The 71,191-nt window shown below is 37.8% G+C and overlaps 5 protein-coding genes across 9 annotated transcripts in view; 4 read left to right on the top strand and 1 right to left on the bottom strand.

Moving 5' to 3' along the window:
* Positions 1-15,743: 15,743 nt before the first annotated feature.
* LOC107765327 (ATP-dependent DNA helicase Q-like 4A) lies at positions 15,744-27,356 on the top strand. 3 transcript variants are annotated; one of them, XM_016583954.2, is made up of 26 exons: positions 15,756-15,874; positions 16,254-16,340; positions 16,456-16,629; positions 17,173-17,221; positions 17,528-17,953; positions 18,346-18,516; positions 18,606-18,736; positions 18,867-19,242; positions 19,321-19,452; positions 21,000-21,086; positions 21,171-21,298; positions 21,383-21,503; positions 21,588-21,739; positions 21,827-21,962; positions 22,621-22,744; positions 22,819-22,889; positions 23,003-23,071; positions 23,186-23,314; positions 23,392-23,550; positions 23,665-23,745; positions 23,821-23,982; positions 24,119-24,174; positions 25,554-25,686; positions 25,783-25,877; positions 26,669-26,746; positions 26,823-27,356. In XM_016583954.2, exons 2-26 carry the CDS (start codon positions 16,336-16,338, stop codon positions 27,136-27,138), a joined length of 3,561 nt encoding a protein of 1,186 aa, XP_016439440.1. In that variant the 5' UTR covers positions 15,756-15,874; positions 16,254-16,335; the 3' UTR covers positions 27,139-27,356. The 3 variants fall into 3 exon arrangements, with proteins under 3 accessions (XP_016439444.1, XP_016439440.1, XP_075073608.1); XM_016583958.2 differs by lacking the exon at positions 16,254-16,340 and having other exon boundaries at positions 15,744-15,874; XM_075217507.1 differs by lacking the exon at positions 15,756-15,874 and having other exon boundaries at positions 16,292-16,368; positions 16,461-16,629.
* Positions 27,357-28,644: 1,288 nt separating this feature from the next.
* LOC107765326 (uncharacterized) lies at positions 28,645-32,025 on the top strand. 2 transcript variants are annotated; one of them, XM_016583951.2, is made up of 5 exons: positions 28,645-29,032; positions 29,777-29,973; positions 30,635-30,742; positions 31,267-31,318; positions 31,651-32,025. In XM_016583951.2, exons 1-5 carry the CDS (start codon positions 28,867-28,869, stop codon positions 31,788-31,790), a joined length of 663 nt encoding a protein of 220 aa, XP_016439437.1. In that variant the 5' UTR covers positions 28,645-28,866; the 3' UTR covers positions 31,791-32,025. The 2 variants fall into 2 exon arrangements, with proteins under 2 accessions (XP_016439437.1, XP_016439436.1); XM_016583950.2 differs by having other exon boundaries at positions 28,649-29,032; positions 30,632-30,742.
* Positions 32,026-42,585: 10,560 nt separating this feature from the next.
* On the top strand, positions 42,586-46,299 carry LOC107800752 (uncharacterized). Of its 2 annotated transcripts, none has more exons than XM_016623979.2 (5): positions 42,586-43,214; positions 44,343-44,539; positions 45,031-45,129; positions 45,398-45,449; positions 45,820-46,299. In XM_016623979.2, the coding sequence occupies exons 1-5, from the start codon at positions 42,689-42,691 to the stop codon at positions 45,957-45,959; spliced, it is 1,014 nt and encodes a 337-aa protein (XP_016479465.1). In that variant the 5' UTR covers positions 42,586-42,688; the 3' UTR covers positions 45,960-46,299. The 2 variants fall into 2 exon arrangements, with proteins under 2 accessions (XP_016479465.1, XP_016479466.1); XM_016623980.2 differs by having other exon boundaries at positions 42,654-43,214; positions 45,384-45,449.
* A 12,434-nt stretch (positions 46,300-58,733) lies between these two features.
* LOC107800751 (uncharacterized) lies at positions 58,734-66,050 on the bottom strand. Its single transcript, XM_016623978.2, has 11 exons — positions 65,482-66,050; positions 64,544-64,668; positions 63,115-63,559; positions 62,907-63,022; positions 61,995-62,778; positions 61,380-61,832; positions 61,073-61,261; positions 60,758-60,979; positions 59,893-60,214; positions 59,584-59,773; positions 58,734-59,441 (listed from the first exon to the last, which is right to left on the bottom strand). Exons 1-11 carry the CDS (start codon positions 65,680-65,682, stop codon positions 58,958-58,960), a joined length of 3,531 nt encoding a protein of 1,176 aa, XP_016479464.1. The 5' UTR covers positions 65,683-66,050; the 3' UTR covers positions 58,734-58,957.
* A 3,629-nt stretch (positions 66,051-69,679) lies between these two features.
* Positions 69,680-71,191, top strand: part of LOC142162235 (uncharacterized) — a 4,152-nt gene continuing 2,640 nt past the window's right edge. The window contains exons 1-2 of the mRNA XM_075218562.1: positions 69,680-70,262; positions 70,350-71,154. Coding sequence (XP_075074663.1) covers positions 69,680-70,262; positions 70,350-71,154 — 1,388 coding nt within the window. The remainder of the gene's footprint in view (positions 70,263-70,349; positions 71,155-71,191) is intronic.

Below are 71,191 nucleotides of genomic sequence, written 5' to 3'. Positions count from 1 at the left end.
CAGAATGGGTGAAGAGTCATTGCGAACAACTAGATCTTATAGACGGAAAGAGAATGAATGCAGTTTGCCATAGTCAGCTTTATCAGAACAGAATGTCCAGAGCCTTTAACAAAAGATTCAAGTCAAGACAATTCACACCAGGCCAGCTGGTATTAAAGAAGATTTTCCCGCATCAAGATAAAGCCAAGGGGAAGTTCTCTCCCAACTGGCAGGGCCCATACATGGTCCACCGGGTTCTAACAGGAGGAGCCCTCATACTTGCAGAAATGGACGGAGAAGTTTGGTCAAAGCCGATCAATTCAGACGCAGTCAAGCGATACTATGTGTAATATTTATGCTTTCCTTTATGATGTAATTTGAACTACGCCTGACCTGATTCCCATTTAAGAGGGGATACGTAGGCAGCCCTATGGGTTCGATCCCAATTCAATAAAAATTTTACCCCCCCCCCCCTCACAATTGGAAACTGGGGCAGAATTTTGTGGAGGACCCTCAAAATTCCAAAGTGATTTCAGCCATTCGCCGCAAGCAGCCGTCAAAAGCAGCAGCCCAATAAACCGGGGTAGAATTTTTAGGAGGACCCTCAAAATTCCGGAACAAGAAAAGTTGGAATGTCTTGAACCACATCGCAGTCATCGGTTCATCTAAAGAAAACTATTCTTTATTATGTATTTGTGTTACATTTTCTTTACTAAAATCATGCATGTTTGTTTCTGAAATCGCTCTGTTTAGCAATGCTACCCCAATGATACAGGCAGTATCACCAGATCAAAATCGAGCAGGTCAAGCAAAGCCAGCAGGGGACACGAACTAACCTTTCCCCTTTACAAAACTCACGATTTTTCTTTGGATGCAGGTACTTGAGTCGCAAAATCATGAAATATACTATACACTCGCGAGACTTACATTGCTCGGAAATACTACTCTCAAGACTGTTGCACTTACTCACAGCTACTATCCGCAAGCAGTGTCCCCAGCAGACACAGTATCCCCGACAGTTACGATATCACAATCTGCTATCAGCTAAGAAAACTCTATTATCATTTGCCTTTTTACTTCCTGCATAAGGCTACCATTTTGCCTTCCGAGACTAAGCTCTGTCTCCATCTGCATTCTCTGCATTGCATAAGGCTACCATTCTGCCTTCCGAGACTAAGCTCTGTCTCCATCTGCATTCCCTGCATTGCATAAGGCTACCATTCTTCCTTCCAAGGTTAAGCTCTACCTCCATCTGCATAGCTGAAAGATCGCCACTTCATTTACATCTTGCATCGGCTGAAAGATCGCCACTTTATTTACATTCTGCATGGATAAAAGATCGACACTTTATTTACTTCTTGCATCAACTGAAAGATCGCCACTTCATCTACATCTTGCATGGCTGAAATATTGCCACTTCATTTACATCTTGCATCGGCAGAAAGATGCCACTTTATCTATATCTGTATGGCTGAAAGATCGCCACATACTGCATCTGCATAGGCTGAAAGATCGCCTCATACTGCATCTACATGGGCTGAAAGATCGCTTTATACTACATTCTCATGGGCTGAAAGATCGCCAAATTGTCCAAAGGCGTCATCGTTCGGAGGCACCATCTTCATAGCCCGAGAACACCATGTCATGGCCTGAGGATTCCTTTTAATCTTTTACATATCATTATTCAAAGGCATCATGGTTCGGAGGCATCATTCTCATGGCTCGAGAGCATCATTTCATGGCCTGCAAATCCTTTATATACGCTTCATGGCCTAGGACGTCATGGTCTAAGGACATCATCCTCACCGTCCAAAGACAACATTCATGGTTCGACGGGAATTTGCATCATGTTTAAATTTCCGCACAATACATTGTTTATTTGCAGGCAAACCGGCAAGCAACAGCCGTCTCAGTAGAAGCAATCCCGCTCCAATTCCCGCAAGCCCTATTAGACCTTAACCGCTCATCCCATTGCGTCCGTTCTTGAAAAACCTCCATCGGCATACCTCGCCGACGGATCCTGAACTACATATGCCCAGATTCTTGTAAGATCAGGGATATGTAGGCAACTCAGGAACCAGAGCACGATCAACCTATTCAAACCATTTCGTTCGGTCAAAATTGGTCATCATATCTTTTCCCGACAACTCTTTCATCAATCATTTATTGGATTCTCTTGTTTATACCAAAATATAGCTAAGGTAATTTTCTCACATTTCTTACAAATTTATTTAGTATTTTAACGCTAAATTGCATATAATTGCAATATTAGCCTATTTTAGATTTAATTGCATTTATAATTACAAAATTGATTCTAGTATTTTTAATTTAATATTTGCATATTATTAATTGATTTAGTACTTTTAATTTGTTTTCAGAAATTATTTTACCATTTTTAAAAATAAATAAGGGAAAAAGTGGCTATTTAAATACTAGCCCCAACTATTTCGATTATAGCCTTAAATCAGCCCCAATTTAACCCAATTCCCAATCTCAATTCCCCAACCCAATTTTAATTTAAACCCGCCCCTGACCCAATTAAATCCTACCCGACCCAGACCCCTCTCATCCTGACCGTTGATCTCTAAGATCAACGACCCCTATTCACTCTTACCTTTTTTTAACCCAAATGACCACCCTAACCTTCTCATTTCTCACCTACAAGCCGCCTTTGAACCCTCCACTCTCTCAAACACTCTCGACCCTTCTCAAACCCTAGCCGCCTCATACCATCTCTGACCTAAAAGTCACCGGAATCTATGGCTTCCAAGGCTATGGGAGTCCTACACCGACCTCATGTTGCTCTTACACACCTGATCTAAAAATTCAAGGCCTGACCTTGAAGGTTTGTACCCATACCTCTGTCGATTCGAGGTTCCACGGCCATCTCCGACCTTATTCAAGTGTACCATGGTTGTTCAGGCCTGATTTTGACCTCTCCGACTTAGATCGGTGACTCTTCAAAGCCTTTCTCACTACTGGGGTTCCTCTGAAACCCTAACCCTTTGAGGTTTTCTCCGATTCTTTTAGATCTGTTGTGTATCTATGCTTTCCCTAAGTTTTCAAACGATTTCTCTCGCTTTTCTTTCAAAATTACTTTCAGAACCATTTCTTTTCCGATCTAGGGTTTTCTGGAAAAATGTTTAAGTGTTTCTCTAAATTTCTTTCTTTTTTCTTTTGTATGCATCTGCCTCTACTATGTTCTTATATTTTTTATTCTACCACGTTCTTGTATGCTTCTTCTACTGTGTTTTCTGTTCTTGTATGCTTCTTCTACTGTGTTTTCTATACTCTATTCTTGTATGCTTTTTCTACTATATTTTCTATATCTTGTTCTTGTATGCATCTCCTACTGTGTTTTCCTATACTATGTTCTCGTATGCTTTTTTGCTGTGTTCTGGTACTTTCTTCTACCATGTTCTGATATGTTTCTCCTACTATATTTTTCTGCTATGTTCTTAAGTGTTTTACTATTTTCCTTCTACTAAGTTCTGTTTAAGTTTCTTCTAAAAACTTCTCAGCATGTTTCTGCTACTGATCTTATCAGTCTTTCCATTACGTTTCGTGTTAGCTTCTTCTACTCTATTTTCTTAGAATTCTTCCGCTATACTCTGCATGTTACTTTTCTATCATGTTTCTCACGAGTTTCAGTTGCTGAGAGGAACATGGTAGAGGTTTCAATTCTTTCTGAGACCTCTGAACCTATTTTGAATCTCTGAAATGAGTTTCAAAATATTTGTTCTTTATATGATTCCAGCTCTTGCTAAATTCTTCTGCACTGGATCTTCTACTGATTTTACAATGACACCACAGTCTTTTTCATGCTTAACATGTTCGTATGCTCCTTATATATGACGAATTTCCATCTAAAATGGTTTTCAAATTCGTAATTAGTTCAAACTTCCTTCTGAATATGGCTTGATTGATTTCTTTCTATTTTTTTTGCTAATTTTCTCTATGACTCGGCCTAAGTTAAAACCTTTCTTCATCTTTTCTGACTCGGTTCATTCATGCAAAATCTTAGACCCTTTTGATTTACTGCTTGTTAATTGATTTGCTTACCTTATTTGCACAAACCGTGTATTTCAAAACCTTGTCCTTAAATAACCTTTTATGTACTTGCCCCTAATTGCATGCTTTGCACAAAATGTTTATTCAATTTCTTTCCTTAAATGGTTTTTACCCGTTTTGAATCTGAATTATTAAAGGAAGCCTTGTGTAATTGATTGATAATCAGTTCTTTGACTATTTTCTTACCTTATTGCTTCATGATTTTCACACTATAAAAGGCACGACCCTTTTTCACAAACACATCAGAATCCTTCTGAACTCATACTCTCTCACAATAACTTTCTCTTCTTGTCTGCATTGTGGCATGTTTACAAGACCTACTACTTTTCTTTGTTTGTTTTCTTTAAAACTGGTATGTCCTGATTTAAGCTTCAATACCACAACAATGTGTTTATTTATAGTCTTTGTATCCATGTCTACTTTACTGCTTTCTATAGAATTCAACATTTAAATTAGTATGCTTATGTCCTACTACCTGTTTCTGCTATGAATCATCGCTCCCTATTTCCCTTTATGTGTTTTGAGTTATAGTTTAAAACATGGCAATATGCAAGTTATTGTCTATGGATTGAACTTGAGCCCTTAGAGGATCCTAACCTCTAAACAATGTGTTCTAATAGGCTTATGGGTGTGCCAGCATTTCCCATTACTGGGTATGCCCACTAGCCTGTCATTGCCTCCTTACCACCTCCCCATTCCCTATACCCCTATGTGTATTAATGTAAACTATTCCCCTTTTCTCTTTCCCTTTTTAGAATTCTACTTTTGCACTTGCACTCCCTCTTAGTTCCTAAGTTCTGCCCCCCTCTTGTGAGCCTTGCCTTGGGACCTTGAGTTCCCTCTGAACTTGGACACCTGAGGGCTGGCCCTTCTATGCTGCACTGTGGCTTAATCTGGGGATAAATTTGGGTGTAAGCACTCCCCATAGTTCTTATGAGGCTCTTAGGGAACTCTGACACATCCAGATGGGAGAAAGGCTTTGAAATAAGATCTCTTGGAGTTGGTTTACTTCATACTTCAGACAGGAAGTCTGAATCAGGCTCTCCTTGGTTGTACTTTTTTTGATTGTATTTTTTCTTTACTTTACTCTTTCTGGGCTATAATAACCTTGTAATAAAACTCTCAGGGATGGCTAATGAAAAGGGAGGGGTAACTATGTATGCAAAAAGGGGTAGATAACCTGCCTATAGGAGTTTATGAATTCTTGCATTCTCATATAGATACCATGTCTCTAAGAATTTCTGCATTCTCATGTATAGATACCATGTCTATAGGAATCTTGCATTCTCATATAGATTATTTCTGAATTTCTGCATATCATATAGATATTCTGCCTATAGGAATTTTTGAATCTCTGCATATCATATAGATATCCTGCCTATAGGTTCTTTCTGAATCTTGCATATGCATTCCTCATTAGGCAAACATGTTTATAGGTCTTAAATAATCAACCGCAATTAGATATCATGTTCATAGGCTTTAAACGAAATTCAGCATCTAGATGTCATGCCTATAGGATTTTATAAAAGTGTCCAATGTTTATAAAAGTGTCCAAAATTGATAACACGTAGAAAGCATGCCTATAGGAGCTTTAATCAAATCTGAACCGCTTCACTCACTTATAAGTCTAAAACCAGTAACAATGACGCATGCTCTTTTGCTAAAACTCGCCTTTCTTTAATAACAGATGATTTTTTCTTAAATCAGTATGTATTCATGTTTACTTCATTGTTTCTGGAATTAGTAGATATCATGCCTATAGGGTCTTCGTCTAACACTTAGGCAAGCCATAGGGTGAAAGTTTATAAACTGAATCAGATTTTATATGCTACAACCAGCAGGCAGGCCTGATTCGGGCTTCTTATCTGAACTATGTAATAAATCAGTCTGCCCCGATCCTTTAAGTTTAATCAGACCCTAAACAGAATGTGTAAGTCATGTTAACTACTTACTTTTCTATGCCTAAAGGAGGTCTGTTTGAGCCTTTTCATTTGTTTATATGCTTCCCCATACTCGCCATATATGTTTTGTTTGTCGCCTTAGTATTTTTACCTTTTGAAACCACAAGTAAGCCCAATATCCCTCCCCTTTAGGATTAGTAGTCCCAAATTCCTCCGGTACTGATAGGATTGGGGCGAGTAATAGCATGCAATAAGTAAACGAGACCATTCCGCGCTTTAATACCTCAACGGGGTGGAAAAGGGTAGATATGGATATGATGACCATACAATAACATCTCGTGTAGCCCCTCATTGAGGAGTGATTACCGGATGTTGTGTGGGGTGATCCATATTATTTACAAACCTAGGACCCCTTTTCCTTTATTTATTTCGTTGTTTATTCTCAAATTTCAAACTATTTTCTTAAAAAAAATCAAACAGCTTTTCTTTTAGTTCTTTTAACTTCACCTATTTTGTAACCATTACATGAAAATCCCCTCTTGTTTGAAGTTCTTATTTGCCTACGTGTTATTTGTACCTAAAGTCACAACAATAGTCTGGCCGGGAACCACACTAGTGGATCCCGATGGGTGCCTAACACCTTCCCCTTGGGATAACTTCAAGCCCTTACCCAATCTCTGGTTGCTCAAATCAAACCCTGCTTAGTGTCCTAATGCACTTAAATCATTAGGTGGAGACTCTTCAATCTAAAACCCAAATTCCTGAAAAGGAACGAATTGTCCTCCCAAATGTCATAAACCCGATTTCGTGAGAAAAAAGGGGCGCGACAATAGGTCGATAATCGGGGCCTCGAGGTCGATTTCGGGGCTCGACTGGGAGATACCGTAGGCAGTCGAAGTATGGCAAACAGTTATAATAAAATCAACGAAGGATCTTTATGGCCAATGATAAGCAATAAAAGATGAACGATAATGAAGATAATAAATGAAAGCAATAATTTCGACATAATGTGTTAGAGAGCAAAGAGAATGTTCTTGTATATTTCGTGTGGAGCAACTGAAGCAACATGATTTTAGAAAATGACAAGGATCCCCTTTATATATGAGGGGAATCCCAACATAGTTCAAAAAATATTAATGACAAAGAAGCGGAGATGGGACATCTAAATGACACCCTAATTAAGGGTTAGGGTAGTCCACTAGGCTCTGTCAGTCCTAGCCATGTGCCTTGGGAACCCCACATTTCTACCGTGGTCGCGGTTAACGTTGTCCCAATATCGGGCGTCGACGAACCTCGAAGGAGGAAACTCAACCATAGCCCTGCAGTCTCGAGACTTCGAGGTGGTCTTCTGAGGTGCCTCGATGACAAGAAATTGGACCCCCTGATTTTACCGTATACAAATTTATACGCGGTTTTAAGGATACGTGATATAACTTGATACAAATTGAGAACATAGATTAATATTGAAATTAATGATAAGAAAATAAACGCAAACCACACAAATTAGACAGCCTTTGCCTTGGAGTTTGATCACCCTCGAGCCAAGAAATGCCTCAACCGATGTTAGAATAGAATAAAAAGATGATAAGAACTAGAAATTATAGTATATTGTTTTTGGTGCAAATTACAATGTCCTTTTACAAATGATCAAACCTCCCTTTGTATAGTAGGGGAGTCATATTCTTTATACAATTCTATAAAAGGTAAAATATCTCATGATTTTCTAATTAATCAGCCTCTCCTTGATACATGACGAGATTTCCGTCGTGATCTCCAACCGATCGCGGATATTTTGGCATTCTGTTATTTGGCTCGACAAAGTTCCCTCGATCTTGTTCGGTCCCGGAGTCACGAGCTCAACGATTTAACTTCGCACCTTGGTTTGATATAACCTGGGCTCGAGCTTTGACATGTCACATTTTAGTCTCGACTAGTCATACAATAGATGAACCCGATTTCGACCGTATACAAATAGTCCCCTCGTTTTCGGAGAGAAGAAGACAAGAAACGATATGAATTTCCGAGCCTTGCTTCGATAAATCATGACATAAGCAACAAAAGGTAACTGAAATGTCCCGTTGGTCCAGTCTCCAAGGCATTAAACGTGTTTAGTTGTTGGTCGGCCACTACGGGTTTTGAATCGTCGTTAGCAAACTGTAAATACTTCATCCTTCCATCCACTAGAACTTTTACACTCAAAACTTTTGTTCTTGTGTTTTTAAGAAAAAACATTTATCACCTTGTTTTCTGGTTCAAGTTTTAAAACTTCTTCCTTTATAGTTTTCTAAAAAATTTCATAAACTATCCGCCAATTGCGCCCTTTCTTTCATAAATACCATCTCTTCACCTTTACTCATAAGCAATGGCAAAGACTTCTAAATTTGTTCCTTAAAAGGAAACTCCCTCTTCCCCGAGATCGTTTGAAGAAGAAAAGGCTCTGTCTACTCTTGTCGAGGAAAAAACACTAGAACCCCCCTCAACTATGTTCGTTCCTACGGGGTGCTTAATTGGGGCCGACTTCTAGATCGAGAAAAACCCCTCCACACTGGATCGATGTGAGCCGGTCTCGGGGTATATATGCTCCATCACTAACGGTCTCCTTCCCAAAGTCAAGGAAGATTGTAATTGGGCCAGTAAACACATGGTGGTGCCTACGCTAGAGGAATCAATCACTACCCACTTGGAGGTTTTTAAAGTGTTTACACTTATCCATTTACGTTGGGCCCTCTAGACCCAGTTATCATAGACTTTTGCAAAAGGTATGAAGTGACTCTCGGGCAAATTCATCCTTCATTTTGGAGGATTGTTATTCTTTTTCGTTTCTTTGTGAGCAAGTTCGACAAGTGCCCCTTCTCCATCGACCATCTTATGCGTTTGTATAGTCCCCAACTCTACCGAGGGGGATTGATAAAGCTTTCCTATCGGGTTATTAAGGCCTCATTCTCGAGCATAGATAAAGACCGAGAGCGAGACTAGTTTGGCTGGTTTGTTCGAGTAAAGACTTAGGATCTAATCCCGGCCAAGGAAATGTCATTTCCTGAGAAGTGGAACATGAAACGTAAGTATAACTTCACTTTTAAGACTTTGCTTATTGCTTTTCCCTTTCCTCTTACCTAATCGATGTTTCGTGGTGCACCTGTCACTTGGATGCCGTATGCAGTTACTCAACTCAAGTAATGGGTCGAGGGCATTGTATCACGGAGTCCCTACTCCGAGCGTGCATGGCGCGAACTTTCAAAGGGGCGGTGGGAGGCCCGTTCTAACAGTAAGATTCTTTCCTAGAACTGACATCACTTGGGTTTCTTTCCGAGCTTACTCATCTATTTTCCTTTGTAGGACTTGGGAAAGATATTGAAATGAGGCCCCCATTCGGTGATGAAGATGTCCTCACCCAACCACTGCTCCGAAGCAGGATAAAGAGAATGAAAGGAAAGGGGCTCTTAGTTCCCCAAACTCAGAGAAGCAGAAATCGAAAAAGAGGAAGGCGCGCAAACCTAAGGAAAGTATCAGCGCCCTCCCATTGGACTTAATTCGCCGGTTGAGGGATGTGTTCGAAGAAGAAGAAGAACATTCCGAGCTAGTAGCTCGGGTGCGACTCCATACTGTATTGCCTCAAGACGGGGAGGCTGGCGAAAAGACATTGGCCGGGATCTCTAAACCAAAAATGGATGAGGCTGCTTTGCCCAAAGCTAGGGGGTCAAGAGGGAAACCGGGGCTGATACTTCTCGAGTAGAGAAAAGTTCCTTGAAAGATGTGCTTGGGGTGATTGACCTCAACGGGTACCCTATGTTCCGATTTCATGATCAATGATGTAGATATGCTAGAAGGTCGTTCTCACGAGTGGCCTCATGGGGCAGCAGACCTTAACAACTTCTTAGATGAGTTAGAATCTACCGCTTCGGAGGATGTCACTAGTTTTGGTGACTTACCGATACCAAAGAAGGTACCATCATTGGGAGCCAACAGGTCTTCTTTGAGCCCAAGGTTGGTGGATCGGTTCCCGGCCCCGAGTGTTGATCCTGACCGAAAGCAGTCAATAGTTTTCTCTATCGTAGAGGATGCCCAGGTTTTCTAAGCCCTCGTGAGGGTTGCTAGTTATCTTTGATGCTTGGTGATCGAAGAGGACCAAGCCAAGATGGACGAGGTAGAAGCGCCCTGCCTATTCAATGAAGCTCAACATTCATTGAATCAGGTAACTTCGAGTATCTCTTTATTATGTATTTGAATTTGAAGTTGCAAATAATCGTAATACCTTTATTTATGCTTGTAGGTCTAGGTACTTCACCATAAACTTTCCTCCGATATCGGGAGAGTTTACTTAACACGAGGTTGAGGTTTGAGAGCTTACTGAGAAGAGGGACACATATAAGCTTCTCAGTGAGAAACTTCAGGCCGAGTTAGAAGCGGTCGGAAGGAGCATGCCGAGTGGGTCGAGCAGGTAAATTGAGTACTTGAAGATAGTGACGACAATTTGGACACAGTGGCTAACGACCCGAACTTGCATGTCCAAAAGAGGCTTGAATAGATCGGGTAGCTCCAGGCGCATGTAGACACGATAAAAGCTGAGGCCGAGGAGTAAAAGAAAAATATGGACCTTTTAGCCTCGGAAAAGGAGGCTGTCCAAGCACAACTAGCATCGGTCGAGGCCCAGCTCCGAGCTACAGAGGAAAAGACCTCGACCCAGTCCAAAACAGTCGAAGAGATCCGATCTCAGCTGAGCTCGGTGATTTCTAGCCAAGAAAATTTGGCCAAGGAACTTGAGGCGGCAAGGTCAGAGATTATTGTGGTCAAGGCCGAAGCTGATGAGAAGGCGGCCCAGTATAAGGCCGATGTTGAGGCGGCTTAGGTCCAAGCGAGAAACTTGGTGGAACATATGAGGTCCCAATCCCGAAGGGAGGCCTTTGAAAGAGTTCAAGCTCAAGGCTTCGACCTACTAAGATCGAAAAGGCCAAGGTGTCCGAGTCCAAGGCCATGAAGCTGGTTTATCCCGAGGAGGAGGATTCTGAGGCATCTGAAGATTCGGATGGGACCGAAGGTGGCGAAGACCCCGAAGGCGACGATGTGGCTTCTGGTGAAAATTAGGCTACTTAGGATCTTTTTAGTCATTTTGTCTTTGTCGTTTTGGCTATTGTAAATTTCTGTATCGAGGCCATTAGGCCCTTGTAAAAAGAATTTATATACAAGGCTTTCTTTCCCTTTCAACTTTCGAATTTTTCATTTGTTTTATCATTTGCGTTCACAAAAAGGTCGAAATGCCTTAGCATGAAATAAGTAGGTTATGTTCGAAGGTTCGAACAAACCTTGCCTTTGATGTTACTTTGTATTAAGGCATTGTAGGGATTACCGATGTCTTTTCCCAGAATAGTTTAGGTTTATAGCTTGCTGAAGGTAGCCTTAGAACTGGTTATGAAAGATTTTCTTTTTTGAAGGCCTAGTTTTTGTTACCGGTCTCAGACGTCTCCGAGCCGTGTTAATATGGCTGTAGCTTTTTAGTTCGGGAGCCGCCCATTGGACTTGCTTTCCCGAGTTATCCAGGCTTGCCCAAGATAACTGTCCCCGAGCGAGGGTGGTTGTGGCCTTTAAAATCCAGGGGTTAGCTAATAGGTCTTATGCCCCCGGGGTTTGGTGGATTGGGCCACCCGAGTTTGTTTTCGGGCGGCAGTCCCCGAGTTAGGGAGCGATCATTCGAACTCCAGGTATAAGCACGACCCTTGAGCTCGTTGCCTTTAGGAGATCGAAAGTAGGAAATTCTTTAAGGGATGTAATGAAAAAATTGTAAAACATAAGGTGATTGCAAAGAAGAGATTTCTCTTTATTCTTGTGTATAATAGTAACATATGTATACATATTTTGTGTCAGGGTTCGAGCAACCTATGTGGGAACGCTTCGTTTGACCGTTTGGCCCTTACAATAAATCCTACCGATCAATACCCTTCAACTACGAATCTTCTTTCCTTGCTAAAGTCGATATCCGAGGGTAATACCCCCTAGTATTCGAAGTTGATTGTAGAGGAGCCTCAGATACTGTTAATGCTAGATTTGGAACCGATTCGTGATCGGTCCTTGATTCTAGTTAGCACGATCCGCTGTTGCCTCATTAAAAACCTTACAGAAAATCCCATTTGGGATTAAATCGGTTCAAGGGAAAAAGAGTGCAACGCGTGCTTTTAGACCTAGAAACTCTGTGCTACTTCTTGTCGATCACCTGTAAGTGTTAGTCCAAAATAAAAGAAAATGAATGAGGTTGTACCTTAGAAGTAATATCATTTTAGGTGAGTTACATTCCAATTGCTTGGTATCCATTTATCGTTCCGAGTTTATAGGATCCTTTCCCAGCGACCTCGAGAATTTGATACGGTCCTTCCCAGTTCGGACCCAACTTCCCTCATTGGGATTCCTGGTGTTTAGTGTGACCTTCCTTAATACTGAGTCCCCGATATTGAAGTATCGAAGGTTGGCCCTTCGATTGTAATACCTCTCGATCCGTTACTTTTGGGCAGCCAATCGAACAAAGGCGACTTCACGCCTTTCATACAATAGCTCCAGGCTCGTATTCATGGCCTCGTCATTTGATTCCTTTGTTGCATATCAAAATTTGATACTTGTCTCCCCGACTTCGACTAGTATTAGAGCTTCGGCGCCATAAACCAATGAGAATGGAGTTGCCCTGGTACTGGACTTCTAGGTCGTGCGATATGCCCAAACGACTTCGGGCAGAATCTCCTTCCATTTTCCTTTGGTATCGGTTAACCTTTTCTTAAGGTTTTGGATTATGGTTTTGTTGGTCTATTCGGCTTGTCCCTTCCCACTAGGGTGATAAGGTGCCGATAAGATTCTTTTGATCTTATGTTCTTCGAGAAAATTGGTCACTTTACCGCCGATAAATTATTTCCCGTTGTCACATATAGTTTCGGATGGCATCTCAAACCGACATATGATGTGGTCCCAAATGAAGTCGATGACTTCTTTCTCCCCGACCTTCTCGTACGCATGTGCTTCAACCCACTTAGAAAAATAGTCAGTCATAAATACAATAAATTGAGCCTTAACCGGTGCCTATGGAAGAGGGACAACGATGTCTATTCCCCACTTCATGAATTGCCATGGTGACAAGACCGAATGCAGCAATTCCCCGGGTTGGTGAATCACCAGAGCATATCTTTGGCATTTGTCACATTTTTGTACGAACAGAACTTCGCCCAGATCCGCTGTTTCTACGATCTCCATTATATGCTGGTACCGATCTCTGTTCAACCTTAGTTCTCGGTCAATATCTCTCTTGATTCTATCGACGGGTCTGACATGATAAACGGACCCGGAAGGAGCTCCAAGTTGATCGTCTTTGACCCTAATCTTTGATTGGTACCGATTATGCACATCGGCCCAAGTAACATCCGAGTACTCTATCAGATTCTGCTTTAACTATTGTGAAGCCACCAAGCTTTGAATATTGAGTCCTTGGGTAAAGGCTTGAACGAACCAATCATCAGCGACCGGTGGTAGGTCCATCCGTTCAATTTGGAATCGAGATGCGAATTCTCTGAGCATTTCATTGTCTTTCTGCCTTACCTTGAAAAGGTCTTACTTTCTGGTCTCAACCTTGATAGCCCCGGCGTGTGCCTTTATGAAAGAATCTGCAAGCATAGCAAATGAGTCAATAGAATTAGGGGGTAAATTGTGATATCATATCATAGTTCCCTTTGACAGGATCTCTCTGAATTTTTTTAGTAAGACATATTCGATCTCGTCATCCTCTAGATCACTCCCTTTGATGGCATATGTGTAAGAGGTGACATGCTCGTTCGAATCGGTCGTTTCATTGTATTTAGGAATCTTGGGCATGCAGAACTTCTTGGAGACCGGCTTAGGAGCTGCGCTCGGGAGAAAAGTTTTTTGCACAAACTTTTTGGAATCCAGGCCCTTCAATATTGGCGGTGCTCCCAGGTTTTGATTGACCATGGAGTTGTAAGTTTCCACATTCTTGTCATTTTCCTCTATCTTCCCCCCCCCCCCGACTCAATTCGTCTTGTTAGTTCCTCGAGCATCTTCATGATTACAGGATTGGTCCCCCATTCTTTCTCGTTCGATTCCCTTGAGACCGATTCAACTCTATGGACAACTTCCTGGGACAACTCGGGCTCAATCCTACTCGGTGGACGACTCTGGTTCTGGAGCTGGGCTATCGCCGCATGTTGAGCTTGCAACATTTCGAAGATCACCCACAGGTTGATTCCGCCATATTTGTCGCCATGTGTGCTTTGAGCGGCTGATCGAACATCCCTACGGACGCTGCCCTCGGAATCAACGACCAAATTCGCGTTGATGGCTACATGTGAGTTAACATCGATTGGATTTACAGCCAGGACTCCATCGAGATCGATCGGGGGCATGTTTTTACCGGTGCTATGTTATCATTTTCGTCATGGTGGCCGAAATTATTGTCAACGTGTAAGGGTGCCGACTGAGAGTTCGACATTTTGGTCCTGGAATCAAAGATACTCCAAAGAACAAGTGTAAAATAGAATGTGTTATGAAAGTTTGTACTAGGTAACCATTATTATCCTTAGCCCCACTGTGGGCGCCAAACTGTTTATCCTCAAAATTGGATAATAATTGAATTTATACGCGATTTTAAGGATACATGATATAACTTGATACAAATTAAGAAAACAAAGTAATATTGAAATTAATGATAAGAAAATAAACGCAAACCACACAAATTAGACAGCCTTAGCCTTGGAGTTTGATCACCCTCAAACCAAGAAATGCCTCAATCGATGTTAGAACATAATAACAAGATGATAAGAACTAGAAATAACAGTGATTGCTTTTTGGTGTGTGTTACAATGTCCTTTACAAATGATCAAATCTCCCTTTTATAGTTGGGGAGGGGGGGGGAGGTCATATTCTTGATACAATTCTATAAAAGGTAAAGGATCTCATGATTTATTAATTAATTGGCCTCTCCTTGATACATGCCGAGATTTCCGATCTCCAACCGAACGCGGATATTTCGGCCTTCCATTATTTGGCTCGACAAAGTTCTCTCGATCTTGTTCGGTCCCGGAGTCACGAGCTCAACGATTTAACTTCGCGCCTTGATTCGATATAACTCGTACTCGAGCTTTGACCTGTCACGTTTCAGTCTCAACTGGTCATACAATAGACGAGCCCGATTTCGACCGTATACACAAGTGCACTCAATTGATGAAGTTTTCTTGCTGGATGCTATAATATATATCAAGCATTAAAATTAAGATTGAAAGCAGGGTTGTTTCGGAATTCTGGGCCAAGCAAATGACTCCATTTATCAAGTTTGAGATTCTTTATGCGCAAAGTTTCGAAATTATAAAACCAATAATCTTATGAATCTGAAATTGAATTACAAAGCTGAAACTTAAAGAGATTGAAATGGGGTTAAATCTGAGTAGAAATTAAGGAAAAAAAGAAATAAATTCTAACATATTTTGTATGTAAATGATAAATTGTATATGCTAATGTAATTAGGTAATAACTCTTTAGATAGGGTAAATAAGTTTATACTGTAATAATATATATAAGTAAAAATCATATATTGCTTACACGAAAAATAAAAATTCAACCAAATATGAGATTCGACATTCTATTGGGAGAACCAAACCACCCATGGGGACATCACTTTTGAACCAACCAACCCAAATGACCCGACTTGTATGTTTGGTCCAAACCGAATATCGCCAAAATAGGGCCAAGCCCTAACTCGTTTTGTGAAACAATCCCGCCAAAATCCCGCGTCTCGAAATTTGAAGCTTTTCACGGTTTCACCCAGTATTGTCCTTCATTTCTCTCCCCACCCCCACCTTCGCCTCCCTTATCGTGACTTACCGGCCAACTCCTTCCGACGGGGACGGCTGCATCGGCGACGTTGACTGTGATCTTTAATGGTTAGTTCGATTCCTCACATTCCGTAACCCTATATTTTCAAAGCGATATTTTTTTTCAGTCTTTAATTCGAGATCTCCGTTTCAGTAATTGCTAATTTCTGTGCTTTCACATCTTCCGAATGTTTTTACTGATTAGCTGAGTTTTAGTACGAACAAGCCTTATGTTAATTATCATCCATTAACATTTTCTGTGTCACATAATTTTTCCTATCATATTTTTTTTTTGATTTTTGAAGAGCTTATCTCATTTGGTTATATACATGTGTATGCGTGCCTGCACGTGCTAAATTTATGTATACTTATATTGTTTTCCTGCATCAGTTGGTTATAGACTCAGTTTTCATGCTCCTCTTCTGGACAATTTTGGTGTCATTTACAGGTTTTCGTATGTGGTTTTGGTTTTCAGTGAGCTAGCCATAAGGGAAGTACATTATGTTAATTCATGCCCAAAGCCACAACAAATGAGGCTAGTTTTATTAGTTCAATTGGATAATGTATTTTCTATTTATTTCCTTTTTTTTGAAATTTTGTTTGCTGGAGTTGTCCCTTTTCACTTTTTAAAATTGGAGGTTCAATTGCAGGACAGTCAATTCAGCTGGAGGTTCCATGTCTAAAGATAAGCTTCCAAAAGTCAACTGGACGCAGCATGCTACTGCACACGAGAATTTTTCATGCCAAGATAAGTTCTTGACTTCAAATTTCCTTTTCTCTCTGCCGACGCAAAAACCTTGTGTCAGAGAACAAATGAATGCCAGGTGTGTTACTCTATCATTACCTGATTTGTTTTCTCTTAAGAGTGCATAGTTTTTCTACTTAAATGTTTCAAAGAAGATAGCTTTTGTACATGATTAATTTTTTTTTGATGGAATTGTACATGATTAATGCATACAAAGATATTGAGTGTTGGGTTATCTGATTGAATTTTTAACTGTGCTACTATAGTCATACTTCACCATTTCTAAATTCTTGTGTATTCCACTATCACTATACATGCAAAATTTTTAGAACAAGTAATGGCTATTATGCTGGATGTATTCAATGCCAGTGCACATATAAAATTGTCCATCTCAAGATAAGTAACTATGGAGAGTAACAGACGCAAGATGTCATGCATTGGCCCATACTAGTTAACATACTCAGAGCCATCATCATGTTATCACTTAGCTAATTCCTCGGGAATTTTCTCTTTTTATTTCCTTATACTATATGAATGCTAATTGCATTCATGCTCTTTACGGTTCATTATTAGTTAAAGGATGTTTGAGTTCTTATTCTATTGCTTGCTGTCATTTTTACAGGTCAATGGCTTGTCAAGTTAGAAGTGTAACAAAATTGGAAACTGAAAAGGTACATTTGGGTCGGCACTCGGCAGGATATTTTGATCCTGCAGTCATTTCATTCATGATAGCGCTCAATACATCTATTACTAATTCAGATCAAATGAGTATTAGTTTTGCTTTTTATTTGATTTAAAATATCACGTTTTATAAAATTGTAGAATGGATATATGTAGGCATTAGCTTTATGAGCACATTTCCACGAGATCCTTGCACAAAATGCTGAAGGACATATTTGTTTGTGTTCGAGTCCTGTGTCTTTGTTTGGTAAGCTAAAAGCTTCTTTTTTCATATTTGGATTCCAAATTCTTGGCAGGCTTGGAAGCTTCTAAACAGCCTTAAGTTGTCTTCCAAGAGTTATACAAGACCAGGGAAAACCCTACCATTAACTAAAGAAAACAAGACCTTTTCACAGCACTCTCATAACACACATGTTCCACGCGCATCTGATGTCAACTATGCTTCTGCTAGATGCACGCCACTGCATCAAGGTGTTGATGAAAATAGCGAATATAGTGACACAACAAGGTATGCAGGAAATCGTTTTCCATCACATTCAAGTGGTGTGGCAGAAACTGGGAATGTTGTGAACAGGCAGAATGGCGCAGACACTTCAGTGGGTAATAATTCTCATTCTCGAGGAATAGGGGGAATATCCAGCAATCATGCAATTGGTGTAAGCAAGACAAGGGAGTCTGATAGCACATATGCTGATGGAACTGAAGAAGATGACATTCTTCAGGTATTTCTTTGTGTGGCTTAAGCATTTAACACAAAGAACTTCCATCTTTCCGTAGAATATATCAGATTATTGGTTGTTGACCTTTGAAACGAGAAATTGCAAATCTGATCCAATTTGAATATGCTGAGATTTTTCATAAAAAAAGATCAAAACCAGTGATTACTTAGCTTCTTTAAAGTTAATTCCAAAAAGAAAGAAAAAACCAAAAGTAGAAAACAGAATTAGATATCCTGCACTAATTGCTACTGTCTCTTGTTTAGTTGTTTCTAGTAAAGGATGAAATGTGCCTGTTAATCAGTTACTATATTTGTCACTTTGACTATCTTCCCGCTATAATTTGTCTTTACCTGGGATTTAGACAGTTACAAAGTTCTGCTACATTCCTTTATCAGAATATAGATATCGACCAAATAGTAGAACACTATCAGACCAATTGCACGCCGCAGCCTTCTGTCTCAAGATGTCCGCCAATTACTCCAGTTACAGATTCCAAATGTTTGGCTGGATCTGGGGAGACAAATTTGCCACCGGAATTGTCCTTAAACTGCAATCATGGGTTGAAGGTGTGGTAATTTTTCATGCCTCAATTATGTGCATCTCGAAGTAACTGATGTTTTCTTAATTCTTATGCTGATTCCTGCCATTAATACAGCTAGGGCTTTGTCCAGAAGCATTGGATCATTTACAAGAAATGAAGGATAGGCTAATTAACATTTCAAATGATCTTCTTGACAATGTTTCAGAACTGAGTTTAGAGCAGGTTGAAATGCTTCGCCAAGAACGGTGTGTTCTCCAATTGTTCCTTTCTATTTTTATTTTCTCATCTTTGCCTTGTCTGTGCTGCACATTCATTCTTCCTCGACAGGTTTTAGACAATATTGAAGCTAATAATTGGTTGCATTTGCATACTCAGGTCACAGCTGAAGCTGCAAATTCAGCACCTTGAAAAGTTTCTTCAAACTGCATCAGGCAACGAGGAAAGAAGGATGTCACAGTTTTCTGCTTCCACACAGACTTCCGCCTTTCAGTATGAAACACCTCGTGCAGTGCCTTCCAGGATTGATCCTATAAGACTTGACGCACAGTTTCATGGATATAATGAGTCCGGTGGCTTTGGCAACTGGAATTCCTCATCACTTTCGTTTGATGTGACTGGTGGATATGGTCTTTCAACAGCTCCAGTGGAGAGAGAACCCTACATCCCAAAGTATCTTGACGTTAAGTATACTGAAGGTTCAAATGACAAGAAGTGGAGTAGCCGAGATTTCCCCTGGACAAAGAAGCTTGAGGTGTGTATTTACATGTGACTACACGAATGAGATGTTTCTGTACAATTTTTGACGTTTGGACATATTTTCCACTGACAGGCCGATAACAAAAAAGTATTTGGCAATCCCTCTTTTCGTCCTAATCAAAGAGAGGTGATAAATGCAACAATGAGTGGATATGATGTATTTGTTTTAATGCCCACAGGAGGAGGCAAGAGTCTGACATATCAGGTAAAACATTTGATTTTCTGGCCTTCCCAGTGGTGATTATAATGTGCATCAAATGTAATCTGTTCAAGATGCTATTATCTGGTAAAATTGCAGTTTCACAGGGAGACCTGGTTGTATCTGTGCTTATTTTGCTGAGAGGCCAACAGATTTTACAGAAATCCTTTATTGATTAATTTTACTGCTTAATTGTTGCCTTGCTGGGAATAGCCACAAAGGTTGTCACATCTCATAGCATTAAATTTTGTTCAATTTTCTTCGGTTCGTAATTGCAAATGATAGAAGTATGTCTTCTATGGAGGAGGTGCTCATTCCATATTCCTACATATATTGTAACTCCGGCAGCTCTATAAGTGCCGACATAAATATATCTACAGCTGTTAACACTTAACATTCACCCGGTTTTGAAAGTTTAACTCAGCTTGTTCTGGAACTTGCTTTTTTGAATTTCTTTGTTCAATGTCGTCTGGTAAAAGTTCTGCACTGCCTGGAGTCATTGATTCTTCCAAGTTTGTAACCTACCTCTTTCTTGTAAAACCACGTCCCAATAAAATCAACTCCTATTTCCCAAGAAAAAGAAAAGAGCTATCAGAAAATTTACAAATTCTAACACATATATATGTGTAGTTCACAGCTGAAAAAGAACTCATGTAATTATGGAGAAACATATTTTTTCAATCTCTTTAATGGAATTACCCCTGCAAAAAAGTAAGAGAGGAGGGCTAGGAGGAGAATCGTTGAAGCTTGACAAGGATGTATGCTTCCACCTGTGGCAATTTGCCTGAAACCATGGTGACTGCTAGAGGAGAAGTAGATAGCTACAATGAGGCTAATGAATGTCTAGTGGAAGCCATCAACAACAGCGGTAGGTGATTACTTGCCTATGAGGAGATAAGCAGGGTGAAGCCATGGGGTCATGCTGCGGGGAGTTTAATTAGGAAGTTCCCTTTTGAAACTTGAAAGAGATACTCCCCATAATATGCTGCAAGGCATTTATGCAAATTGCAAAAAAATAAATACATGTTTGTGAAAATATTCTAGCCAAGCTCTGGCTTGAGCTTGTCTTATTTATCTAAAAAGGCTCGAGTAAAGTTAATCGTTATTCATCAATTGTTATTGCTGATAAATGCATCATTAAGAAAAACTATGCCATGATTATGGAATGAGCTATACTAATATAAATTTTTATTGTCCTTGTGGCTCCATTCTTGATATCAACATTCTCCTTTCTCTTCCCTTGGTAATTTGTACCCATATTTGGACTTTGTTATTGCTGCTATTTTAATAAAGGGCAGCGCAGTGCACTAAGCTCCTGCTATGCACGGGGTTTAGGGAAGGGCCGGACCACAAGGGTCTATTGTACGCTTAAAAAGATAAATATATTTTCGAGAGTTCCAGTTTGCAGTTGCACCTTTTTTTCTATTATACTAGCCTATTCCATAGACATATAATTTGTTTCGTCATTTGGAGATTACACTTATTGTTTACCGGGTTTGGTACTTGGAACTTTTGGTTGCTGGGATCTCACATTCAGGTCCAACTTCCTGCAGCTTCCTGCTCTCATTTGTCCTGGGATTACTCTGGTCATTTCACCTCTTGTTTCGCTCATCCAAGATCAGATAATGCATCTGCTGCAGGTAATACTGGTTGAGACCATAATAACTTATCTGCTTCTAAGAACTCTACCTAATGCTGGTTTTCATGGTATGTTTACATTACAGGTTAATATACCTGCTGCTTATCTTAGTTCCAATATGGAGTGGACTGAGCAACAGGAGATACTTAGAGAGCTCAATTCAGATGTTTGCAAGTACAAATTTTTATATGTTACCCCGGAGAAAGTTGCCAAGTGCGTGCTTGTAATTTCATTTGGTAACATTTGAAACCAAATTATATTTTAAAATACTCAAATATTACTGATATGGTAGTGCAGAAGTGATGTTCTGTTGAGACACTTGGAAAGTCTACATACTCGTGAATCACTTGCTAGAATTGTTATTGATGAAGCACATTGTGTGAGCCAATGGGGACATGATTTCAGGCCTGATTATCAGGTAATGTCTTTGCAAACTTTTTCTTGCCCTCATATTTTGTTGGGGTACTTTTGACGGATGCTAAAGTTTTCAGTTGTCATCCAGGGTCTAGGTATCCTGAAGCAAAAGTTCCCAACTGTGCCTGTTCTGGCCTTGACTGCTACTGCCACAATGAGTGTCAAGGAAGATGTTGTTCAGGCCCTTGGTCTTGCCAACTGCATTATTTTCCGACAAAGCTTTAATCGTCCAAATTTAAGGTGAGTAAATAATTCTGAAAGTCTAGTGGTACTTTGCCACTCTTGGCCTTACAGAAACATGATTGTGATGATTTATCGATGTTGCAGATATTCCGTTATCCCAAAGACAAAGAAGTGCTTGGAAGACATTGACAACTTTATAAAGAAATTTCATTTTGATCAATGCGGGATAATTTATTGTCTTTCTAGAATGGATTGTGAGAGAGTAGCAGAAAAGCTGCAGGTTTATCACCTTTATTAAGCCAGTCTGTTTCTTTCTATTTTTTTCTTGCAATTTATATCGTTGGTTTCCCAGCGAGAACTTTCTTAAAACTTGATACAGAGCATGATGCAAGATGATGTTTGTATTCATTTCTCATGTGATGTAGGAATAATTGTGAACTTGTTTGAGTGGTTGCTTGTTAGTATCTAGATATCACTCTCTTCTTCCTTAAATCTTCTTTCAAAATGGTAAATCATTGATTTGCAGCTACTATTGAAGAATGTTTTGTTTTATCTTGCATTAGTTTTATAAAAGATAGTTTTAAATTTAGAAATCTGTCACTGTGACTCTGATGTTCAGGTACTTTAGATTTAATCTAGCAATAAGTTAGGGCTGTCTGAAGTAATTCATATTTTAAAAGTATATATTTCATTTCTAAATAAACAGAAAGTGCTTTGTCAAATACTTAGCAACCTTTATTCCTTATGAAACAGAGTTATGTTCAAGGAGCTTGTGGCTGTTTGATTGAATTAGGTAGAAAAACACCTTTATTTTCTTCCAATAGCTAGATAGATGATGACTGAAACAAAGATCCTTTTTTACCTTTTCTTTTCTTGTCCAGTCCGGATAATTCTTCTTTGGAGTTTATTATTGTCTAATGGGAATGTTCAATTCGCAGGAATACGGACATAAAGCAGCATTTTATCATGGCAGCATGGAGGGTGCTCAGCGAGCTAACATCCAGAAGCAGTGGAGCAAAGATGAGATCAATATTATATGTGCAACTGTTGCATTTGGAATGGGTACGATTGAGACTTATGTGGCTTTTTAAAGCTGATTTGCTGTTAACTAATCAGCATTAACATGATCGCCTCAGGTATCAACAAGCCAGATGTTCGTTTTGTCATTCATCATTCTTTGCCAAAATCTATTGAAGGGTACCATCAGGTGGTTGCTGAAGCTTTAATTTTTAGTTCTTTCTTTTGCTTCTCAGAATAACTAGTGTTAAATTCAGTTCAATAGAGTATGAAATTGACTTTGCTGTTATGTCTGTGCAGTAGGAGTGTGGTCGTGCTGGTAGAGACGGTCTTCCTTCCTCTTGTGTTTTGTACTACAGTTACAGTGATTATGTGAGCCTCCGTCCCAATATGTTCTTGTTTCCTTTAGCAAAGTATATGAGTGCTGATTTCCTCTACTTTTTTTTGGTATCAAACATATTCTTTTTCTTTCTCAATTTCCAACAGATACGAGTCAAGCATATGATAAGTCAAGGCACCGTAGATCAAAATTCCTTTGGATCTGGATATGGTCGCTCAAATGTGGCAGCTTCAGGGAGGATCCTTGAGACAAACGTGGAAAATCTTCTAAGAATGGCATGTGATTGTTCTTAAGTGTCTGAGATCTTTACTTTGTAATGTCAGTATGCTTAAGTCGTTCAACACATTTTCAGGTCAGTTACTGTGAGAATGATGTTGATTGTCGTCGTCTCCTTCAACTTATTCACTTCGGAGAGAAATTTGAATCTACCAACTGCAGAAAAACATGTGATAATTGTTCCAAGATTCAGAAATGTATTGAGAAAGATGTCACTGAAGTTGCAAAGCAATTAGTAAGGGAAAACTTCGTTTGTTCAATTCTGTATCTCATAGGAAGACATTCATTTCCTTGAAACACTAGACTGTTGCTAGTTTTAGTAAACATTGATATCTTGCGTGCATGTCAGGTTGAATTGGTGAAGATGACAGGACAGAAGTTCTCATCAGCCCATGTTTTGGAAGTCTACAGGGGCTCCTTGAGTCAATATGTATGTCTTAGCTGTTAATTTCTCATTGCTTATTTTTTCTGGTTGACTAATATGGTACGCTTATGTAAAACATAGGTGAAGAAACACAGACATGAGTCCTTGCGTCTGCATGGAGCTGGAAAACATCTAGCCAAGGGTGAAGCATCCCGCGTGCTACGTCATCTTGTTACTGAAGATATTCTTGTGGAGGATGTTAAAAAGAGTGACCTATATGGATCTGTATCATCGGTCCTAAAGGTAATTTACTGAAGATAGAATAGCCTTTCAGATATCATCTGTGAAAAATTTGTCTTTCTTCATCTCCGATATTCATCTTTTTAATATCAACCATTTGAGGTTTTTCTAAGAAACGGAAAATGTTTTCTGTATTCAGGTGAATGAATCAAAAGCCTACAATCTATTTTCTGGTGCTCAGACTATGAGATTAAGGTTCACTTCTATTCTCGTTACTTCCATTTAGCTTGTTATCTGTTTCCTTGTTACTGGATGTGTGCAAATTCTTTTCACATTTCTTACCATTACTTTAAAGTAACTACTGTTTTAAAGTTGATCTGGAGATACTAGCATGGTCTGTCATCTGCAAGTGTCTGCACTCATGTTTGTCTGATATAAGTTGATTTTGCATCTACTAATTGAGTAAACAGAAACATGGCTTATCAGAATCATTAAAGATGTGTTTTTGAGCTTGAAAGTTTGTTGGCTTTCTCCCAGGCTTTCAAATTTGGTCAAACTGTGGCCAGGAACGACATCTTTACTGTATTCCAACCTTTATCTTGTATTTTTTGAGAACTCCAATTAGGGATGTGGTTCATGCATTACTTCCAATAGGAATCTTCTTTTTCCATCTTTTCCCTCCATCCCAATACATATAATTCAACTTGGGATGTCACAGAGTGTTTGGCACCTTTTATATTATTCTATACAACTTTCACAACGTTCAGGATTCTAATTCATCTAACAATTCGACTTATGAACTTTGATATGATGTTTCCCTGTGAAATAACTTTTCAACCACAAGTTATATTAATATCTTAAACTCCATGCTAGTTAAATGGTGTCATATTCGATGGGATGGGAAGAGTATATATTCCAAGGGATTAAAATGTAGTACATCCCACTTTGTGTGTTGGCAGCCCGCCACCATGAGAGGCTAAGAGCTTTCCTGATGTGTAGAATAAGACCAACCAATGGATATTTTACATATCAATACCCATCCTATTCATTCCATTCTCTTGATTAGTGCAAACCACATATCTATAATCTATCTATTGCTAAAATAAACATGGTTCTGGTTATTGAAATCATTCCGGTTTATCATAATTTGTTATAATCAAGACGAACTTACGCATTTCTGACTTGGTTTTTTTACAAGTAAATACATGCTTATCTGCCTGGTCTGTGATAATATAGTGTTTTGGTGGTTGACTATCACAAGTCCTGTTAATGTATGTATATTATGACAGCTAGATGGTGGAAAAATTGTCCCTTTCTATCTTCTACCACGTGTAGAATGCGCATGTCTGATTTTCCTTTTCGGGAGTTGCATAATTTTTGGTAAACTTGTTACCAATAATCACATTTTTTAATACTATTATAAATCTGAAGAAATCATTAGATAACTCACTCTGTAAAGGTCATATACTCGCATCAAATGATCTAAACATAAAGTAGAATAATCAGTCTCTAATGGTGCCGTTTTCTATGACTACTCGTATCTTAAGCAACTAAACAAATATCTCCATCTGTTCCTGATCAAATTGTCACATGCAACACATGGAAGGAGTATGATCTATTTGATGTAATTACAGGCTCCCTTCATCTGTGACTCAATCTAAGCTGGGTAAATTTGAAGCCACTCCAGCAAAAGGTTCACTAACATCTGGAAAGCAGAGTCCTCCCAGGACAGACCCTTCTGCTGTACCTCAATCTCCTGTTGATACGGTACCTTCAGATTACATATGACTTTCACCTCATTATAGGTGTGCTTTTCCCATCAATAAATTTCTTGCCACACCTTATTCTTTTTGTTTATTTTAGAACCTTTCAGCGAAACTGTATACAGCTCTACGGAGACTTCGTACTCTTCTAGTTAAAGAAGCTGGAGACGGTGTCATGGCTTACCATATATTTGGGTAAGTGCCTTATTTAATCTCGTTTTCTTTTTCCTTTCTTCTCCTTTTTGTCTAATAGATCATTAAGCATTTTTGTGTTGCTAGTATTTCACTTGGGCAGTGGCAATGAACTTAAGTTGCACTCTTAAGTTTCTCCTGGCTTTTAAAAGATGTGATATACTAGTCAGACCTGATGTTTTGCTGCCTCACGATTTGGTTCTCTTAAACCATATGGGAAACGTGGACCAAAGATTCACGGGAAATTCAGAACCCACGAGAATTTCAGAACCCATTCAAAAGGATTGCTACTGAATGACATATTGTGCCATGGAATAAAATCTGATTGTTGTTCTGTATTCTTAAAGTTGGTGTATATGTATTCTTTGCAAGAGCCCTTTGCATTCAAGCGGCCTACGTCACCTATTTTTGTATCACTTATTCTAACTTATTAAAAGAGGAGAGTAATCAAACAGTAGATTTGAATTGTTTACTTGTTATGCTGGACTCTGTTTCTTTTTAAAGTTGAACATTCTAGTGTAGTATAAATTTCTTCAGACTTTCGAACTCAGGTTCGACATAATGAGGGTTTTCAGTAAGTAGGCTTTTTCTCTGGCATTCTCATAAATACAATGCTTCGCTTGAATATTCTTCTGTTCTGGACGATGCAAAGGGAAACAGATTTGACACTTTGTACAGCTTAGAAGTTAGAAGTGCATGATTTATAAGGCTCTTTGATTTGCCAGTTTGTACTTTTCTTCTTTATTGCCAGGAGAACTGCTGCTAAAATGATTTCTTTTTTGTTCATTTTCTAGAGATGCTACCATGCAGCAGATTAGCATTAAAGTACCAAGAACTACGGATGAGCTACTCGACATCAATGGCATTGGCAAGTAAGTTTGAGAATAAGTTGGACAATGTTTTCATCCATAGTTCCACATGTTTAATGAGCTTGGTGGTGCAATTTAGGGTAAAAATCACCAAGTACGGGGATAGGGTGCTAGAAACCATTGAAGCTACCATCAACGAGCACTACAAGTCAGCTAAGACCAATAGCAGCGGCAATGACAATACAGATTCAGGTAAGAAGAGGAGAAATTCCATCAATGTACAAAATGCGAACTCCAAAGATGAAGAGGATTTCACTGGAAGCACTGGACGTTCTAAGAAAAGGGTGTTGAAGAAGCAGAACAAAAATCCAGAGGTTATCGACTATAGGGACCTCGGGTATTTTGATGAATGTATGGATGGTGACATCGATTTCGATGAGAGTATGATGCCATAGTGCATGCTCCCTATTCAAGTGTTGATCAGAATGGAGGAAGAGTTTCATTATATGGTTTGTAGTTAGTATCATAATTTACATGGCTGAAAAGTTTATCACTATTACACTGTTTTCTATTCATTCTCGTGAAATATTGAGTTATTTGTTGACAAAGCTGCTGGAACAAGGTCGAAATTTCAGTTATTATGAGATGTTAAATTAATCTTGCTCTGAAGTGATACCATCCTAAGTGTATATAATATTTCTCCTTTCTCTAAGGAGTAGTGTATTTCTGAACTTGTTGGATTTTAAGTTCATACTGAAAGATTTTGCGAGGGAAAGGATTTTAGAATCCTGCCATCTATTTTCCGTTTTAATTGGCTTTGGACTTCTCTCTTACTTAAAGTTTGATACAATTTTGTTCTCTATAATTTTTTGGCCAAGTTATTTAGTCCGGACTTTTCCTTAGTAATTTTTCATTAGGTGGGTATATAGTCATTTAGCAGTTATGATTTTAAATTAACTATAAGATGATTGGCTCGATATGCTAGGGCAGTTGGCTTGGCTTATACAAAATATGTATTTATTATTTAAGATTTGAAATCACAATCTTTGTAATGTTGGTCATGAGAAGTAAATGATAATTCAGTTTGGAATCAATATGGCAAATTGGCAATACCTTGTAACCAGAATCAGCTAGTTGGACTTTTTGCATGGGCGAATTGCTCGTAAAGAAAACACCTGTTGAAACTGCCATATCGCTATTATTTACTTTCTGAGGGTAAAATTGACTACTTTCTGGAATGATGTCAGAAGTGAATATTTCTGCCACTTAATAAAATTTAAATTTAGAAACTAGGTTGGGACGTTGGGTCGTCTTTAGGATCATGTGGTGTCTTCACTTTAGGAAGTAATATAAAATATTACATCTTTAAAGGAGTGTGAATAAAGTTATGTAATTGGAATTATGGTTAACGTGTCATTTTGTTAATTCATTCTAAATTCAAAATCATAAACATTCTTCCGATCAAGTTACGACGAAACTCGCAGATCCCAAAGTACTGGAATCAAAATGTTTAATCGTTAACTAGGAACTAGGAATATTATCTATCTATGTTTTGCTATTATTGCCATATCTTAATCTGATGCAAAATTATTATTGTTATTGTTTGAGAAATCAAACAATATTTTGCCTGATTACAACTTTATGTTTTACAAACATTATGATATAGACTAATACTTTTATGTAGATAATATAAAAGAAATTAGATTTAAACATCTTCAAATCGAAACCGTTCTTTTTGGACAAAAGAAATATTACCTACTATAAATTTCAGTACAGAAAAGAGATATTTCAGTGGCACGAGTGTAGGGCCAAATACGCGATTTCAGAAACGAGAATAGGACAAAAAGGTACGAGAAGGGTGGGTCCCAAATTCGTACACATAATTCAAATGAATCAGCAACGTGTCAACAGCATTACGTGCCATGTAAGTAAAGTATCATGTTCTTCAATTTTTCTTCTTCTTCTTCTTCTTATGCTCACTCTCTCATTACTCACAGCTTATATCATCATCTCACACCTCACTCTGTTTCTCTTACAGTGTGAAAAGAAACAACAAAAAAGCTCTCTTTGGGTGTTTTTTATTTTGCAAGTTTTGAGAAAGAGCAAAAACTCTATGGGCTAATGCCTATTTTATTATAGTTAAATGGGGATATGAGAGAAACTTGTAACAATTTTTGTAAAAAATGGGAAACCCTAGCATTTCTAGCTCAAAAAGTAAGAAGATGGAGGAGGAAGAGGTTTTAAATAGTAGAGGGGAAAGTGAAAAGCCACCAGAAGATGACTGTTGTCCCATTTGCTTTGGAGATTTCTCCATTCCTTGCAAAACAAACTGTGGTCACTGGTTTTGTGGTACCTTTCTACTCTCTTTTACTTTTTACTAGTGCTACTATTTTTTTTTTAAGTATTAGAAAACGATTTCGTCGGACAAAGCATTTTACGTGATACAACAAGTATACTTAAGTTTTAGAACGTATGAATCTAATTTGTTCACTCATTTATTAATTATGGTGGAAATGCGAACTTAAAATTGGTCTACTTGAGAGAGTTTTGGCTAGAATGATTGAACTAACTAATGTTGCAGTTTTTGTTTTGCAACTTAAATAACTTAATGGAAGAATCTATCAATAGCACAAAGTTCTTTTGCCTTTCCCTCCCTCTGCTTCCTCCACCGTCGGCCCACCAAAAATACGTAAGAGGAAGAATCTATCAATAGCACAAAGTTCTGTGCAGCACGAGCGCATGTGTATGTGTGTTTACTCCCTTCGTCTCAATTTGTCTGATATAGGAAGAAGTGAATACTTTGGGAACTAGTGGTGTGGAGTATGAAACAACATTTGTGCGGCTATAAGATTTTTGAAACATGTGGTCTTAAATATGTCATAACATTTGTGTGGCTATAAAAGCTTGTCAATAAGGGTAAAATGGAAAGTTTATGTTAATTATTTCCACATTTTGATGCTGCCATTCTTTTTGGAATGCGCTAAGGAGGAAACACTGCCCCGTAGTCTGAAATGGAAGGAGTAGCACATATAAAGTTTATAAGTTCTGTGTAAATGATGTTTTCCTTATTCCTGCTTTCTCTCTGCTCTGCAGCAAGTTGCATATTGCAGCTCTGGCGCTACAGATCAACGCTACAGAGATGCAAGTGCCCAATATGCTGTCGCCCCATCAATAAGTTGGTACCAGAGGCATCATTACTTATTCAACAGGAAGAGGATGTCATTGAACTCCTTAAGAAAATTGAGTGCTACAATCACCTTTACATTGGTGGTGCCTATGGGGTTTTTCTGGTAGGCTGCTATGTTGGAGCTCCATACCTGCAATGCAATTCTCAGTTGTGCATATCTGTTGTATACTTCATAGTTTTTCTTTTTGGTTGGGGTCTCTTTCCTTTTTGGTTCTCGCGAAATTGTATTAGCATCTTGTACTTAATCTTTCTCAGAAGAAAAAATAATAATTAAACTCTATTAGCATCTTCAGGTAAATATTTATTGCTTTGTAAATGTCTAATAAGTGGTGCAGATTACATGACGATATCTATTTTGAACTGAAACAGTTTGCTTTTACAATTACAAATAAGACACAAGATCTGATTTTGTGCTTTTCTACCCTGTCAAATGTAAATTAGTTTCATTATCTAGTTGCATCTAATTAGGATTTGTCCTCATATCTAAGCTCTCAAAGTAGAGTAGGATAATTTTTTGTTCCTTCTGTGGTTCTTTGAGTCCTTGACTGGTCCAACTGTGCTATATAACATAGTGGGTCAGTCAAGTTTGTTCTTTACTGCCACAATTTATCAGTGAAGATAAGCCAATTGATTTTATTTCGGATCAGTAGAACATTAAAATTGCACCCTCCTGTGCTATCGTTTAGTTGTTTCATTTTAAAACTTCAGAATAATGTTTATCATAGGTCTGGTTTCATGGGATCTCTTTCTCTTTCGTGCAGAAGGTACTAGCAATACCACTTTTAACGAGAAGAATTCTCCGGTCTGTAATGGATGGACTGATGAATCCTGATCAAATTCGGTTAAACTATTACCTGATGCGCGTTCTTGCAGTAAGTTTTTTAAACAGTTAATTTTAAATATTGCAATTACTTTCTGGATTCTTGTTCCGACATTACATGGGGAAAAGGTCTATGCAATCCATGTTTGTGCTGGAAGTCTAAACATGTGGAGATTTGAATTGCGATGCACTCTCATTTCTTCCGGTTCATTTATGATTATGATTTACTCCACAACCTTACATGATGAGATAAAACAATTCATATTCTTTTGACGTGCTCTGTTCAATGTAAAGCATAGATTTTCCGGAAGTACCTTGGGTGAATTTTGGTAGAACTTTTCTGTGTACTTGTCATTGCTTATTTCAAATCTAGACATTGTGTATATCAGAAATCTTACTACTGTACTATGCAAAACCCGAAGACCATTAAGTGTATCTTGGACATTGCTTCATGCTCCATCCAGCAGTTACGTCGTAAATGTTCGTTGTTATCTACTTCTGGTTTTTGATTGTTAATGCTTTAGCTCCTTTTGTTTCAATATTGGCTGTGAAGTAATTTCGTTGTGGTTACTGCAGTTGTTGCTGAGTTGGATCTACTGTAGCTGCCAATTTGAGTTCATTCCTACTGGTATTCTACTTGTCATACTCAACTAGAGAATGAAATTGTATATTACGCTTTATGTTATCTACAACCACAATTATTGAGACAATTTGACAAATAATTATCCTTGCTAGAGCGCTGGTGATTTTTATATCATTTATCCATTATCATATGATCTTGCTCATCTTCAGAATGCAACCTAATAGAGAGTAAACTATATCGAAGAAAGCTATCTTATGGAAGAAGATATTTGTTTAGGTCTTCTTTAAAGAAACTGTTGTAATTACTCTTCTGGACTTCCACATCTTGTTTGTTTATGCACCCATTGGTATTCTGGCTGATAAAATAATTGTTTGTAGGAGGATTAGGAATCCGGAGACTGTTTGACCTATGTGCTATTTTCATGGTGGCCATTTTCTCCTTGGCTGGCCTATATCAGAGGTGGGTGCTTCGTCGTCGTGTGAGACAGTTGGCTATTCTACCAGCACAGCCCTATTGAAAGTCCATGCCAGCCTAATGAAGAGTCCATGCTGTGAATATATCTTGACTTTTGTTGCTAAGAAAATGACTCATTTGCAGAAAATTTGATTGTATGGGAGGTTATTTCAAAGGTAGCTCCCACTAATAGGCCATATTAGTCTCACTCTAATCAATGAAGTGTTTAGCCTAGATATACAGATGTAGACAGCTTTTGGTTCAGATTCAAACTTCAGTAGATTACCCAGCCAATTAGTAATCCTAGTCCCAGATATTTATTAACTGGAAGAAAATCGCAACATGATATTCAGCTGCCTAATTATTTAGGCCCGCGTCTTGTGCTTGTGCTTGTGGGCATAGAACTCTAAGTAATGGTGCTTCTTTTGCATTTATAGTGCTTCCTAATTACTTAGCAAAGCTCGGGTAATTTGCCTTTCAGTTTTACCCAAAGGGAAAAAGTCTTATCGGCTTTCATTTCAAAATAATTCTGAAAATTTTCTTTTTTAAGTTTGTGTTGTACTATATGCTTTCGCATTTGTCCAGTGCACCAAAAATTCGTTAGATACTTGTGGTTACTCGTGGTTGATTTGAGTCATAGGAAGTCAAGTTTAAGCGTGATTTAAGTTATCAAATGTCTTTCTTAAATCACCTTTAGAGTCTTTGACTGAAATGATTTTAAACTTTGCAAACTTTTCCAAAATGCGGTGCAATATTATCTTATTACTACTATATCATATATATCCTCTATTTACTTTTATTTTTTGCTAAAATGTGTGATCAAATTAACAGTTAAGCACCGCAGTCAGTAAAAATTATTTTGTAAAATACTTAGCCGAGTATGCCACCCCTTGGGCTTGGTGTGCGGTGTTCCTGGCGTGTGATGTCTTATGCATTATGTTGTCCTTTTTAACTTAGTGACTACTCGACCAAACAACTTAATGATTAAGATCTCATATTTAAAAGGAAAATGCTTTAAAACACATTAAAGCTAGACCTCTAACAATGTGAAGAGGAAAAAATAACTAACAAAAGATAAAAAAATAAAAGCTCGTTTGGTTGCATGTACATAGAATCCAACATTAGTAATGCAAATATGCAATGTTGTGCAATACTCTATAGTTGTATTTGTGTGCACATAAATAATAAATTAATTTATATAATATTATTTTATACGGAATTAAAAGTGAAATAAGAATATAAAAAGTAATAATATATATTAAAACATTTAAAATACTAAATAATTTTTTTAAAAGACAAACAGATAATATATATTATATCATTCATGTTATAAAATAAAGACGTTAAAGTAAAGAAACCGAAGACAAGTAGAGAGAGAGAGAGAGATTTATTATTCAACTTCAAATTCATGTACAAAATGAACTGAAATCTCCTCTATTTATAGAAGAAAGCAAGCTGTTGTGTAAGCTGCTACTGCAAGCTGTTGTGTAAGCTGCTTGTATGTTGCTTGTAAGTTGTTACTGTACCAGACTTAAGGAGGCTTATTTCCAATAGTACCAAATAGATAAACATATTTACGGCGGAGTCTCATATGAATAAGCTTTTTCGGGACGCTTATTTACAATGGAGTATTAAATAAACATGCATAATATAATATATATTTATAACAATCCCCCTTGGATGTTCATTAAAAGATAAGTGCCTCATTAAAACCTTACTAGGAAAACCCCGTGGAAAAAATCCTAGTGAAGGAAAAAGAGTACACATATTCAATATACGCATTGTAAGGTGCCTCATTAAAAACCTTATAAGGAAAACCCCATGGGAAAAAAACCTTAGTTAGGAAAAAGAGTTCATCGCGTATTTTACTCCCCCTGATGAAAATCTTGTTTCAAATATTCGAGTTTCCGCATTTCAATGTTGTATACTATTTTCTCAAAAGTTGAATTTGTAGAGAATATTATCCACCACTATTTCAGATCGATTTAAATTAATCTCATCAAATCGAGAAGTTGCTACAAGTCATTTTATTGAGTTGCTTGCAACCTGCCTGAATCAGCTGTTTGTAGAAAACTTCAATGGAATACTAAATGGATAATCTTCTTCAGGAAGATTATCTACAGTGGAGTAATAAATGAACATCCACAATAATATTTTCAAAACACTTCCCTTTGGATGTTCATTATTATGTGCCTCGTTAAAACCTTACTAGGAAAAATCCAGTGAGGAAAAAAATCTTAGTCAAGGAAAAGAGTACACTAATAATATACATTGCAAGCTGCCTCATTAAAAACGTTACCAGGAAAAACCAAATGGGAAAAAAACCTGAGCAAGGGAAAAAGAGTGCAATGCAGAGACTTGGGTATATCAGGACCAAGGAGTTCATCATCCTCTTCTGGAGGTAAGAACGGATCCTTAATCTGCGTAGGGGAAGAACTATATCTTGCTAGTAAATTAACAGAAAATGTTATGTCAGGCCTTGTAGCATTAGCAAGATACATTAGTGCACCAATTGCACTGAGATAGGGTACTTCGGGACCAAGGAGTTCCTCATCCTCTTCTGGAGGTCGGAACAAATCCTTATCCACTTCAAGTGATCGAACAACCATTGGTGTACTCAATGGGTGTGCTTTGTCCATGGAAAAGCGTTTTAAGACCCTTTCTGTATATGCAGGTTGATGGATAAAAGATCATGTCCGCTAAATGTACAATTTGCAGACCAAGACAAAGTTTTGTCTTTTCAAGATCTTTCATCTTAAATTCTTTCTTAAGGTATTTAATTGCCTTTTGGAGCTCTTCTGGTGTTCCAACAAGATTTATGTCATCAACATGAACAACAATTATATCAAATTCTGAATACATGGATAAATAACATTATATATATAACTTTCTTTCAGCAAATATTCACTGAGACGATAATACCACATACGCCCAGATTACTTTAAACCGTACAAAGATCTTTATAATTTGATCGAGTACATTTTCTGAGACTTTGAATTATATGCTTCAAGCATTTTAATTCCTTCAGGGATCTTCATATAGACTTAATCAAATGAGTCATATAAGTTATTTCTTGCATTTAAATGACATGACATCTCCAGGTGACTGGACTACAAGTCCGATCCTCACAATCTTTTATAATATTGTGCACTATATTATATCAAACATATCGTCGACGATCATTTTGTATCGGTTCCTAAGCGACATAACTTGTTGAGATCTCATCACTTTCTTTATTTTCAGGTACCTGAACTTCTTCTGGAGTTTCATGAAATGTTATATCGTGGGCTCTTCTAGAGCTCATTTCCTCCTCATTATGATCATTAGCTCCTATCATTTTTCAAGGATTGTTACCTTTGAAACCGATTGGTCTACCACGCCTCATGCTTCTGGCATTTTACTTGAATTATCTTCTAAGTGCCAGAAGCATTTTGCAGCTGAAATATATTATTTAATTTTGGATCAGCAAATGCTTCTGGCATTTTACTTGAATTATCTTCTAAGTGAGGATCATATTGATGATAATTCGATTCATATAGCATATTTTTCAGCTATTTATTCGATCCCCCAAATGTTAGAAAAACTAACATATATCCCCAATCTTCTTTGGGAAACATATCGTTGTGCATTGTGGTAGAGAAATTAATCATATACCACACATCAAAAGATAGTAAAAATATTTGGTTTCTGATCCTAAACCAATTGTGAGGGGAGGGTTTATCATATATTGTTGGTTTGATGCATACATGTGATGATATATGCAATTTAGAAAATTTTAGACCAACACATGAATCTTTGTCCTCATAAGCAATGGTTTAGCTATTAGTAGGAGGTATGTCACGACCGGAATTCCCACCATCGGGAGTCGTGATGGCGCCTACTCGTAGAAGTTAGGCAAGTCATGAACTTAGAAACCACGAACTCATTCGTTTTTATACATGTTTCGCCAGTTAAATTATCAATGATTAAGCATTTAAATGACAGCGGAAAATAAAATTTAGTAGAAGTCTTAAATAAATATGAAACCCAAATATCTAAAAATCAATACATGTCTCTACCCAGAACCTGGTGTCACATCATCCACGGACTACTAAGAATACTACATACATCAGTTTGAAAGAAAGATAACACTGTCTGTCTCGAATACATGAGATAACAGAATATAAAATAGGATAGAGTAGACACCGGGCATGCGGACACCTGCAAGGCTACCTCGGTGTCTAGGTGGACTGAAGACTGGCTCCCGAGATAATGTTGCTGCTCAAACGCTGCTCCGATATCTGCACATAAGTGCAGAGTGTAGCATCAACACAACCGACCCCGTGTGCTGGTAAGTGTCTGGCCTAACCGCGGCGAGGTAGTGACGAGGCTAGGACCAGACTCCAGATAAACATGTGCAGTTATATAATATATAGCGGAAAAAGTAAACAGGTAATAAACAATCAAAGCTGGGGAAGGGGAACATGTTTCGGGGGTAGCAAATAAAACAGAATATCAAAGAATAATAAGGAAACTACAATTTAACTTCTAACACGGATAAAAAGAAATAAGGCAATTTTCACTTTCAGTTTCATCTTGTTGCAGGCGTGCAACCCGATCCCATTTCTCATATCTTGTGGTAGGCGTACCACCCGCTCCCATTTCATTATATCTCATGGTAGGTGTACCACCCGCTCCCATTTCATTATATCTGGTGGTAGGCGTACCACCCGCTCCCATTTCATTATATCTCGTGGTAGGCATACCACCCGCTCCCATTTCATCGATCTTGTGGTAGGCGTACCACCCGCTCTCATTTCATCATATCTTGTGGTAGGCTAACCACTCGCTCCCATTTCCTTATATCTTGTGGTAGGCGTACCACCCACTCCCGTTTATAAGTCATCACAAAATTTCAAGAAATCCCGGCAAGGCAACAAAAATAATATAATAACTTCCCGGCAAGGGAACAACAATATCGAAACAGTCATCCCGGCAAGGGAGAATCAGCTATAACCAAATCCTAACTCATTTTGTACTCAGCTCAATTAATGACAATACTCAATCATAACTAAGATCTACGAGGATAAAATCAATCTTTACTCAATATAGGAGATCATTAATTAAAGCATCCGAAGTGCCATCTAAGAGCACAACAACGTTCAAATTTAAGACTCACGGTCATGGTCGACAGCAACGTATAGATACTCGTCACCATGCCTATGCATCGCACTCAACAAGAAGCAAGTAGCAAATAGGACTCAACTCTTAATCCCTCAAGCTAAGATTAGACCGAACACTTACCTCGAACTTCCACGGCCAACTCAAGCCTCAAACACCGCTTTTCCTCTCAAATCGGCTCCAACTCAATCGAATCTATACATAATTGACTCAATAAGTGCCAAACAATCCATTTCCAATGTTCAATTATAACTTTCCAATCATTCTTCCCAAAATCCCAAAAATCGACCCCGGGCCCGCTTGGTCAAAACACGAGGTTCGGACCAAAACCCGATCACCCATTCGCCCACGAGTCTGAATATATAATTTGTTTTCAAATCCGACCCCAAAATGAGGTCTAAATCACAAATAATCAAAAAGCCCTAACTCTACCCAAATCCCTAATTTCTACCCTTAATTACATGTTTTAGGCCTAAACATCTAGTGAGTGTTTATGGAAAATGAAGAAAACAAGTTAAAGATTACTTACCCAAGAGATTATGGTGAAGAGAAGCTTCAAAAATCGCCTAAGAGCTTTGGAGAAGAAGAGGTTTGTAAATTTTTTATAAAATCCCGAAAGTGTTCTGTTTTTGGCCTTTTTAAAATCACTGGGCGAAAATGCCCTTCGCGTTCGCGACTAACCCTTCGCGTTCGCGATGGTCAGGCTGGGTGAGCCTTTGCGTTCGCGTACACGGGCTCGCGTTCACGGAGAGTAATCTCCTCGAGCCCTCGCGTCCGCGTCCAAGGGTTCGTGTTCTCGTAAGACAACTACCCCACCCCCTGCCCAGACCCATTTGGCTTTCGCGTTCGCGTGGCTAGGAGCGCGTTCGCGAAGGGTTATCCCCCCCAAAGCCTCGAGTTCGTGGCCTGAGCTACGCGTTCACATAGAAGGAAATTCCTTCAACAACAATTAACCCATTGCGTTCGCGTGGGTACTCCCACGAACGCGAAGAAGAAAGTACCAGAAACCCAACAGCTGAGAAACCTGCAACATTTTCCAAGTCTGAAACCCTCTGAAACACATCCGAATCACACCCGAGCCCTCGGGGCTCCTGACCAAACACACGGACTAACTCACAACTTCATACGAACTTATCCGTGAGATCAAATTGCCAAAATAACCTCAAAAACAATGAATCAAACCTCAAAATCAAAGGATTTTTCTCAAACTTCATAAAACATCAACTTTAGCAATTTAGGTTCGAATCACATCAAACGGACTCTGTTTTCAACCAAATTTTACAGAAATGACTTAAACTATATATAAGACCTATACCGGGTGCCGGAACTAAAATACGGGCCCGATACCATCGCTTTCTAATCAGATTTTATTTCAAAATTTCTTAAACATTTTCAGAAAACAATTTTACTTAAAAATTCATTTCTCGAGCTTGGGACCTCGGAATTCGATTCCGGGCATACGACCAAGTCCCACATTTTCTTACGGACCCTTCGGGACCGTCAAATTATGGGTCCGGGTCCGTTTACCCAAAATATTGACCGAAGTCAAATTTATTCATTTTAAACTCAAATTTCATCATTTTTCACAGAATTTCATATTTAAGCTTTCCGGCTACGCGTCCGGACTGTGTACGCAAATCTAGGAGACTGTAAATGAGGTTTTCAAGGCCTCGGAAGCACAGAATGCAATTAAAAATAGGTGATGACCCTTTGGGTCGTCACAAGGTATTCAATGCTAAACCAGCTTGGATATAAACCAGCATTATCAAGATGAACTATCTTGATTTCATAATCTGAAAGTTATGCTCTTAATTGAGAAAAGCAATCTCAAATGCCAAACTGCATGTTAACAATAAATATATATGTAACCATCTTATATATGCATCTATAAGTGGTTCGCATGACAGGTGAATGAGTCCATATTCACCTTTTATATATTTCAGAATCAGGGGTCTTAGCCCCAACTTTAGCTGGTATAATCAATTTATTATGAGAACAAGCAACACAAGAGAATTCTTGAAGAATCTTTTAGTTCTTCAGTGTATGTTTATCTGAATTCTCAAATATCTCATTTAAAAATGGTAAATGAAAACTTCAAGTTTATCATGGCATGCACTATCTTTAGTAAACTTCTGGTTTACTGTGGCTATTTTGTATAAGTAAATTTTTGATTTACTGTAGCTGTTTTTGCATTAGTAAACTTCTGATTTATTGTGGCTACCTTTGTATAAGTAAATTTTTGATTTACTGTAGCTATTTTTGCATTAGTAAACTTCTGATTTACTATGGCTACCTTTGTATAAGTAAATTTTTGATTTACTGTAGCTGCTTTTGCATTAGTAAACTTCTGGTTTATTGTGATACTTTTGTATAAGTAAATTTTTGATTTACTGTAGCTGCTTTTGTATTAGTAAACTTCTGATTTACTGTGTTACATGATATAATACAAATTGAAGAATAAGGGGGTAACTTCTCACATACATATTTACCCCCTATGATTGTGGAAACATGAAGATTTCAATTTTTCAATCATTTGTAGTCTCAGTATGATTGTCATTTGTATTAGTAAACTTCGGGTTTACTACAACATATGTTTTGACCACAATCATATAATATGAATGACAAATTTGCATATAAGCTCTTCGGGAGCCTTCAATTTATTTTTCACAATCAAATATTACTCAAACACTACGTGTATTATGTGTCTTTTAGACAAACAGTTAGCTCTTCAGGAGCTTTTAAAATTTTTTATACTACCAAATAGTGCTCAGACACTTCTAGTATCATGAGAGAAAATCATAATCAAATTGACAATATAAGGACAATTCTAAATTTATAAATATAAGAAATTAAGAATTTCAGTATTTTTGCCACCAACTTTGTGACAAATATCTCCTTCAGGGAGAAATGCCATTAACATCTGAATATTTTATATCAAAGCGGTAACCACATAGTCATTACATCCTTCAGGGAAAGATCCATAAGTTGTTATTTCGGGGAACTCGATAACTAATCATAATATGTTAATGTGGTTGTAGTAGAAAGCATTCTACAAGAATACTTTTGCCTTGAAATGATATTTAATAAAATTTTCCAAGATATTTTACGTACAACGGGTACGTGCGACAATGATTTTTATGCCACAAAAACAAGATTTATATCCTTTGTTATTCTACCTCTTTAGGAGGTGAATTGTGGTATTTCTTCATTCACTCCAGGGAATAAAAATGTGCTTCAAAAATAATTTTGAATAGCTTATTATTTTGTTTAATTAAGCATAGAAAGACACAATTTCATAATATTTTCCTGTTTCAAGAGAAAATTTCAATTGTGTTACTTCTTAATGAGCAAATTTAAAATACGAAATATTGAGTATATATTCCATCAATCATATTACCTCTTGTGGAGGTGAATTGTAATATATTTATATCAAAAGCGCGTTCATATTTATGAGCTTTATTAATATTATCACATTCACTTCAAGGAATGGATTAATATTTATCAAAAGTTCTCATCCTTCAGGGAACGAAATATAATTATCTGAACGCACATTAATCACATCAAATTGTAATGCTTCAACCTCTTTAAAAATATTTACTACTTCAGGAGCAAATCGAGGCGTGCATTTATTATAGAGAATATTTATGTAGCTTATCTTCAATTGTAACCATAGAAAGCCTAAATTATCACTTCTGGTGGTTATAGGCATATACCACTTCTGGTGGTTAACAAAATTTAGTTACAATGAGATATACAAAACATAACCACTTCTGGTGGTTATATATTTCTTGCAAACTCTAGTGGAGTTTAAGTGGATCTAACAATGTTATCCACTTTATAATCCTTTATTGTGATAATTAGGATGAAGGAAATAAATAACAAAATAGGTACTGTATACGTAGCATATAACCAAGCAAGCGATGATAAAGATATTAAACTAAATATAAGCAAAAGGCTCAAATTACTTCACACAAATTTGGCCACTCCAGACGTAAGTGATATCCACATCTCTACCGCCAAGAAGAAAAGCTCACCACCTCAAGGATATAATCTGTCTTATGATGCTCGGAATGAACAAGATCTACCACGGATGTAGAGTATCGCCATACATCGGAGATAAACACTGAAATAGAAATTAAATTTGAAGTAAGTGTTCAAAATAGCAGAGTCTCGTGCGGATAACGTGTTATAAAATAAAGACGTTAAAATAAAGAAACCGAAGACAAGTAGAGAGAGAGATTTCAAATTCATGTACAGAATGAACTGAAATCTCCTCTATTTATAGAAGAAAGGAAGTTGTTGTGTAAACTGCTACTGCAAGCTGTTGTGTAAGCTGCTTGTAAGTTACTTGTAAGCTGCTACTGCAAGCTGCTGTGTAAGTAGGGATGGCAATTGGGGCGGGGCAAGCCTTGGCCTGCTAACATTTTGACCCGCCCTACCCTGCCCCATTTAGTATTTTCTCAGATTTTTGCCCTGCGCCGCCCCGCCCTGCCTCGTTTATGTTTTTTCATCATTTTCTTTATTTTTTCTTTTACGATATTCTAAATTAATTCTTTTAACTTTTTGAAATTTTTATTTGAACCAATTTGTTTCGTTTAGTCGTTATTTTCTTAAAAGTTGTCAAAATTGATTAAACTCCAGTCGTGTGACTATTTGTCAATTTTGAAAAATTATTGTAAAAAAAAATAGATATTTATCTGGAGGGGAATATTGAAATTCTATCTCCATATTGTATACTTTAATGCTTTATTGAGGATAACAAAGATAGCTGTTAATACTTCATATAATATTTCTCTTTCAACTTAAAAAAATAACTTAAAGCTAACGCTATGAGCAATAGTGATATTATACATGTTGAACCTCTTGAAAACTTATATTTTATACGAAATGCACGCCTGAAACAATTGACTTCTTTAATATTTTCTCTTTTATATAATTAAATAGCTGAGTTTTTTGGTCACATAATTAGTTGAGGGTTTACAATTCTTTCATAATTTTAACTCAACAAAAGTTGTAGTTTTTTTTTACAAAACACAAATAAAATTATCGCCATTTGGATACCTAAAATTCCTAGTTTTGGTGGAGAATCTCAATCTTCTACAAAAGATTGCTAGCAATTGCTTCGCAAGTCTTCTGTAAACACGACAGTTTTTCAAAAAATTGGACAAAGCTAAAAAAATAAAGAGGACTGTGGCATCTTCTCTATGGGACAGAAGAAGACTGCCACATATTCCACATATTTTCCAAATTAAAGTTTGCCCTGCCCTGCCCTAACCCACTAATTTATCAAAAAAAAAAATTTAGCCCTGCCCCGCCCCATTTAAATCTTTCCCTGCCCTGCCCCATTTAGAGTTTACCCTGCCCTGCCTCGCCCCGCCCTAATTGTCATCCCTATGTGTAAGCTGCTTGTATGTTGCTTGTAAGCTGTTACTGTACCAGATTTAAATATATCTTCCATCGGGGGTAATATTTATACATAACGAAGTACCAAAATGATAAGTTTCTTCAGGAGGCTTATTTCCAATAGAGTACCAAATAGATAAACTTCTTTAGGAAGCTTATTTACAACAGAGCATTAAATGAACATCCATAATATAATATATATTTATAACCATTCATGATTAATAAATTAACGTTTCTTACAATTCTTATATTAATAATTTTTCTATTAAAATTCATCCCTTAGTAATTTTTTGCTACCCCGAAATAACTAGTGAGGTAAACGAGCGAGCTGATTTTTGGATAAACTTTCAGGCACGTCATCGTCATTTCCGCATATAAAAACAAAAATTCAAAACTAAAATGCTTCCATTTCCATTTTCCATTATTTTCAGCTATCACGAAGAAAGCATGAAGTTCTTCCTGAATCGTCTTCGTCTACGAAATCGTCGTCGTCACCAAAACCCTAACCCTGACCTCAACCTCACAATTGCTCCTTCTTCGCTTTCTGAATTAGCTCCTGAATCCGGCGACATACAAGAGGGGGAAGCGGCGGAGGCCTCTTCCTCCGCTATGATGAACTCCGATGAGGACGAGGAGGAGGAAGAAATTGGATACGAATCGCCGGAGAGTGAGGATTCGGTAGACACTACGGTGTCGTTTTCAGTGGCGGAGGAGATTGAGGATGAGCAGGACGGCAACCATGGACGGACAATTGAGGACGAGAACCGTGGGGAGTCGGATGGTGCGTCTTCGAATAGCGTTGTGGTTGTTGAGGCTGAGAATGCGTTTATGAGGACGGGAAAACCTCCGACTGACGATTGTTGTCCTATCTGCTTTAGCAATTTTGTGGTTCCTTGCCGAGGTCCCTGTGGCCACTGGTACTGTGGTAATAAAATTTAGCTAGTCTGAAAACTCTTTGGTTCATTTACCGGTTTACTGTGATTGTTTTATTACAATATCTCTCAAGGATATGATTTGTTTTCCATGAAATCGATTTTGTGCAGTTCTATTGGGAATGAATTAGGGTTATATGGAGCAGACGGATGTTCTTCCCTATTTTCTGAAATTTCTTAATTACTGGGTGGTGCTAGTGGTCGCTTCACTCTAAATTTTTATTTAGCAACTCGCGTAGGAAATTGATGGTTGAGAATGTAAAAACATCACATAAGATTATATTTAGCTCAACCTAGCTCTTGTGAAGGACCTAAATTCGATGTTAGATACAATCGAGGAATTGCACAAGTTGTAACTATGTTTTGCAGCATTAGCTTAATGCTGTTTTCTCTATAATACATTCCTTACTACTTAAAAACAAAACTATATATAGTTGGAAACCACATTAATCCTATTATTTTTAGGTTCATTAGGAGGCTTTAAAGATGTGTGGCTCATGTTAGATTATTTTCCGCAAATCATTCTACGTTTTTTCTGTTGCCTCTCTACCTTCACTAGGTAGGGGTAAGGTCTGTGTACACACTACTCTCCCCCAGGCTCCACTTGTGGGAATATACTGGATTTTTTGTTGTTATTGTTGTTGTTGTTGTTGTTGTTGTTGTTGATGTTGTTGTTATATTCTACGTTTTTCTGTTATTTGTTCAAATCTGAATTATATTAGGGTATTTCAGGAATCGTTTCTTCTGTCATTATTTAAGGTGGGAGAAGGAAATGATAACCTGATGCAAGTGTAGTCAGCAATTATTGATTAGGATGATATTTGAATCTTCTTGGGCATTGTTGGGATCTGTAATCTTATAACTTAACTAACCTTGGCTTCCTACCCTCTTGCGTGATGTGTCAAGCCTGTGCTGTACCCTTGTGTGATCGGGATTAGTTGTTTGGATGTAGGTTAGAGAAAAAGTAACTGTACTCTTGACTGCTTATTTGTTGATAATGTGAAAATCCACTTCTTTACCAGTCTACCACCACAGTTGCTTGTCTTGAAGTTATTTCGGTCAAGTTTTTCGCTATACTTCTTTTTTAACATATTCTTTACAATTGGTTTCTCCATGTGTAGGAGGTTGCATTTTGCAGTACTGGAACTATGGTGCTGCACTTCAGCCTTGTAACTGCCCCATGTGTTCGAGGAAGATTACTGATTTGACACCTGAGGAATCATTGTACTGCCAGCAGGATGCTGAAGTCATTGAGGTCTTAAAAAAAGTTAGAAAGTATAATCACCTTTTTGTGGGTGGCACATATGGCCTCATGCTGGTGCGTTGGACTCGTATGTTACTCTATCATATGTTAGATTGCATAGATGGAATTATCCTTATATTTCAAAGTGCCGATTGGACTATCTTTCTGGACGTTATCTCTCTATGTTACACTTGCAAGTTTGGATTGGTATCTATTTGTGCATTGTCCTTTGTAGTGTCAAGCTGAAAACAGAATATCTTCTTGCCGAATCCATTAATTTCAAGTTCAAGATCATGTGCTTGGAAAGAAAAGGTCATTAGTGTGTGATTTCCCCAAATCCAGCAAGAGATTACGCGAATTAGTCAATGTTTGTCATATTAGTTGAATTGATCTGATTTTGTGCTGCCTTCGTACTGGTGATCATTCAATAATAGCAGAGAGCCACAATTTCTCGTGGTTTCTAATGCTGCACTTTCTGCGGACATGATTACTGGTTTACCATTAAGTAATAGCAGAACACCATGTTTTCTTTTATTTTTTAATCCTTCTCTTTCTATTTTCTGCAGAAGGTGCTTGGGCTGCCCTTTTACATGAAGAGAGTGTTTAATGAAATGTTGAATCCTGATAGGCCTGGTGCTCATTTGAACAAATTGCGAATTTTTGCTGTAAGTTCATTTGACAGCTAAATGCGTTGACTCCTATGCATAATGCAATCTACTTCAGTCAGCTACCTGTAGTATTTACATTTTATAGCTCTACAGTCTCAATTTATTTCCTCAACATTTCAGAAGTGAACACTGAAGCCTTATTATCTTCTGGCCTTAATGGTTGTTATAGGTTTCTTTTCAGATCTACTATATTTATCTTATGACATGTTATTTGTAGTGACCTCATTTCTTGAACTTATCCGCTGAAGCAGATAATTTCTTGCAGATGTTCCTGGGACTCCTCTACACACTCAGCCCCTTTGATTTTCTCAGAATAGGTACTCACATCTGCTTGTTGAACTTGATGGATGTAGAATTAGAAGAATGATAGACTTAAGCAATTTGATGTAGTCTGGTCTTTTAGTGCAAATATAAACTATGAATCTCTGTGGCACTACTGGGAGAAGTGCTACTGATGGGCATGTGAAGACAAGCTGAGAATATGCATCTTCTTGTGTCTTACTAATACACCTTTGTCCTTTATTTATTTGCTATGTGAGCTTGGCTAGGCTGAGCTTTTCTTTCTCCATCCTGCCCTGCATCTCAGGGTGCTAATGGGTATTTTTATTGGCGAACAACTCAAGATGCGTTTGCCTTTTCCAGTTATATTATTTCGTTTAACGTAAGTTTATTGCCATCTTACTGCAGGCCGTCAAAATGTCATTGATGTCTTTGATTATTCTGCCATTGCACTTTCGTCAGTGTTTTATCTGGTTGGACTTTACCTTCGACGAAGGCGTTTTCGGCATGTTAGGGACATGGCTGCTGCAGATTTTGCTGCTAATTGACAGCTACCAAGTGATGAACCAGACTTGTAGTCAGCTCATTGTGGAAGATTTTGGATTTTTAAAGATCTTGCTCTCCTTTTGTGGGTTTTCGACATCTTCAAAGTATGCTTTGGCAAGTTTGAGACGGTCTTGCCTCAATTCTCTTACTTTGCCTGCCATTCTGTACAGATAGATATGTATAGTGTATACTCACTTAGTTAATCTCTTTTCCATTTTGTCACATGTTGAATCTTGCCTGAAATGAGAATATATTCCTACCATAAAACTGCTAGAGTGTTGTACTACTTGCGAGTTTATGACCTTACTTGAGCAAGCCTTGTTCTATAGGCTCTTACCACTATTTCCTTGAGTTCTAAGGAGTTTGTTTGTACCAGTTTTTGTTTTCTTATATTGTTTCTGTTACTATTTAGTTGGGTTGCATTGATGCGAAATACCCAGCATCAATGTGGAGGGATCTGGTATCATAAGAGCTTAATTACTTATTTGGGTACTACTCCACAACTTGTAATTATACCTGCTTTTACATCCATAGCATGAAAAGTTGGTGCTATTGAGTATGTACAGTTGCATGTAATAAGGGCGACAAAAAATTTAGATATTCTCGTGTTATAGGCTTACTTATATAGTTTTTGACTAAATCCAAAGGAAACTCAAACGAAGGAATAATGCGATCAAAGAAGGAAAACAAGAGAGTTCGGCTAATTATGTTCCATGGGGAAGAAATAAAAGAGGCAGGGAAAAATAAAACTGCCTAAAGCTTGCAATGATGCTTTGGCAATATATTGGGGTGTTCGAACCGTCGTATCAAATTGAGAAGTCAAACCAAATAGACTTAAAAATCCGACTAGGTTTGGTGTTGAGTAAAAAAATTCGAACCAAACTGACATATAAATATATAACTTTTTATATATACTTTATATGGAATTTTGATTAAAAAATATTTAGAAATATTTGGAATCCTTCATGGAACATAATATTGAATAGAACTATGAAGTGCATTCGTTTTTATTTATTTTAAATAATAGATTGTATTACTTTCTTATTAAGTGTTATTGATGTATCAATCATCTCTTTATTTTTTAATTTTCATATGTCAAGATTTCCTACATCTTTTTCGAATATGGTATTTCGATAATTTAAAATTACATAGAACATATCATTATTTAGGTATCATATTGATTTTTATGTTTAATTATTAAATTCGATTGACCTTGAAAGCGTACATCAACGAAAAATTATTGTTAGACGGCTAAGAAAATAAACATCATGTGTTACTAAAAAAATTCTCCCGTAAGAATATTTTAATAGATCATATGTTTGTTATTTTTTTAAAAATTTAGTAAAATATATTCACTAATCAAAACTTTATCGATAACTTTATTAAAGTAAGATTGAAATAATATTCATGTAAAAAAAATCCGAAAACCCCAACAAAACTTAACCAATCCAAACCGATATAGTTGGTTTGGTTTGATTTTGATAAAATCCGAACCAACCCGATTCATATATACCCCTAGCAATATATGAGGTAGCATTAAACAAAAGCGATAGATAGGCACTATAATAGTCTGGAGTTACAAACAAGAGGAATTTTCAGAAACCACTATTGTTTAGTGGCAATTAACATCATATAGCTTCCATATACATAATTACTTCCTATAGCTACTATTCAGTTGTTATGTTAGTGTATTCGCTGTATTCGTGCTACTGTATTCATGAATACAATAGCAAAAGTCGTCTAAAAAACAGGGGGTTACAACTGTACGTGACTGTATTCACATGTATTTGCGCCATGTATTCATGAATATAATAGCGACATTCACCTTAAAAATAGGTCTGTTCAGCCATCTAATAACGGAAATAGGATCAATTAGCGTGATACACTCCTAATATAACTCAACAAAATCAATTCTAACACGCCTCATTATCAAACCAATTAATTAGAATGATTTTTTCAGTTGTATATAAATGTTGTATTTAATATGTTTCAATATTTGTTTTTTACTGTTGCATTCATTAGATTCAATGTTTGTATTTACTGTATTACTATTTTGTATTCAGTGTACTCAAATATATTTGTATTAACAGTATTTTAGTTATTCCTTGTATTCACTGTATTTCTATTTGTATTAAGTGTATTTTATTGTATTTCACTGTATTTTAAAATTAAATGTATTCACTGTTTATATTCTGTTCTATTTCAATGTTTGTATTAAGTGTATTTCAATATTTATATCTTGTATTCATGCATACTATATGTACAGTATGCATGAATACAGGTGTATTCAGTTGTATTAAAAAAATTCAGACCTTCGAAATATATACATACTGGCAAAAAATGTATTTATACAAAAATACAATGTGTTTGAGTGAATTTGTACATAATACAATGTATTTGTATCGTTGTATGTGACTAACTAGCAAAGAGAAGAAAGTTCGTCGGCGATGGCATTTTTTGGCCAGGCAAAATACTCTATACATTGTATTAAAACTAAAAATGGAGACGAACAAAAACCTAGGCCCTCAAATCTTCTACGGCGTAGAAAATATTGCAGTATCCGTTGTTCATGTTACAATACCCATGCTCTACTCGGATTATTCCGACATCGTTTTTGCTCCCCGCGCAGTGGCCTTAGCCTCATAGCGACGAGCCCCTCCTTGCTATGGAGGAATCTGATTTTGAAGAAAAGGTCTGTCTTTCCCCTCTTTCACCCAACAACTTAGAAATATTTTCAATTGCAGTAACCCTAGAGGATTCGGCCAGAGAATTCACGATTACAAACATGTATTTTGCTCGAAGAGAGAGCAGGAAGAGAAAGAAAGAGAGAATCGTGTGTTAATTAAAAGAAAGAGAGGAAAAAAATATATAGCGTATTTCACGCCTCAATGGTAGTATATACTATAAATACCTATTTCGCTATAAAATATAAAAGGTAACTATAGAAAATAATATTTTAAAATAATTTTGGTTTATAATAAATAGAGTGTATACCTTTGCTAAGGTAAAATTTCCTACAAACAATGGTTGCATATGGATATTGTTTCCGCAATTCTTGAGCGACCTGTTTGCATAAGTGTCCCTTGTATTATGACACCGTTGCACGGTACAAAAAAGTTTTTGCATCGGGCAAAGCTGTTCAAATATTCAAGCAATGTGTATCGTTATAAGCTATTGAGGTGCTTTTTTTTTTTTTGGTTTAGAAGATAAACATATATTAAGATTAAGTGTTGCGTACAGAGGGCGGATGCTTATGTTGCATCCTGTTACATGATAATGTACTAGTAGTGGGTACCAAACTATTATACAAGCTGATATTAATACTACTATCTACTGCATTACTATTACAATAGCCATTTATAGCATCAGAGTTATTTGAGTTAGTGATGAAGTCCTCCAAAACATATCCTTGCACTGCACTCCTTTCTTGCTCAAAACCTGACCATGCAAAATCTGGATTGTCTTCCAAAATACGCACCGCTGAGTTAAGGTCAAAATTGCAGCCTACCTTTGCTAGTTTATCCGTAACCCTATTCTGCTCTCTGTACGCATGTTGTACTACTGGCTTACCTAACCTGTCCAGGAAGTACCTGCAGTCAGTTAACAAATTATCAAATGAGATATTGTTAGAGAAGAGTAGTGTGATAATGTCTTGTGAATCCACTTCTACCTCCAGTGGAATGAGGTTGTGTGTGTAAGCCATCTGAAGTCCCTGTAACAAAGCATGCAATTCTGCTGAAGTTGATGAATCTCTTGGGACTGCCGCTATAAAGCCCAACATTCATTTAGCTTTTGAATTTCGAATTAGTCCACCAATGCCAGCCTTGGTTGCTGTATGTGCTCTATCAGTATTTAGTTTATAAAAATTTTCTTTTGGAGGTTTCCATTTTAGATTTTGTTGTCTTTTTTTTAAACACAAGTATGCTTATTAGCTACTAGGTAGGTGTATTCTGCCCATTGCTGAGTTGTTATTTTAACTGAAGTCGTGTTCATAGCATGCTTATAAAAACGGTTATTATTACGTGCTAGCCATATATTCCATAAGCTTAGAGGCAAGTATGTAGCTGGATTCATGTGATAAGGAAATTGAAGAGCCTAACAAGTTATGAGGTCATGTACCCAATTGCATGCGTTTGTGTAGGGTATTTTTTAGTTAATAAAATGAAGAATACCCAATTCCTACCAATATGTTTTAGCGTTTGTGCAATCAAGGAATAAATGTTTAATAGTTTCATCCTCTTGGTGGAAAAATTGATAAGTAGCATCCTGAATTAAATTAATATGCCAAGGAAGACCTTGGTAGGTAGGTAGTTGTTTCCTATGTAGAAGCCAAATGAACCCTTTGATTTTGGGTTGAACAGGAAGCTTCCATATCCAATTATATTTTGTATAACTATTAGTAGATTCAGCTAGCTGTGCTTCCCGAACTCTATACATGGATCTAGTTGTGAAGTGACCCGTTGGAGTTAAACCCCAGAAAATATTATCTACCTTATTACTATATTTGGAAAGATAAGTAGCTTGAATTGTATGAGTAATATTAGTGGGTAACTCAAGTGGGAATTTACCCCAATCCCATCCCGTATTATTTATTAAAAAGGATATAGTGATATTCTGATGGTGTAACAGTAGTGGACCCTGAATTTGTGATCTAATCGTTGTGACAGGCCCTATCCATGGATCTTCCCAAAACTTAATATGTGTGCCTTTTCCTATATTCCATTTTATTCCTAGTTGACAGTGATGCCAACCATTGATAATATTAGTCCAAATTTATGAGTGAAAATATTTGGTTGATGTATTAAGATATTTGTTAAGAAGGATGTTAGCCCACATTGCTTGTGGTAACTTAAATATCCTCCAAGCTAGACTTGCTAGTAAAGCATGGTTCTTTTGACGTAATTTTTCAATTCCTAATCCTCCTACTTCTTTTGGAATAGTTATTTCATTCCATCTAACAAGGTGTAGTTTCTTTTTTTTTTTTCTAAAGTTGTACCCCATAAAAAATTCCATTGATATTATTCCATTTTATTAACTATGTGAGTCGAAATATGAATGCACTGCATAATATGGTTCGATAACTGGTTTAGAGTAGATTTTATTAAAGTGGCTCTTCCTGCCAAAGTTAAAAACTTAGATTTCCATCATGCGAGTTTATTTTTGAAATTGACAATGAGGAATTGGAAGTCTGCATTTTTGGGTCTTGCTTGGAACATAGGAAATTCCAAGTATTTACCAAAAGATGTTCCTTCTTTGATGTTGAAAGAAGTAGTTACAAAATCTTTATCGAAGGAGCTGCAATTTTTAGAGAAGAAGATTTTTGACTTTTCAAAATTGATTTTTTGCTCTGAATGTTGGGAAAAGTTATTCAAAACATCAATAATTGCATGGAAACTTTTGATAGTAATCTTGGAGAAAAGTATAATATCATCTGCGAAGAAAAGGTGAGAGAGAAGTTGACCGTTGTTAGACAGTCGAATTGGTTTCCACTCTAGATAGTCATCTAATAGGGAGATATTACGTGAAAATAATTACATGCACATTATAAACAAGTAGGGTAAAAGTGGATCTCCCTGACGAATACCTTTTGTTGGTATAAAGTACTGAGTTTTTGAACCGTTAATTAATATAGAAATGGAAGTAGTTGTAACACAAGACATAATTAAGGAAATCATACAGGGGGTATGTTAAAATAAAACAAGGCGCGTCTTATGAAAGACCATTCTATCCATTGAATGTTTTTTCTAAATCAAGTTTTAATAACATTGACGGATGTTTGCCTTTCATTTTAGCTAAGTAATTTAAGGTTTCTTGAACTATTATAGCATTATCGCAAGTTCTTTTGCCTTGTTGGAAACTAGTTTGTGTAGGACCTATAATTTTACTAATGATTGGCTTGAGCATTAACAATTATCTTTGTAATAAGCTTGTAGACTGTATTACAAAGACTAATAGGTCTGAATTGTTGAATTTTAGTAGGATGTTTCACCTTAGGAACAAGGCATATAAGGGTTTTGTTTAGTTTTGGAGGAATGATCTTTGAGCAAAAGATATTATTACAAAAGGAACTGACTTTATCACCTATATCCAACCAATATTTTTGGTAGAAAAATGGGTGCAACCCATCTGGACCTGGAGCTTTATATGGCTTAAAACTGTGTAACGCAGAAATAATCTCATCGTGATGAAGTGGTGAATCAAGCCTAAGTATATCATTAGTAGAGATCTGACAATTATATGTATCCGTGGTACTTTTTGTAGAAATTAACTGATCAGTTTGAAAAAGCTTATTGAAATAATTATTAATTAAGTTTTGTATTTTAGTAGTGCTTGATATCCAGTTGCCTACATTATCTTGTAAGGCATTTATTCTGTTTTTTCGACGTCTGTGAAGTGTGGACAAGTGATAGAACTTAGTATTGGCATCCCCTTTATTTAATCAATTAATTCGTGATTTTAGTTGCCAAAATTATTCTTCTATACGCAGTATGTGACTATATTCCAAGGTCAATTGAGTTTCTAAATTTTGTAAGAATATACTAGTAGGATAATGTATAGAGGATTGTATCCCGGATAGTCTAGCCAGAAGCTTTCTTTTTTGTTGGAATATATTTCCAAAAGTATGTTGATTCCAACGTGTGGCCACTACCTTAAATTTATTAATAGTAGCTAGTAAAGGCAGGTCATCCGACCAAGTGTCATGAACAAGTTGTTGAAACTGTGGGTGAGATGCCCACATCGTTTCAAATCTAAATATCCTATGTTGTATAGATTGAGGAGGTTCTAAGTTAATTAAGATTGGACAATGATCTGAGTGAGTACGAGGAAGATGCATCACAATTGTATTTGGATATAGGCTTAACCAGTCGTAATTAGCTAGAAAACGATCAAGCCTTTCTAATATTGTACGACCATGCCTTTGTTTATTAGTCCATGTAAAACGACTACCTTGATAACCTAAATCAATAAGGCTACAGTAATGCATGCAATTTGCAAATTTATCAGCCCTATTATTGTTCATAGGTAGACCTCCAATTTTTTTTTTTAGATTCTAAAATTTCATTAAAGTCGCCCCCTATTAACCAGGGCATAGCAGTATTATCATGCAAATTATTTAAGTTTTGCCAAAGAATATCATGTAACTGATAATGACGACTAACATATATTGCAAATAATATCCAAGGTGGTTTTGTGGGACAAATCTGGACCACGCAGTGTATTTCCTGATCAGAGATTCTCATTTCTGTCACGTTGATACGATCTGCATTCCACAACACCACTAAACCACCTATGAGCCCATTTGCAGGAGCTTGTGCCATATTTCCCAAATTAAAGTCTTCACGCAAGCTTGTATGGTCTTGCATGTGTGTTTCAAGTAAGATAGCTAGAGTTGGTCTATAATTATCTAGTAAAGACCTAAAGTGTCTCCTAAATTCTAGATTATGAGAGCCTCTACAGTTCCAAACTAAGAAATTCACGTATGAATTAGGGTTTTTGTGCTACACCATAGGAACCTAAGTCATTGGATGGACAGCTGTGGATGTCGTCGGATCCAGACTCAGTGGAAGTTGAAGAAGCGTCAGAATGATCACCATAGCGTATTTCCCAACCTCTGGATTGGTGGTTTGACAAAAGTTGAGACTGCATGTTACCATTTCTGGTGGACACTTTAGAATGAACTTTTTTCGAACTGTTCTTTGAGGTTGTAGAATTGAATCCCTTTTAACTAACAAAATTCCGTTCTTGTCTACCTCATCTTTCCAAGTATTGTTGTCAGACCTTCTCTTGTGTCTCTGTCTAGTTCGTGTGGAGATTGAGGAGGTAATTGTGTTGGACTGTTTGGTGGGGTGAGGCTCTCTAGAGGACTCAGTGGGCTCGAGTAGGGGGAGAGTGTATTGAATGAGTCTAGTGGTTGGAACCAAGGTGCATAAACGTGAACCATGTGATGAGATGGGTAGAAGGGTAGGAGACTAACTGTTTGGTCCCAAGTCGGGCTCATCTGAGTCATTGGATATGGCCACTGCTGATGAGTGGAACTGGAAGCCTGGTGTTCCACTGGAAGAGGTGTCTGAGATGTGTACCATTGATTTTGATTGTAAGCTTCCATTCCCAGCCTCATTCCTTCTGTCACTATTTCTGCTAAATGAGTTGGATTTTGGACTAGTAACACCACCTCTTGGTTGTTCAATTGTAGAGTGAATATTAGAGCATATCCCTGTAGTCCCATTTCCAACCAAGATTGGAGTGGGAGGTCCGTGGACATCAGCTGAGATGTGTAGATTAGGGGCGATGAGATTTGAGGTAGTTGAGGTCCCACCATTGTTATACGAGGGAGATGAAAAAACCGATTGTTGATTTGTATATTTGCCCTCAGAAACTAACTCTGGCTGGTGTCTATGAAGGTTGGTCTCTGTATTGAGAATAGGACTTGGTAATTTTTGTGGTTCAGCAGAAAGAGTAGTATTAGTTTTGGTTGTTTGGATGGAGTGGTGGTAGATATTAAGTAGTGAAAGAAATGAGGTAGTGGGCAGTTTATGATGATCTTCACATGGAAACTCAACATATTGTTTGCATGAATTTCGGGGAAGCCTAGAATCAACAGTATGGGGGGTTACTGTAGCATGCAGGGTTGGTATTGTAGTGTTTTGAGTTGTAGCCAACGTGGCTATAATATGAAGGGGCCTTCCTGAGTTGTTTAAGCTTGATTGGGTTGAGGATGTAAGTAGATGGTTACATGGCAAGGACTCATGAGGTGTCTTGTAGTCCTGAGAAAACGTGTGATAACCAACTTAAGGTGGGGAATTTGGTTCAGATAATCTAGGCTTAGGGTCATTAGGAATTTGATTGAGCAATGAAGTCGGCAACTTATTGGGAGTATGGAAGAGGGCTTTTGAATGTTGCTGAGTTAGTATTACTTCAGTACCTAGATTTTGTGGTATTGGGCTTTGGTAAAAGTGGTCAATCTTTAAGTCTGAAGGCTCATCAGAAGAAAGTGGGTGGATTTGTTATTAAATTCTATAACGGGCCTTTGCAGTGTAACTTGCTTTGTAGAAGTGACCCGGCCCAATACATCTGAAGTAGGGTTAGAGGACTGACCTGCGAGGGTTTGTGCTATTGGTGGCGCCGCCATTGCAGCCGCCTTCCCTTTGTCAAAGTTGGGATGTTTGGGTAGGTATATACTTTTCTTAGTGAAGGTCACTGTTTTCCATTCGTTTTCCTTTAATGGTATATGATAGGGGGTGATATTAGATGCCAACTGTTGGGTTTTCTTAGTTTGTTCATTGGGTGCATGAACGACTTCAGGGCAACTGGTAGTACGGTTCCCAAATCTTGAACAGTAGGTACATAGAAGATTTAGTCCTTCATAGAGAAGTGACTGTCTATGGTTCCCTATATAGAGATGCGTTTTAAAGGCTTTTCCAAAGGCACTTCAATGCATATATGTGCATACCTTCCTCGTGTAGTAGATGAGGTACATGTATCTATCTTTAACAGTCGCCCTAATTTTGAACCAATCCTACTTAGTATTTCCAAGTCATAGAACTCTGTAGGCAGTTCAGGTAATCGTACCCAAAGAGCTGAGTATGTGAGTTGTATAGAGGAGGCTTTGAATTTTGGCTCCCATCTTCGTACAGTTAGAAAATGACTAAGAATAAACCATGGACCTCCGTGTAGAGCCTTGATCATATTTTCTTCTCTTTGGAACTTAATGAGAAAAAAATCAGAACCCAAATCAATGAGAGGTAGGACCTCTGTTGGTTTCCATAGAGCCATCAATTTATCACGCATGATTTGATGAGTAATCCGTTTACCAAATAGCTTAAATATCACAGAGTATTTTTAGGGCTCATATAAACGTGATTTATAAGTTGATGTAATTGGTATGAATGTGTTATCATCAGTAGGGTTATGGATTACTTCATCTGCTAGATCTGAGATATTTAAAGAAGGTATTTGGTTGGTTAGAGTTGGCAGAAGGTATTTGTCTGTTAGCAGAATTTGTAGGAAAGTAGCCGGTTGTGTATGCATATTTATGTCATCCATTTGCATAGATCCTATATCTGGAGGGTAGTTAATTTGGTTGAGTTGTTGCAAGTGTTGCCGAGAATAGACATGGTGAGTATAAAAGTGTTGAAGAGATTGAGGCAAAGGAAGGTGTGTTCTACAGGAGCAGCGGGAGTGAGGAAATTTTTTTACATTATTGAGAGCTTTTTTTACTTCCCAACAAAGATTGTGGTTGAGTCTTACCTTAGCAACTAAGCAATAAAAACAAAAGAAAACCTAAAAAGAAAACCCCTTAAATTCCTCATGTGAACACAATCTTATTCAAAGTTCAAAAATCACTTTTTTTGGCTTTTGGTTCCATTGAACTGGAAGCTAGTACAAAATCTATTTCTAACTTCGTAATTCTATTTTGCATGGTATCTTAATTTGTGGAGTCAAATAACTTTTTGGTTATAAATTTATAATATTTTAACTATTTTATTTATACAAGAACTTATACAGAAGTGTACTGGGTATATTGTTGTTGTTGTTGTTGTTATACAGAAGTCGACTGATCTAACTCTTCTGCTCATAAATTCACTAATAACTACATCAATCAAAAATAAGTCCACCCCGGGTATCAATTATACATTCAAACTCACTCATAATTTCTGCAGCCCAAAAAAAACATTTTTTTTCTTCAAGCAACTTCTCAATCAACTATAAAATACAATGGAACTAGTGAAAAGACACAAAAAAGAAGTTCACCAATTGATTTCATGCTTCATTTGAATTAACCATAAGCTCATCCAATCCAAAAATCTCCCAATTCTTTTAAAGAAAGAAAAAAATTCTAAGTGGATAGTAATAAAAAAAATATAGACAATCCTCAAACATGGCCATGCTAGTCTTCTGTGCGATCATTCCAATTTTATTCTCTGTCACAAAAGGGGCAATATTTTTATTGAAAATTTATTGGGTCTAACCAGAAGTATCTAAAAATCAGTTATTTTCATACCATTTACAGCAAAATCTATTTCAACTTCTGCTGAGGTGTTGGTTGAGAACCCTGTTAGTTATATGAGAGCAGCAAATCAGGAAATTCTAATAATACAAGAAGCGGCAGCGCGTCCATTTTCACCAGAAGGGAGGATCAAACCCGTTTCTAATATTTTATACTGTTGTGATTATGCATGCTAGTTTTAACCCCATGAGTCTATTGAAAGCAGTCTCTTTGCGTACTCATTACCCTTCCCAGACCCCATTTATAGGACTACATTGGGTATGATGTTGTCGTTGTTGTAATAATACAAGAAGCTCCATATAGTTAATGACTCTTTTAAAAGTAGCCATGATGACTTTGACAAAATCACATATGGTATTTCTGAAGTCCTCATGTATCAAGGCTAGTGCATACTTGAAGCCTGTTATTCTTCAAGGATGAATAACGATTTCGCAATTCCTTGGACAATCAATTTGAAAAGAATTGCCATCCAATCAACGTAGACATCAAGGGAACGGATACGAAACATTCTTGGCTGTGAAAACCTGTAAAGCAACAGCAAAATTTGCAGTTTGCACCATGCTGGAAGTTAAGGTTTCTCCATAAGGAAACCTCTTGAAGCCAAAGGACTTACGAGCTCCGACACCACTCTCCCTGATCAAATTTGTATTGTCTGATATGAATTTTAACGTAGGAACGTTTTATGTTCAGTTTGAAAAGCCTAAACCATATATTATATCAACTGGGATGTAATTACGTTTCAGTCAAAAGGAAGATCATGCAACTTGCTTTAGATAGGAGTACTGAGTAGCTATGGTCCAAGAGCACCTAGTATACTGTGGCAGCCAGTGCAGCACAAATGCGATGGATTTCAAAAGGCGTTCGGATCTATAATGAAATGCCCCATGTTTCTGATCATAGACGTGATTACTCTCAAATTTTAACAGATCAAGATAAATCCTAAATTCAAGACAACTCTTGAAGTATTAAGAGTTTATTAGGATTACTTGGTGGCTACTCCACCCAAACCTTAATTCATGCCTATAAATAAGGCTACATATGTCCTTCAAAGAGGATCTCAGCAATTCCATAAACTCTCGAAATATGCGCAAATAGATCAAATATGAGATCTCCAAAATTTCATGAAACTCTTGGAATATTCATTAAGAGATCAAAGACATGTCAAATATATCTTACTTAAAGTCCTACTTTTGAGAAATATACCGCTAAAGCCCTCGAATCAAGTAGAATAAATCGGAGTGAAGAATCACGGGATAGCAAAGTTGTAACCTACAATTGTTTATCAATAAAATCATTTTTTATGATTGCAATTTTATTTTTTTTGTTGCAAACACTCTATTGCAAATTTCTTTCTTCCAGGGGAAAAGGGGAATACCTTGCAAGGTCTCTTTAGTTCTCTTTCTAGGGCCTTCTCAGGTTACAACTGCTAACCTTTTTTTCTTCTCTTATAGTGACAGTCTCAATGTCAACTTATGCACACCTCGACGGCATGAAGTACCTTCCGATCACCGTACAAACGTACGGGATAGTACAGCATTTTATCTTTATGTAAAGTTGAAGTAGGTGCCACACGAGAAGCAGGGTGGAATGGATCATTCCAAATGCAATCTTCGCAGCAGTGAGAGAACACCACATAAGAACTTCCAAAGGAATGGAAAAATAAATTACTGACTTAACAACAGTGTGTGTGGGCGCAAACAGCAAAACTCCATTTGCATAGGTAATAGAGCTCTGTTTTAGGCTCTCCTAGCCCAGTACAGTACAGGTCTTTTGTTCCCATTTGCATTCAAATTATTTGTCAAACTTGAAATGTTATATACAAGCAAGCGTTTCAGTTGCCTTATTTCAGCAAATATCTACATTCTCTAGGTTTCCATTCACCTCACTACAGTAACAATTACCTTCAATCTAGGGTAACTATTAGCTTCACAACTAGATGAGATACAGTAGTAACTACATGCCCTGATATGTACAAAAGAATGTAAAATACCTTCACATATTATCTACCAACTGTGCATACCAAGGACCATGAACATTCACTGTCACACGCGTTGCCACAATCAATACAGAGGCAGCTTCCACAACCTCATCAATTAGAGCAGTTGCTCCCACCTGCTGCAGAGCCATTTCAGCCAATTCTCTTCCCTGTCTTCTGGTTCCCCCAAGTACAACTCCTCTTCCAGCTAAATATATTGCCCGAGATATGCGTACAAAAATAGCATCCCCAGCTTGCAGGCTCTTGGATAACATCCTTGCCATGATCTCCTTGATCTGTTGAAGCTTCATCACATCAGCACCATAGTTGCCATGCTCTAAAGGTTTGCCAAGCGTCTCTATAATCTCTTGAATCCCAGCATCACTGTTGGAGTCGAAGAGCTCAGAAAGCGCTTTGACACTTCCCTGAACAATTTTATCCATATCTACTGCACTCGATACCATTTGCATACTCAGAAGGACCTGCCTTTGGACTAGAATGCTGCACATAGTCAAGTCAAGAAGTAAATCATCAAACGTTAAATAACAGATATCCAAAAAACAAGAGCATTTTTTGTATCTCACGGCCTCTTTCAACTGTTGCTGAGGGTGGGGGAGGAGAATGAAGTGGAGATAAGATTTACCTGGTAGCTATTACTATGATCTTTTGGATTTTTGCCTGAATAACCCTTAGTCTAAAGAAGTTCAGATGCATAGTTTCAGGCAACCCTTCTTGTGTCAGACCAGATACTGCATTTACCAACTTTAACAAACCCAGCCTCACCAATATATCAACCTTGTCCCCCGTGCATTCTTGGCATTCATCTATAGCTTCTGAAAAGAAAAGACAGACACTAGTTAGGAAAAGAAAACAGGCAGTTTAGGCATGTTAATGCTCCAAATTCCATGAATTTGAAGGGGTAAAAGGGCGGGCCAACTCTGAGGTAACCAACCTGTAGAGGCCAAAGGTGAAGCATGGTTTTTATACGTTTTAACTGAAAAGCTTCCTCCAGTTCTAAGGGTGGCAGAAGGAAGGAAACGATCCTGTCCACTTGTTAGCCCTGATTGAGCCTCCTTGTGTTCATCCCATTCCTGGTCCATGGAATCTTTGACAGATAAAAGCCACTGCCGTGTTAAGGGTAAGGCGGTCATAGCCACAGAAGGAAGACCATAACGCTTGGTGAAAGCTTTCTTTAAATAATCAAAAGCTGCAGGTCCCTTGAGAATTGGTTCCAACATTCTAATCTTTGCCTTGCTTATTTCTTGTTTGAGTAGCTGCAAAGAAGAGGAGGAATGTCAGGTTAAGAAAATACAGAGATGGCAGAACTGTAAGGCGTAAGCACAATCATCCTCAAAGACATACAACAATTATGACAGGAGAATCATTGGAAAGCGATAACCCCACAGAATCTTTCAAGATGAATTCAAGCACCACACACTGTGACAGTGTGACAACACTCTGTATAAGAACAGAATATACTCTCACTAAAGAACTCTTTTGGAATGTGCAGTAGGTACTTATCTAGACTATTACAAATGCCACTTTTATTATCTTACAGATTTATGCACCCATTCTACAGCATAGAAAGAGAGAGAGAGAGGGGGGAAGTGAGAGAGATCCCAAGAAAACAAAAAGTTCATTATATGTTTATACTATCAGTATCAGTCCCTGATCATCTAAGTGGAAGTAAAGTCTTCTACTTTGACACAACAGAAATACTCATCTAGCAGTTATCCACAAAGTTCGTTGACCGAAGTCTATAGTTGTGATGTGTTAAAACCATGGAACAAATGAAAGATATAACGAAAGATTTTTACCTGTATCTCTTCCAGTATAAAACGCAAACCCCTAACTAGTGCCAGGATAAATGAATTCCCTGCCCCATCCTGACATATATCAGCTATTTCTCTAAACAACTTTTGACAATTTGCTTTTAGCTCATCCTCTTTAGCAGGAGAGGAAAGTTTCTGCAAAGTGACTAATGCGAAATCCATGATCTTTTGCAGATAATCCATATCCAGTTTGCCTGAGATCAACAACTAAAAAAGGAAGGCAAATTAATAGACAGATAAAAAAGCCTGCTAATATCATAAGGTGAAAGAATCAGAGATATGAACTTAATGACCAGATACCTGAGAGAGAATGTCTATATCTATCACTTCATTGATCTCTTGTCTCCAGCTCTGAGGAGCCAAGCTACAAAGTACATCTCTTGCTTCTCTCATCAGATCAACAACACGGTTGTATCCAGGTTCATCCTTTCTCATGGATTCCATGACACTATCCCAGAAAGCCTTCTCCATTGTCTCTCTAACTTTGTCCTGTAAGGTCATCAGACCAGAAGAATCAACTAAAATTTCTAAAGTCTCTTCTAGTTTCAGGAGCCTAGCCAAACTGTGCTCCGGGTTTAGTAAATCAAGATGTAAGAAATGAACCTACCTCAATACTACTATAATATTTATCAGCAACTTTTGGAGACTCAGCAAAATCAAGATGCTGCCCATGAAGACTCTCATTCACAATTAATTCATTCTCCATTTCCAATCCCTCGTCACTACGGGATGCCTGCATGCTGTTTTTGGCTGAAGAACCAACTTTTGGATGTGGTTCATCCCTAAATAAGGAGCGCACCACACGGTTTGGCTTCTGATCCCTCACCTCAAGCAAATTCTCTCCTTTACTTGTACCACCAAGAGGAGAAGAGGCACTTGGGAGAGCAGTTGGGGTTGGAGATATTGAATGCAGAATTGGAGAGCTCAGAGGACTCCCATTTTCTTTAGCTTCGAAGTATTTGCTTCGTGTGTCAGAAATCGCATTATCCATCCGTTCAATACCAGCATCTCCGCTAATATTAAGCACCTTTTCTCTGAGAAGTCTCTGATCTTCGGTCACCTACATGACAGAAATCATAAGTCTCAAAAACTTAGCTCGATAAGAATGAATAATTTTTTATGGAAGCAATGTTCTCTGATCCAAACTTAAGAATCTAAAAGTATTGAAATAACAACTACTTTTCCGTGCTACCAAGGAAAAAAGAAAAGCTAGGGGTAAAACCTGTTTCTGGATAGCCTTCAGATCATGAGTAAGAGCAACACTATCGCCTTCAGGAGTTATCCGGCATTTTTGAATCATAGAAAGTTCAAGCTGGCAAGCAGCTCTAACCAAATCCTCCTCTAAAGACTGGGCATCTTTAACCTTCCACACCACAAAGCTATTCAAGTAAGAGCACCATGCTGAATCAAACTCTGCGAGTTGTGACTTGAAGGTCTTGCGGCTTGCCAAACCGCAATCAGAATGCCCATCAGAAGTCTGTGTGGGGCCATTTAAAATTATCCTAACCAGTAGTTCAAACTCTCTGACAAATTTTTCAGCCGATTTGGCCAGGGCAATCTCACGCTCGCCTTTACCACTGAACACAGCATCAGGGTGACCTAGAACCATATATGCACACAGCACAATTCGAACAGGATATCTCGACAACTTAAGTGGAGCTCTGGCTGCTGGTGAGTTGGATACTGTTTTTTTTACACCACCACTGCGGAGAGATCTCCTTGGTGTAACCTTCCTTTTTGGCGAAGCTACTCGTTTAAGAAGATGATCAATGTCCCCCCAACCAAAAGTACTTGCAGCACTGTTAACATCACGCAACAATTTAAAGCGAAGCTCAAGCCTATCGAGCAAACCTTTAGCTGTCTGTAGTGTACCAAACGATTCAATCATCATTGCTAACTGCTCAAATGGCATTAACTTAGCTGATCTCTCATTAATACTCAGCATATTATAAGCTTTTGCAAGATGGAAGGTCGTCTTTCCACGTGTAAGGAACTGCTTCCAACACCTGCAAAAGAACACTTATAAGATCCGCATATCTCATTTACTGACAGTAATTTCATGCAACCAGGAAAATGAGCTCACTTATATTAAGACAAAGATGTGTGACGAAAGAGGGTTTGCTGCTTCCCATACCTTGCTAATTTCCTTGAAAGAAGGTCAGCCTGGTCATGAATCTTGTCATAACTGCCATGAAAAGAATTTGGTGATTTTCCTCTCTGCATCAAGTATTCTGCTCTTTGTCTCTTTGCCTGTTCATTGCGACAGAAATAGTGTCACACATTATGCATAGGACGCCATCATCAAAATTTATTTGACTTGAATCAAATGCATATGTTGTTACCCTTTGTAGTTTGTCTTCTATTTTAATCTTCATTTCTCTTCTTTTGACCTCTTCCTGATGAGAAACAGACTTCGCAACAGTCCGCGCCTGCATGACTCTAGCACATGCCCTCCTCTTTTCGGCTTCCAGCAATCCCATCCTCTTCTTCTCAGCAGCTGCACGCTTCTGATAAATTGCAGCACGCACCCGCTCTTTGTACTTGCTCTCACGAGCCATTCGACGTAGTAATGATTGAGATGTCCTCTCCCTCAGTGTGGCCCTCCTTTGGCGATTAGCTTTTAGGAGCAGCATCCTATTTACCTCAGCCTGCTGAACACGCAACTCCACCTTTGTACCCAGTTCAGCTCGTTCCTGTCTGAAGCGCATTTCTGCTCCAGTTTTAGCTGCCTGCCTCAACTCATCTAATTTTGCAAGCCGCAACTTAGCCTTCGCTAGAATGCTCATCCTGCATATAAAAAGAACTTAGAATTCGAATAACAGGATGGCTTGCACAATCACACAGCACAACCTACTAGACATAAATACACAATAGTCATTTTACTCATTATCTTGTACAAGATCAATATCTAGCAGCATGGCATGCACAATCATTCGGATAGTTGCACGAAGTCAATCTGTTCTTTAACTCTACAAGCTGCATTAATCAGGTAAAGAAAAGAGATTATGTGCACACATCATATCAAAGTAGTATTTCCCCTGTTTTTGCTTTTCATTTCTCTTTTTTGCTTTTCTTTAGGCAAGTGTACTTGAGGAGTATGGGATGTGTTTGTGTTTCCCTCTGGAAGAATCTTCAATTCAGACCATATTGATATAAAATGCACTAGTATACGTATTTGAACCCAGAAACACACAATAGAGGATTCCCCAGATTCCGATGTATATGTACGCCAGCACACAAGATATTTTGACTAAAATAGCTTGCTTAAAAGTAGTAGTTATAAGTACAAATGGAGATACAATAAACCAGCTCAAGGAAATCTTCTTTAACAGAAAAGACAAAGCTCAAGTAGTCACATCCGATAGTGATTAACAAAGGAAGTCCGAAAAATGATGGGAGTACTACTTTGAACCACGGGCAAACAAAAAGAACATAATTCTGTTACATGTCAGGACCCGCCCCATAAAATGCTATAATGACAAACTGAAAAAGGCCTACAGAGAAACCTAAAAAGACTAGCAGTGTAATACTAACTTAGAGTGCTCTACATAATTATGATGAATCACATGGCAAAACATTTTATATTTTTCAAAGAAAACCCCCTAGCGTTGCCAAATGACACAATTACTCTGTAGAAAGGCGTGATTAAAAAATAAAGCTGCTTACATGCACAAATATGTACCATAGGATTTCAGTAGAAAACTGCTCAGAACAAATAATAAATGAAAAGTTTAGATTCAGGGACAAAACTATATGAAATAAGATATTTGCCTTTTCTCCTCGGCAGCCTGAAGTTTAGCCTCAAGACGCTGTCCAAGATCTTCTCCATGAGTTGGAGTCTGTGAGGGGCTTCTGGGCTTCGGTCTGGCTTTGCTTGACAGATACTCATAGAATTTCTGCTTGATACCAAATTGCAAGTTTTAGTGACAGGATTATCCAAAAAACGAAGCATGACATAATATGACAGGATTATCCTAAAAAGAAAGCATGACAGAAAATTATCATGTAACGTTTTCATCTTTATGCTTCCTGCTAATGAAAAGCCCTTTAGGAGTTAGGACCACAACAATTAAGAAAATTAAGCAGGAATTAACATGTGGTTAACTAAGAAAAGTTGTTAAAATAAATTCTTCATCCAGAAAAGTTGTTAAAATATCATACACCAAAAAATGAAAAGGGACAAACAGGAAACAGATTCTAAAACAAAAAAGTACTTACTAAAATCCATGCAGTAAAATATCAAGGTAACAGTGAACTATGATTAATACTGCATATTAAAGAAAAAATACACATATTTCTTATCAATGGTTTAATACTTTATCTATCTCAAGAAATTCGGGATTGAGTGTTCATTTTGCTGATTGTATTTCAAAATAAATGGTCTTTTTTTCAAAGACCTAACAAGAACTGTAACATAAAGGAAAGAATCGCACACCCTTACCTAACTCAACAAACAACCTTACAGACGAGATAAATTACTATAAAGGCGAAGCTTTCCACTGAATTTTTTTTTATTATTATTTAGGAAAGAAAGTAAATACTTAAATCAAAAACCAGGACTTGGGAGAAAACTGATCCTACAAGTTAGAAATCAACATATTCAAAATTAAATTAAAGAATCAGTTAACTAATTCCGTGTAACTCCTAAAAATAGAAGGAAAATAATGATTATCGACTGTGTACAGCTTATCGGAAAAAGTTAAAAGGACCTGTCGACGAAGATCGGCGCCACGTAGCTTAGCGTCAATTTCTTCAGCAGTAGAAGGAGAAGTTTTAGGCTTAGGCTCCGACAGCTTTTGAAGAATCCTAGGTGGAATCCTCGGCGGCGACAACAACGTTGCTCCGTCACTCGCCGGAATTTCCATCGCTATTCCACCTATCTTCCCTCTTTCCGGCGACTCCACTTCCATAGTCCTATAATATATATCCCAAGAATTACAAAAAGGAAAAATTACTCCAAAACAAACGATCAAATCACTCTTTACAACTTCAGCTTTCGATCTACGGATATGGATATGTCTACAACAACGTTTTAATTCGAAAATATATGGATGTTTAATTTAAAACTCTTATAAGAGAAATTGGAATTTGAACTTCGAGAAAAGTCGCGATGATTTGTGAAGAGAAACGAATAGAGAGAGCGAGAGAGAGAGAGAGATTTTTCTTTTTTGTATATACTGTTTGAGAGCTTTTTGGTGTTTGCTTTTTTTATTTATAAAAAAAAATGATGAAGAGAATTGAATTGCTTTTGTGTAAATGTACCAAGTGCGTGCAAAATGAAGAAAAAGCGTGTTGGAATATGAGTAGGTTTCTTATCCAGAAGGCTGCCACGTCATTATTTTGCCTCTCAACGGTACTCCTACTTGAAGTTTTCTTTGTTAAGTCTTTTACATTTTTAACCCTAGTTCCTCCTTTTTGAACGTTGTCGTAATTACGTCAGTGTTTAGGCTTAAAAATTTCCTCAATACTAATTAGGGTCTACGTAGGTCGGATTGATTCAGATTTTTTATAATTATCAAACTAAATCAATTGTGTTGGGTTATTAAACCTAAAGACCAAATCAAACCAATAAAACTTAGATTTTTCACTCTCGGGTGTTTGGGTTTTTCGCATTTTTTTCGGTAAAGTTGAACAAAACATATAAATTGTGCTTAAATTATTTCTTTAATTCTGGTAAGATACAACTATATAAACTATTTTTCAAGAAAATAATACAAAATATGAGATTTCATGGCATTATCCTAAAATATTCAACACTAAAGACAATAAAATTATGTAATATAAATATTGTTAATTAAAAAGTCATAATAAAAATAAACATAAACTAAAAGTACTAAGTCAGTTAGTAGGGAGCACTAGCAGGGAGGAAAGGAGGATGAACAAAGAGAGGTATAAGGTAGCTAGGTGTAACACCCCGTAATTTGAATCGGTTGTGGATGCATTAAACGAGTATTAGCGTGATGGTAATTGAGTGGTTATGTTAATAAGTGTATAGTTATATTAGAGGTGAATTGGGGTCTAAGGAGAGGCCTAAATCTAAGCCAAGTTGGAAAAGTTTCATATTAGACGAAATCTGTAAATGAGTGCGCACAAGACCTCACTTTGAACGATCATATCTCCGGTTCTATAACTAGTTGTGTGATGCATAACCTATCAAATTAAAGCTATTTGAGTCTAGTTTCCAACGCAACAAACAGTTCGTCATTTGGAGGTGTATACAGAAAGTTATGACCATTTTACTGGGCAGGTATCACTAACGCGAAGTCGCGCGTTTTTGCTGAGTATTCTGCCTCGCGCGCGAACAAGCGCGCGAACAAGGTTTTAAATACTTTAAAGGCCGGAAATAATAGAAATTGAGTCACTTCTCAAGCTTAGGGTTTCCTCTACACCTCAACTCGACCAAGGCATCCAATTGCACACCTAAGGTGAGTTTTTAAGTGTGTTTTCATGGTGATTTCACTTCTCAATCACTAGTTACAACATGATTTTGATTGGGTTTCATAGGATTTCTTCAAAATCTCAAGAACACTCCAAAAGTTGTCTTTCAAGATTTGGTCTACAAGAGGTAATCCTACACTCTTAGACTTACATATATGGTGTTATTATGGAATTATGAGTATGAATCTAGTATTACAACTTATGGTATGGTGATTGGAAGTCATAAATTTCCAATTTAAATGCATGACCATGGTAGGGATTTAAAGATAATTATTTGATAGGATTTGTTGGTTGGGTGTGAATGGATGGTCATACATATGTAGTTAGAAGTTATAGATTTGTTAGGAATGATGGTGGAATAAATTGTTGGTTAATGGTGATAGTTGGATGAACAAATACTATAGTTATGAGGTGTAAACATCTATGCCTACAAGGTGTTGGGTAATATGCCTAAATGGCTTAGGTTATGGAATTTATTACTAATATTGGGTTCCATTGGATGTTATTGTTGTAGATTGAAGGTTCTTAGTAGTGTGGATCATTGTAGTATCACTAAGGAGCAAATTGAGGTATGTAAGGCTAACTCTTTACGTTTGGGAATATCTATGATTCTCCCTACGTCCCATTCATCATGAACATTACTAGTTTCCTCAGAAAGTAATTATGCCTTGGTTCCATGAATAAAAATAGAACTTATATTCTCTAGATGACATAGTTTCATAATCATTCGATATTCTATGAGTTTCAGTTATGACAAATCAACTTATTATGAATACTCATCTCAGTCTAATCCTATTCACTATACTAGTATCATGTAAGTCGGTATGGCTCATTATTTCAGTATCACGTAATACAGTATGATTCTCAGTTCCTGATTTACATTACTGAATGTTGAACACCTGCATTTGGGCCTGAGGCCGCAGTTTATGCTTATTGCATTTTGGACCTGAGGTCGCAGTTATGTATACGTATACTTGGGCCCGAGGCCGCAGTTGTGCATATATATATATATATACATACATATTGGGCCTGAGGCTGCAGTCCGCAGTTTTAATATTTAGTTAAACAGGTTGTTCATCATTCAGAAGAGGGAGTATTCACATCCTTACTTCCTTGTTCAGTTATCAGTTTATCAGTTAGCAGTTCAATTTCAGTTTCAGTATTGACAGTTCTTTTGTTCAGCTATTTTACATACCAGTACAATTCAAATGTACTGACGTCCCTTTTGCCCGGGGCCTGCATCTCGCGATGCAGGTAACGATTTTCAGGTTGACGATTCTGCTTGCTAGGACATCTCGTATCAGCTATTGGTGAGCCCCAGTCTTCCGGGGCCTGGCCTTGTCTCTCTTTTGTTTTAGTTATTATAGTATTTTTAGTTAATAAGGTATACCGGGGACCTTGTTCAGGTAAATAGTTAGCATTTTTAGTATTCTTTAGAGGCTTCGCAGGCTATAACCCAGTCAGTCAGATATTAGCAGGCCTTCATGTGTTAGCCTTGTCGGCTACTTGTTTATGCTTGCAGACCTTTCAGTATTTTCTGCATCAATGATATTTTAGTCATACTCTTTAGTAGATTATCATGTTTTACATTTAGCTCTAGCTCATAGTTATACCACATGTTGATCCAGCCATGCAGTTGGTTCGCTCGGTCACATGCAGTCAGGCACCAAGTGCCGTGTTACACCTAGACCATGGTTCGGGGCGTAACAAAGCTTGGTATTAGAGCCCCAGGTTCAAGAGTCCTAGGAAGTCTACGAAGCCGTCTCTAGTGGGGTCTCTTTTATGTGTGTGTGTGTGCCACACATGTAAGTAGTTGACCACCAAGACATCTAGGGTTGTTCCATTTCTTTCATACTCTAGATCGTGCAGTTAGAGATTTGCTTTCAGGAATCTTTCTAACCCGTGCGAATTGCATAATTTCAGAAAATGTCTGCAAAAAGAAAGTTCACCAGGAGGGCCTCAACTACTAGCCAGGGGGCCACAACTAATACTACTCAGGAGGAGGACACTCCAGCCCAGGGAGTTGCATCAAGCTCAGTGCCCAGTGCTTCAGACATGGATGTCAGGGGAGCTATCCAGTTGCTCACCCAGATTATTGCTAATCAGGCTCAAAGGCAGGGAACAAGTGAGGTTCATGAGACGTGTAGTTCCAGGTCTAGATAATTCCTCAACATGAAACCGCCCGTCTTCACAGGGTCTAAAAAGGATAAGGATCCGCAAAACTTCATTGATGAGGTTCAGAAGATATTCCGAGTGATGCATGCTACTGACACTGAGGCAGCAGAGCTTGCTGCGTACCAGCTGAAGGATGTTTCCAACACGTGGTATGAAACATGGGAAGAGTCCCGAAGGGAGGATGCAGATCCTGCGACTTGGAAGGATTTTGCAGATGCGTTCCTTGAGCACTTTCTACCCATTGAGGTCTTAGAAGCTAAGGCTTTGGAGTTTGAGAGACTCAGATAGAATGATATGAGTGTGAATGAGTACTACCTCAAGTTCGTCTCTCTGGCCAAGTATGCTCCGGAAATGGTACGTGAAATGAGGGCCAGAGTTAGGCGGTTTGTGTTAGGGCTTTTAGATGATTTGTTTGCTGATGCTAATATAGCTACTCAGAATAATGACATGACCATTACTAAGATGGTTGCCTTTGTTCAAGGGAACGAAGACAGGTTGAAGGAAGAAGAGCGGCTACGGAGAGAGAAGGAGAGGGAATTCAGCAAGAGAGCTAAGTCTGCAGGAAATTTCAACCATGGGGGATCTCAAGCAGGAGGCAATCACCAGTTTTTCAAGAAATCAAAATTAGGACCTGCTCCATCTTCAGCTAGTACACCGATTCCGAGGTCGAAGTTTAACAAGAAAAACCAAAATTTCAGAACAGCAGACTCGCAGTCACATGCTAGTGTGGGCTACAGAGTCCCTGGTTACCCTATTTGCAACACGTGTGGTAAGAGGCACCCAGGGTTGTGTCGTTTGGGCACAAATGGTTGCTTTGGGTGCGGTCAGCAGGGCCATTTCTTGAGGGATTGTCCATCGGCAAAACAGAACAATGGAGGCAATGCAGCTCAGTCCACTAATTCAGCAGCCCATCATAACTCTCAGGCCCAATAAGGGCTCGGTGCAGCAAAGTCTAATAATGCAGGCGGTGGTCGAAACCGCTTGTATGCACTGGCAGACCGTCAGGATATAGAGGCTCGTGGAGATGTTGTCACAGGTACGCTAACAATATTCACTTTTGATGTCTATGCTCTTATAGATCCGGGATCCACCCTATCTTATGTAACCCCATATATTGCAAAGAAATTTGGGATAGAACCAGAAAAGTTGTGTGAACCCTTTGAAGTGTCCACTCCAGTTGGAGAATCAGTTATAGCAAGGTGTATCTATAAGGGATGTCCAGTCAAAGTGCATCATCGTCTTACTGTAGCAGACTTAGTAGAATTGGAGATGTTAGACTTCGATGTGATCATGGGCATGGATTGGTTAGAGTCATGTTATGCCAAAGTGGGTTGTAGAACCAAAATAGTAAGTTTTGAATTTCCCGGTGAACCAGTCTTAGAATGGAAGGGTGATGCAATAGCGCCTAGGGGTAGGTTTATTTCCTATCTTAAAGCCAGAAAGATGATCTCCAAGGGATATATCTATCACCTGGTTCGAGTTAAGGATACAAATGCTCAGATCCCCACTCTCAAGTCGGTACCAATTGTAAATGAGTTTCCAGAAGTATTTCCCGAAGATTTCCCTGGAATTCCTCCCGATAGAGATATTGACTTTGGAATTGATCTACTTCCAGGCACTAAGCCAATATCTATTCCGCCTTATAGAATGGCTCCAGCAGAGTTGAAAGAGTTAAAAGTTCAATTGAAGGACCTTCTAGATAGGGGATTTATAAGGCCAAGTGTCTCACCATGGGGCGCACCGGTTTTGTTTGTCCGAAAGAAGGATGGGTTGTTGCGTATGTGCATTGACTATCGTCAGTTGAAT

This window comes from Nicotiana tabacum, chromosome 7 (assembly GCF_000715075.1).
Source record: "Nicotiana tabacum cultivar K326 chromosome 7, ASM71507v2, whole genome shotgun sequence".
Taxonomy (NCBI): Eukaryota; Viridiplantae; Streptophyta; class Magnoliopsida; order Solanales; family Solanaceae; genus Nicotiana; species Nicotiana tabacum.
This window is presented reverse-complemented; position numbering and strand designations above follow the sequence as displayed.

Bases quoted from the DNA above. Each gene is read 5' to 3' on its own strand.
- LOC107800752 (XM_016623979.2), top strand. From the start codon at position 42,689: ATGCTTCCATTTCCATTTTCCATTATTTTCAGCTATCACGAAGAAAGC. The intron at 43,215-44,342 runs GTAATAAAATTT...CTCCATGTGTAG, and splicing joins CTGTGGCCACTGGTACTGTG to GAGGTTGCATTTTGCAGTAC. The intron at 45,130-45,397 runs GTAAGTTCATTT...AATTTCTTGCAG, and splicing joins ACAAATTGCGAATTTTTGCT to ATGTTCCTGGGACTCCTCTA.
- LOC107800751 (XM_016623978.2), bottom strand. From the start codon at position 65,682: ATGGAAGTGGAGTCGCCGGAAAGAGGGAAGATAGGTGGAATAGCGATG. The intron at 64,669-65,481 runs GTCCTTTTAACT...GGTATCAAGCAG, and splicing joins GCGCCGATCTTCGTCGACAG to AAATTCTATGAGTATCTGTC. The intron at 61,262-61,379 runs GTAGGTTCATTT...ATGACCTTACAG, and splicing joins AATATTATAGTAGTATTGAG to GACAAAGTTAGAGAGACAAT.
- LOC107765326 (XM_016583950.2), top strand. From the start codon at position 28,867: ATGGGAAACCCTAGCATTTCTAGCTCAAAAAGTAAGAAGATGGAGGAG. The intron at 29,033-29,776 runs GTACCTTTCTAC...TCTGCTCTGCAG, and splicing joins CTGTGGTCACTGGTTTTGTG to CAAGTTGCATATTGCAGCTC. The intron at 30,743-31,266 runs GTAAGTTTTTTA...TGGTTACTGCAG, and splicing joins ACCTGATGCGCGTTCTTGCA to TTGTTGCTGAGTTGGATCTA.
- LOC107765327 (XM_016583954.2), top strand. The intron at 17,222-17,527 runs GTACATTTGGGT...AATTCTTGGCAG, and splicing joins CAAAATTGGAAACTGAAAAG to GCTTGGAAGCTTCTAAACAG. The intron at 19,243-19,320 runs GTGTGTATTTAC...TTCCACTGACAG, and splicing joins CCTGGACAAAGAAGCTTGAG to GCCGATAACAAAAAAGTATT.